Below are 60,948 nucleotides of genomic sequence, written 5' to 3'. Positions count from 1 at the left end.
TTTGTCGTTGGGAGATCTGACAACCAGGTGGGAGGTGACCGTTCAAAGGTTTTTGCATTTATGGCTTGAAAAAGATGATTCCACAGAGCCATGCTTGCTTTAGAGGTCTTCTTGTAAGATGTTTTACAACATAAACCGAACCACAAAATGTCCTGTGGAGACGGAATTCAAAAGTCGAGCCAAAGAAGAAGAAGAAAAAAAAAAAGGGCTCCGAAATGAAACGACAGAAAGAATGAGAAACATCAAAAACAGTTGCATCTTTAAATCTTTGAAAAGCAGATCTTTTCTGTTTAGTGAATCTTGCGCACACACAAGAGCAGTTGAAATGTTTTTCAGTCAATCTGAGAGAACACAAGGTAAACCAACAGGGGGGAAGTCAAAGCATTGATCTGTATCTGAATGAAATATATTTCAGAGAAAAGAATAAACCCGACTCGTTGTCTGTTCTTCGCCAGCATGAATTTGGACATTAACCGATACGGCTACGAGGTTTCAGCCCACACCGAGCTTCAAAACTGTGGTCAAACTAAGCTTCCCAGATCATGCTGGGAATTTAATGAGCTTCTATCTATTCAGGACTTTGTTGGAAAGTTCGACAGACCACACATGATAGAAAAGCATCCTTTCCTTTAAATGTATTTTGAATCAAAGGACAGTGTAGGCAGGAGTCTCCTTGTCATTTTGCATTTTTGCAGAAGTCTAAATCTAAGTTTGAGCACTATGAATGTCAGAATCCCAAAAGTCATAGAAGATTTAAAGAACAGGAGGAAAAGGATGTTTAAACTTTGTAAAGATAAGTACCACAATTTGGTGGCGTGCAGGCAGTGGTGGGTACAGGAACGAAATGCAGTTACTTTAACACTTTCGATCCACCACATTTCAGAGGGAACTGTTGTCCTTTTTATTCTACCACATTTATCTGACAGCCGTAGTTATAAGGGACAGAGTCAGGTTCAACATAAAGTATGTGATGTGATGTCATCAGTAGCTAATGAGATAACTGTCGATTTTTCTTCAGTCTATGAATGGATCTTTTTTCGTCTATCAAATTCTCTGACAGGGTCCATTCTTCTAAGCTTTTAGTAAAATGTTCCTCTTCGTGAAGCAGCTGATAAAATTGTATGGGTTCCAAGGAGGAGGTGACTCTTGTGTTTTCTGTCTACGCACCCGGTTGGATTCAGGTTTCCATGACATTCAAATGTCCCATATTGTACAAGATAAAACTTTACATTTATTCTTTGATTACAAAGCAGGTCAATTCTGTCAAAAACTCAAGTCAACAGAGAAATGCACACAGCCCGGATTCAGCAACTGTGTTATTTGGACTAGGTTTGTGATGTCACAAACTCACGCTTATGTCATCATGTCCTCGATCACTGTCCAACATTTTTAATGCGGATGAAAAGACAGAACGGTCAATACGTCATGCAGCTAGAAAGCTACAAGACTGAAGAAAAGCTGTGGTTGACCTCGGTGTGTGTCAGAAAAGAGCCAATCAGAAGAGAGGATCACTGATGTCAATTCAACGAAATAGACACAAAACAGCCTGTTCATGGTTGAACTCCAGTGTGAAGATTAAGAGATGCAAAAATGTATTGAGACGGTTTTTGAAAAAACTAAATCGGATTAATACAAAGACTGCAAATACAACACCGGGGGGAAAAAAAAGTGTAAAATATGGGAGCTTTAACAAATTCACAATGATATTTTTGGACAGTGCAGAGCTGAACTAAATATTTAAATCTCTTGTGTGTGAAACAGAGCTGAACTGTAATTCCTTATGTGTCTGAGCTGGAATTTACTTCTCCGTGTGCTTGAGCTTGAAGTGTTTCTTATCAGCTCTTAAAGCCATCCAGGGCTTCAGGAGGAGAGTGAGCGATGACAGCAACAACCAAAATGACAAGCGACTCTGCCCACCTGTTTCATCACCTTCTGTTTTCACCTCTCTCGCCATTATTCTCCAGGTCCCCCTGGAAACCGGGCCGCTCCTCTCCTAAATAAAAACAAAAAAACATGACATTATTAATTAGCACTGACTCGGGGAGGGAACCCCATCATGGTGCAATACGCCATCAAACCCACACTGGAGAACTGACTAAAAACAGGTGATAAAAACAGTTGTGATTCATTTACACATATGCTGACGCCATGGTTACAAATTGGGAACTAATTTACACCCTTAATACAAGTTAATGGTTGGAAATTATGAATCAAATGACAATTCCCTTGACAGATTATTTGACCTAATTCATCTGTGGTCCAGGTAAAACATATCAAATTTATTTGCAATTCGTTTTTGTTTTTTTTCTTCTTCTTTAAGAAAATCTGCTTAAAATTAATCTTAAATTGGTTTTACTTGTTGCCATACCAGCTACAAAAATAAACATTTTTGAACACAGATGAGATATTATGTGCCAGATATCAATGCAGTGCATACATTTTGCAATTTTCCATCAAGTTTTGGGGTTTTGTCTGAAATTTGATTGTATCAGGAACTCCTCCTGCAGCTAGTCTGTCTGGTAAAGTAAGCCATCTTTCATGACCGCTGCAGTCTCTCTGAATATGCGCATGAATATGAAACAATGAGCAAACTGCTGAAATGTAAAATATGAATGTTTCTAGTAGGCTGTAATTATGCAAAACACAGTTCTTATCTTTTCAGCTGCAACAATACGTAATCTTTAATAACTGAATAATGGGCTGTCAAAGATATCTTATTATATTCATCCTTGAGTGAGAAACGTGATGTTTTGAGGCAGTTTTTGGGAAAGAGAGAAAAAGCATGACGTGATGAAGGCTCGTATTTGTATGGATTATATTTTCTTTTGTGTTTTCTGAGAAAGAATTTGACCTTGCACCTGCATGTTTCATTCAGTGAGCTTCAAAGCCTGAGGTTTGGCATTAATGAACAGACTACACCTGCTTATTGTCAACATATTTGAAACACCACTGTCAGCGCTCAAGTCTGTATTCCAGGCGAAGAAAAAGGTTTCTCTCTAGTGTAGTTAGTATTTCTCAGCCATCAGTTCAACTTTGACCTAAAGATTGTATGTTTAATTCAGTAAATCATAAATGATATAAAGCATCTCACCTTCTAAAAAGACACAGGAGCTCTCTGTGGAACAGAAAAACCTCAAACAAAATATTGTATGTATAATATATTCTATATACTTCTCCAAAAGCCCAAAGCTATACTATAAAAGGGCTCTGTGGGCTTAATCATACAACCATATCAAATCTCTACCAATCTAAACCTGTCAGGTTGGAAATATCTCGCTATTAATTCTTGGTCAGCCTGCAGCTTTGTCATTGCAACATTGAAAAGGTAAGTTATTTCCCTGCTACAGCCGTCCAGCTGTGTACATACACATACAGGTTCATATGTGGCCATCAATGTCTACTTTTCTTGAGTTTGTGTTTAGATTTGCAAACAATTCAAAAAAAATAGTTAGCGAGTCTCGCATCACCAGCAAGTTTTCAAACACGTGTCGAAGATGCCACACCAGCAGGATGTATTTTGCTTGGGACTTTCATGTTGATATAAAAAGGAAACAGTTTACACCACAATGAAGACCAAAAATCTGCAGTTCTCTGCATCTCGAGGATCACGGCTGCAAACTTTCATTTTAAAGAGCTTTGATAGAAGACAGAATCATCTGAGCGTTCTGTATATTATTTGATGTGGTCCTCACGCAGCACAGCAAGAAGGAAACATGTCGGCGATTTGCTGCAGCATGCAAAAAGAGTGCTTCTGAAAACCTGATCAGAACTGGAGCTAATCAAAGGGCACCTTCGGATGATCAGAGGAGAATCTGGCCGAACCAGTAAGGTCCTTTTCCGGATCAAAGTGGCGTTTAGAGGGCCAATGAGCTGCCCTACGTGCACCGCACACTGCCAGTCAAAACCTGGGCTCCGGTACGACTGCAGCCTTTTCAGATAGCCTGGGAGTATAAAACCTATTTTGTCAGTCATGTCAGAAGGTTATAGGTGTGCTTGAACCAACCTTGTTCTTTTACAGATATGTTGTCTGACCGAATCAATCGCTGCAAAGGATTTCCGCTGTTGCACTCATTTGTGAATACAACATGTGACGGGTGCAGCTGCGTGATCTCGCATAATCTCTCCTCACTGCACACCTGAAAAAAAATCAAAGTGGGCCCGCATGTCAGATTGTTTCAGAAAGTCACACATATTGTCATTAGCAGCTCCACCAATTCCCACTTCAGAAAAATGTGAGATTTGAGGGAATAAAATTGCTTTAACTCGACCGCCCTCCATTGCCTTATCTACGTGACTAAATCTCATATTGTCACTATCGGAAAATAGTGAGCCCATGTGTCTGTATTTCCCAGACCAGTGTTGCTATTTATATTGCAAGTTGTGCACTGGTTGTCAACAGCTTTGCAGTCTCATTACATGCACTTCAGGTATATTGCTGTGGGCTCAACAGCGGCAGCGCTAGTCGAAGATTAAGATCTGGTTGTATATAAATATGGGACCCACCGTGTACCGAAACACAACGCACACACCTGAATTAATCATCTAATACACACAGTGCACAACGGTTGCGAGCAGTCTCCCCTGACGGACTTGGCCCCGCCGACTTCACAGTATTGTAAAGAATTTTAAAAAGACTGGTTTAAATGCAGAGGCTGAAGAGACACCGCGAGATGCTACAAGATACAAACATTTCAAGTTGATTTCTCACAAATGTTTTGACTTGAAACAGGATATTATTTCTTTCCCAAGGATGCGATGTCAAACAATGAAAAGCTCACCTCTCTGAACTCTCAACAGTCTGCAGCGACAAACTCTCAGGTTGTGCTCAGCATTAATGTGACGTATTTAGCTTTCCTGTCTGAGTCTCTATTGTCTGCGTGCTTCAGACTGTAAAGTTTTCAAACTAAAAAAAATAGTTTTGGGATTCAGGTATCATGAGGCAAAGTTAAGCCCAGAAAAAAAACAACATTACAAAAGTATGATACGGTTGATAAGATATTTTATCATTTATCAGGTTTTTTTTTTCACTAACTTCAGCAGCTTATTAGTGTTCTGTCCTAAATAATATATATATTTTTCATATGGTAATTTTGTGCTGGTGGTGATTCTGTAATCTGTGTACGGATGAGAAATTTAATAAGAAAAGTACAATATTAACAGATTATTAATAATAAAATATGAACACACCCTTCCTGTTCAAACAAATTAGACTGCGGTTAGGAAAATAGTTGCTGTTAGACTCATGTTATTCCACAGAAGCCATTTTTCGTCAAACATTTTCCTAACCGAAAGCCAAATCTCTTAAATTGCTCGTCCAAGTTGTCACATTTACGAAAATACTTTGCTCCTTGTCCTCTGCTGTTGCCCTGATGCACGACATTGTTATTAAAAAAAAAAAGTGCCACGCAGGTGCCAGCAGCCACACGCAGCCTCATTATACGCACTTATTCAAAAGGTGAACACATCGTATTGAAGTGGAAACCTTTCTTGTCGACCGATCTCCCACATTTCCACCGACTTCAGCAACTCATTAAGATTCTGTCTTGAGGAAATCAGCGTTTCACCTGTGGTTGCCGCGGGTGATGGCGGTGACGCTCCAGTACACAAGTGAAGAATGCAAAAAAAAAAAAAAAAGTAATGTTGGTGATATTTTTTTTTTGTTTCCTCTGAGGGTTTTTGCCTGAAACATAAAAAAACGTGGGGCTTTCTGTCCATATTTAAAGCCAAAGTGATATCCTATTACGATTTAAACTACTCTTTATAATTAACACAATAACTTTGTGGGGGGGGGGAGGGCTATATGGATTGAAAGATTGAACATAAAGCATTATGTGTATACTTGGATTCACTTTAAATATGGATGGGAAATCACATTATGACAGTATATTGACAGGTTAATCAGAGAGACAGATGGAGAAATTGTCTGCAGGGACTGAGAACCTAAAACTACAGTAAAAAGGAGAAACTGGAAAACGAATCTAAACCGACCTCCTTAGTCATCGGGGAGAGTCCCTGTTCCTTCAGGTAATGAGAACAATATGCTCGTAAGGAGTTGTAAATTAGATTTGAGAAGTCTGACTCAGGCTGAAGGAAATAAACTATTCTCGTGTTTTTAAAATGAACCGGGCATTTTTTAACACAAACTGCTGTGATGCTGGAGCATTACATTAATCACAGCATGCTGCTGCAAGCTGCTGGGGATTACTTTTGGTGAACAGCGTGGCCATGAATGGCCTTAAATGGGGAGTATCTGCCATCTACAGGACAAACAGGAAGTCACCACCGGCCCAGGAGGGGATATTTCACATCACAAAGCACGTAAACGCATTAAAACAAAACATATTTTGAGTACTAGACTGAAACAAATGAGCAAATTCTGAGGTTACTTAATAATATAAAATAAAATAAAATACTGTATTCATTTTTTTGCTTTTGTGTGGTTGCCATGTTGCCAATTAACCCCCCCCCCCTCAAAAAAAAAAAAAAAAAAAAAAAAAACAGCTGATATTTCACTCAAAATACTCACAAGTTTTAATTCTGTTCTGTGCAATTATTTATATCCCACAAGTGAATGATTGGAAAACTCCCCTGTTACCTGTCTGAAATACTAAATACAGAATCTCCTTAAAATCAATTCACTTTCTCCATTCACACATTTCCAAAGCTTGATTTTAAACCTTAATAGATAACTTAATAAAAAAAAAAAATAAAAAAAAAAGCTGAAAGGTTAACAGTAAAACACGTAACTGGAATTTCCTCTGCTTTTCAGTAAGTCCTATGTGCTACACACTACTTAAGATTTTAAGATTATAACAGTTGACTTTAACCTGTGATGAAGCGTCCCAGCTGGCCATCCCACCTTTGACCATTTCCACCTCTGCAGATGTTTCCAGGTCTCTTCTTTTACTCAGTAAATAAAAACCGTAAATCAAAAAAAAAAAAAGTGTCTGATTTCTTGTTCTGCGTTCAAAATCCCGCGTAAAAATGGCAAAATGCCGCTATTTTTTTTTCTTTTTGTATTTGTTTCCGACACCTTAAAAGGGGCCGTGGTTGTTTTGGACAACAGGGCAGGAAGTGACGTATGTGATTTGTTCAGGACGTTTCAGACCAGAATAAAACAAACAGGTGTAAAATTGTGCATGTGTTTTTTTTTTTCTCTCTCTCTAAGTGTCATTCACGTCCCCGTGTGTGTGGTTTTATACTGTTTTTGTTTAAAGGAAAAAAAAAAAAAAAAATTACGTGAACTGTACGTTGTTTGAAGTCTTTTGATCTGTATCGCTTTCCGTAGTTGCAGGAAGTCGTTCTTTTTGCGAGGTTATTTAACTGCGCATGTTTCGAAACAAGAACTAAAACAACGTCTTAAAAACAAAAACCGACATGTCGGGGGGGACCCGTTTGGAGAACGCCAACCCGGTGATTTTCCAGCGGTCCGGGGAGAGGCTGCAGATCGCGTCCGAGGAGGACGAAGACGTCCACGACCCCATCGACGACAGAGAAATATTCGATATCCTGTTTTCACCTCCTCTCTGGCTCAGACTGGTTTCACTCCGCGGAGATGTTGACATTACCTCACAAAAACATGAACGTGTGTATTTGATTCGGGAAAGAGCAGACACTGTGAGGATCAACGCGCATATGGAGGCAGATATACGTTAAAACACGTGTGCCTTTCGTTGTTGTTGTTGTTGTTGTTGTTGGTCTTTTTTTTGTAAATTCTTTAACTAAAGGTACATCTAATCAGATCCATCAATGACCCCGAGCATCCTCTGTCTCTGGAAGAACTCAATGTTGTGGAGAAAGTCCGAGTCCAGGTAAACTGGGTCTTTATTTATTTATTTATTGTTATTTATTTTTGATAAAGCTCGTAGTTAGTGATGCTGCCATAGGCCCGAGGCTGCTGGGGGACGTCATGTGACCCACCGAGCTTCTTCCCTCTCACTCTTTCACTCATATCTCACCCTCACACCCTGTTGGAGGTTTTTCTCCCTTAAAGATGAGAGTTTTTTTTTGTTGTTTTTTTCCCCCCTCCTAAGCTTTACGTGGGGATTGTTGAATTGTTCTGTAAAAGTTCTGCTGTAAGGACTTTAATGTGTTAAGTGCCATGAAATAACCTTTGCTGTGATTTGGCGCTATATAAATAAAATTCAATTGAATAGGTTTCTGAAAACGTATATCTTTCTGCAAAAAAAAAAACATCTATCCCCTCCACCCCACCCCTCCCTCCCTGTTGAATGGCAGAAATGAATCGTATTAACCGTGTTGTTTTTCCTGTGTTTGTGTCTCAGGTGAACGACGCAGAGAGCACAGTGGGAATCGAGTTCACGCCCACCATCCCTCACTGCAGCATGGCCACGCTCATCGGCCTGTCAATCAAAGTCAAGCTCCTGCGCTCTCTGCCCGACAGGTTCAAAGTACGTTTGGGTGCTTTTTTTTTCCACCAGAAATGTACCTTTTTAAAATCACCTCATTTTGGTTGATTGTTAATTAGTATGAACAACAACTGGTTTTTCAGTTCGGATCTAATTGCGTTGCGTATTTTTTTTCCCGTTTCCCGCTCAGATCGATGTTCACATCACTCCCGGGACTCACGCCTCAGAGGAAGCAGGTAAAAAGACATCATCAGTTTCCCACCGGACCGCATTAATAACCGCTGGTTATTAAACGTTATTTTCAACATGTGACGCCTGTGTGTTTGTGTCGTTGTGTGTGCAGTGAACAAGCAGCTGGCAGACAAGGAGAGAGTGGCGGCGGCCCTGGAGAACTCGTCCCTCCTGGAGGTGGTGAACCAGTGTTTGACCACCAGAAGCACCTGAGCGGCCGGTCTCGCTTCGTCGCTTTCAGCTTTTAACCGCCGATTTGTGCAGCAAGACCTCTTGAGATGTGTCCGCTGAGCTTTTCGGTCCACGCGTGGATGAGTCGGTGAAACTAGCGTCAGGAATCTTACAGAGTTCAAACATTTCCGGTGTTTCCTAAAGAAAGAGTGCAGGGAAGCGCAGCTCTTGAAAGTGTCCATCTAAAGGCAAGAACACAAATACAATCTAAGGTCATGATGCGGAAAAAGTTCGGATAAATCAAAGAAGTTATTCTGATTAATTTCATGAAGTCTGCATTGTAACATGTAGGTTTTTTTTTGGTTTTTAAGAAAAATATTTGGAGAATCCGCAGCGACAACTGTCATTTGTGTATATTAATGCTCTGGACATTTTATTAAAGATATACAGATGAAATGAACATTGTGTTTGTTTTTTGTTTTTTAAGATTTAGTACATCAAAAATACAAAAAAAGTTTAAAATTGGTGTTCTTGACTTTTCCTCGTTAAAACAATGTATACAAGACATGTCACTTGTCTGCTGAAGGCACATATACGTTAAAAATATGAATCAAAATTTGAAAAATGGAGTCTTTCTCTGAATTCGTGGACGTATGTATATACTCATGCAGTCGGATGCAGTGAATCCTGGCATTGTGAAATGTATATTATTCAGGTTTACTGAACGATTATTGATTCCACTGTGGATTTCCAGGGTGTAATTAGAGGTAGAAGTATTTTTCCAGTATTTTGTCCTCCTTATGTACTTTTATTATTCTAAAGCTGTCCACTGCTTTTGTCTATGTTGCAGATATAGTTCAGTGGTTCAACTTGCAGATAAATATTGCAAATGCAAGATTAGCTGTCATGAACTATTTATGCGATGAAAGCTCTTATGCTGTGTTCTCATCATTCCACTAGGAGGCGCCCTTATCCTTTTCCATGTGAATTCAGCTGTTGAGGCTGACTATGAGAAACTACTGTCCTTCAGATGTGAGGCAATCTGGCAGAACAACCTGCAGCTGTGATGTGTCCAACATGCTTGTCCACCCACTCATAAACAGTCTTTTGTCAGATAGACAAGTGCAGTAATAAAGTAAATACAATTAGTAATGTGGCAGCCGGTAGTTTAAAAGAGATAAACCCATATTAGGAGGGTGTAAATAAACTATTTAAAAACAATCTTGTTCTACATGTTTACATCAAACACATGTTGGTAAAAAAATAAATAAGGGTTGTATGAATTGATTTAAAACAATTTTAAAGTACATATAGTATTATGATACAGTTGTTGGAAGCCTTTACACAAGTTGGCAAATACTGTTAATGTGTGTTGAAGTGCACTAATACAAAAAACTAAATGTATTTATATCTCAGGGGAAATAATTGTTGTTCCTCAGAATTGACTATTACAGATTTTCTCTCTCTCTCTCTCTCTCTCTTGTTCCACATCTGGAAACATTGCGTCACTGCTAAAACCCCGGATAAGAGACCCAGCCGACACAGCTGCAGCAGCCGAAGCCAGAGCCGTGGGTACGCAGAGTTGAGTCAACCGTCAACAAGGCTCATAAAGCAACCTTTAAAAAATATAACATAGCAACCAACCAATACTGATTTCATGTTTTCTACAATAATAATACAACAATATGGATACTTATTAGGTTTTCAGCCACACTGTGAGTTTATATTAGATGTGGCCTTAGCTTATACAAAAATGATGTGAAATGTTCTGTTGTTTGTTTTGACGAAGTTTTAGTTAAATTCAAATATAAGCTAAGTTTCAAATAACAATAAACCCATACTAATTTATTAAATATGGCTATTTTTTTTCCCTACAATCTTTTAGGCTAACGTTAGCATTTACTGTTAACAAAAATTCATAATAATAATAATATGTATAATATATGATTGTCAATAATAACGTTGCACTGTATGTCATAGCACCTGACACTTTTTCTCATCCCAAGTTGTATGTTTATTTTTTGGTGTATATAGTTTGTTTGTGTATTTATTCATCGGTCTTACTTTTTCTAAAAAAAAATATATATATATATTTGTATCTATCGTATTTTATTGTGTAAGTATTTATAATTGTTTCTCATGGTGTTCACCTTTTTTTTTTTTTTTTTTTCCTAACTGTGTTTCTATACTGCTGTGACGACTACATTTCCCCTCTGTGGGATGAATAAAGTCTAACGCTCACTAATAAACTCCATGCTTTTTAACCACCACTTTTTCAACCGATATTGTTTTTAATGATCTAACGGTCTCGTTTAGCTGAATTTAATCTTCTGTAGAGTTTGTAGTGTGAGCAGGAACCTTTTCCTTCCCCCTTTGAAGCTGCCGTTAGACCTACTTCCTCCCAGACGGGGAGGCTTCGCTCAACCCAGTGTATGTACGGCTCTGGCTGAGGCCAGTTTAGCTGCCTGCTTGTCTGCCTGCCAGACTCCTCTGCAGACTTCAGGATTGGCTGCACAGCGGTCCTCAACACCAACCAGAGAGGATTGACGGTCGATGTGAAGCTTATTAGCCGTGCACAGCATTTCATACCTCCGGAGGTAGGTCGAGCAAAAACATTTCTACTTCAGTTTGTTGTAAGTTTTTGTCGTTGTTGTGGGTGGGTGGAGGGGGTGGGGGAAACCAGCTCCAATGAAGCGGAAACCGTGAGACCCGAGTTAGGGTAACAAGCAAAAAAAAAAGAAAAAAAGAAAAAAAGAAGTTGTCATCTTCCAGAAAGCAGCTGGGAATGATTGAAGCAGCGAGGGCGAATGAATTAAGACGAAATGTTTGTTTCAAAGTCCGAAATACGATTTTAGTTGGTTACAAACGTCTTGAAAACTCTTACGGGGCTCTGGCAGGGGCTTTGGCAACAGGCCGAGGTTTGTCCTCTCTCCCACCAATAAATAATGGTCAATGTGAAAGCTTTTTATTTATTTTTTTATGTCAAAAGTGCCTCTTGTTTTCATGGACTAGTCTGCAGCTCCTCAGAAATAGTCAGGCTGAACGTCAGGCATGTGTTTTGAGTTGTGTAAGAGGAATGGACTGTGGCGTTTCCACATATCTTTTGAGTTGAGTCTTTTGAGTTTTATTTTCAAAGAGCACATGGAGACCAAATAAAAAAATAAAAAATCCTCTTGACTTCAGCTGCACAGAAAAGTTTAGGAAGCGTAATGTGTGTACTGTGTGTGTGTGTGTGTGTGTGTGTGTACTGTGTGTACTGTGTGTGTGTGTGTGTGTGTGTGTTTGCTCACAACCAGTTTGACAGAGCGCCATTTGGCTTGTAAGCAGTCACACACACTCACTCACTCACTCAAGACTGAGCAGGTTCTGTAAACATTAAGTTCATAGAGTTGCTCTGTTTGAATGGAGGAATCCAGTAAACAGATGTCAGTGGGACGTAATCATGATGGGGAGCAGATTCATCAAAACTGCCTCCGTCCTCCTCTCATCTCCAGTGATACCATAATTGGCGTTCGTGTGACTGTCGTGGTTTATTTCGGTGAAATGAAGTATCCGCCTGTCTTCATATGTTGTGTAAGTTCTCGTCTTCTTCTTCTCCTTTTGACGTCTGGCTTCCTCTTGGATTTTGTAACTGGATGCTACATGTCTAAGTGCACATATGCATCTCCCAGCGTGTAGTTGTGGTCTTCTCTGTCTTCGTATGTCCTCATATACAGTATGAAGTCCCTTCCATCCCCACGTCAGCTTAACCTCCTTATATTTCATCCGCTACAAACCCGCATGATCTCTCTCTGACCTCTTCAAAATTAGTTGAGTCATGCACTCGCAGCTTTGAAATGTACAGTTTCCACCGGTGCTGTTTTGTGGCCTGGATGCAAAACCAAGCCACGACTGTAACAACAGAAGTAAAGTCCGATAAAAGTGAGATTATCCTGAACAAGACTGATTTTGAATAACTGAAGTAGCTGTTATCACGATGACTCCTTTAAATGTTTAAAAAGGGCTTTACAAAAGTTGTATAGTCACGTACACACAGGTGCGATTGCATTGAGGTGAGAACATATTGATGCTCTTGTGTTTTGCAATGTTTTGCGATACTGTATGGATTCTTGTAAAACATTTAAAAAAAATTGGAAGTATATGCATTTTAATTTTTTGTTCATGAAATTTGTGCACCTAAAGAATCCACTTTTTATTTGACTGTTTTTAGCTGATTTAAACCTTCTCTCAGATTGCACAAAAAAATAGTGCCAGATGTTGGATATTATATTATATTACATGCAGATGCCACTGTTCTGCATTAAAAAAAACATTTTTTAGTAAAAAACCCAAACATAAACCGACGGGTTTTGTAAGATTTTCTGCAGCTGGTGGTGTGTTTTATTATACTGTGACAGTTTTCTTAAAATTAGATGTAAAAAAATAAATAAATATAAATCACAAAATGTTGTAACATATATTGAATTGTAACTCTTGCATCAAGATTGTTTTGTATCCTCCAGATTTTTGCCAATTCACAGCCCGAAGCTGTTTCTCAGGGTCACATATGCAAATGAGGTTGATTTCATCAAAAAATTGTGTAATTAAAACCAAGAAGGATGTTTCTCAAAAACGGAAACCACCACCAGGATTCCCTGAGCTTTGTTCAAGCCACCGTGATGGAGCCTCTTAAAAACTCCAACTGTATTGAAGTCAAGTATCCTTAACTGGGAAATGGACTGCGTTGATAAACATAATGCCGTCCCACATTCACCCACACATACTCGGGAACAGCTCAGGGTTTGGCGTCATGCTCGACGTCCCGGGCATTTTAATCGAGGGCAGAAAATGTATTTCACTTCATCACGGTGACGATACAGAAACTTCTTGTCAGAGGAACTCAAAGAAGGAAACGGTTCAGTCAGTCGTTCCTTTCCCAGGACGTACTTCTTGGTCCTGTCGGTTTATGTTTGGGTTTTCATCAGAGGTGGTTTTTTTTTTTCATCGTTGCAGATCCGAGACGAGGCTCTCGAATGCGCTCGTGTCGCCTCCGGCCGTGTCCTCGTCTCGCGGTGCTTTTGACACAGAACTCATTTTCGCTCGTCGTGGCTCTGAGTTCTCGGCATTCCTGCAGGAGCACAGTGGGACAAACCCAGCGCTGGCTAACAGGAAGTGAGGGTCTCTCGCTCGCTCTCTGTCTCTCTCTCTCTCTCTCTCTCTCTCTCTCTCTCTGCTCTTCCATTTATTCAAATCCATCTCATGTCATCTCTTGAGAATGAAGTCAGAGATGGTTTTTTTCCCCCCAAAAGAGCCTCGCATCGTTTCCTACCATGACTGCATTGTGACTTGTGTGTTTGCGGTCGGAGAACAGCTTGCGTTTGTTTAGTGTGTGTGTGTGTGTGTGTGTGTGTGTGTGTGTGTGTGTGTGTGTGTGTGTGTGTGTGCGCGAGCGAGCAGTAGTAGAAACATAATGCAGCCGCTGCGCTGTCGTCTTGTGCTCGGCTCCGTTTCCTGTTGTAAAGCATGTGATCCCGGCATCACTCCGTCCGTCCAAGCGCTGCGACTCCTCACCACGTGCTCCGTGCGTGGTCAACAGACACAGTCATAAATTAAACAATGGATTATTTGGTCAGGAAATGACGGAATGATGTTAAAGAAAAAAGAAAAAAAAAAAGAACAGCACACTGCATCGATGCTATGGTATTTGATGAAAATACAAGCACGTGAATCATTGATTCAGGAAAAGAGCAGGCATGTTATCCTGTCATTTATACTCTTATATCTCTGTGTCTTTACCTCCCACTAATACTTAGCTGAGTATTTGTTTTCCCACCGTTGAAGCGTTTGAATGACAGTTTGTGTCGGGTCTGTAACGGTGAGTCGTGTGGTTTTGATGTGTGATCGCAAAGCGCCTGAAGTTGGTGAACGGCCTGCAGGCGAGCTGCGCTGAGGTTCGTGTGACTCTGACATACACAGTGAAACATGAAGCATCACGTCTCTTCTTCTTCTCTTCTCTTCTTTTGGTGCTTCTGTTGCTTCTGTTAAATGTACAGAGGCCGTTTGGGATTGTTGACACTGATTCAGCATTTGGAATATAATGACATGATTTTTTTTTTTTATATACCTCCCTCCCTCCTGCAGCAGTAGCTACAAAATGTGCAGTGATTCCTCAACCTGACTGCACCACAGGCCTGTCAATCAAACAGACACACCCACAAACGTACTGCTTTTTGTGGCCTAATATCTAATTAGCGATGGAATTATTTTCAAAATGGACCTCCAGAAAACGAATAAGAAGGAGCGACTTTAGCTAACAACACCACAATGACTTGTGTAAAAAAAATTCTTGACTTTGTATTTCATGAGAAGTTAAATGGGAGTCTATGGAGCCGGAGCCTTTTTGGAGCCGGCCCCTAGGGGCCATCGGTGGTATTGCAGCTTAAGGCACTTCCACACGAGCTTCATTTTTCAGATCCGGAAGCTACAAACACTTTAATATTCTGTCTTGTTAAAACAGCATTCAGGGAAACTCAGTTGCTGGTTGAGAGTTTTATGAGGAGAAGAATAACAGCTTTCTTATCTTTCAGTTAAATAAGACAAAAAAAAAAAAAAAAAAAATTCGCCCATCAGCAACTCACCGACTAAACCGATGCATTGAAATCGGGTCTGATCGAGCTCTCTGCCAGAAAGTACAGTAAATGTGACACTGTTCCTTTAAAGCTGACTTAATTAATCGCTGCTCATCCAAATGTGATGCACAAGTGTTCCTTTAAATTATTATTAGAGTTTACTAGTTGCTGCCTGACAACGCTGATGCCGCAGTCCCTCAAAACACTGCAACATGATGTAATGGGAAAACATCTCCGACATCAGAGCAGGAACAGAAGACTGCAGTTCATCAGAAAATCAAAAATAGGCACAGGCACCGAGAGACACCCAATATGGCGATTGATGGACATTTCTGCATCCGCAGAGTTCAGGCTACAAAAACTGATGTGTTGTAATGGAAAGGTGTTCCTATTATTTTGTCCAACCAACAAATTTAAGCAGGGTTAGAAAAAGATCAGGATATTTTTTTTTTATTTTTTTTTTTGACATTTGATTTGGATTGTTTTTAGGGGAACAGTCCAGATTTGTGAGAAACCAATGTCTGGGCTTTCAACTTCTCAGGAGGATGTGGAGGCAGGTTTTGTTTTTTTGGATGTTTTGTCTCAATCTCACTCATTTTCCTCAGAATCAGTTCCCACAATGACTGAAAAGTTCTTGTTGCTGATTCACCAGTGTGAGCCCCCTTTTTTTTTTTTTTTTTTTTTTTTTTTTTTTTTGTCCTTGATACATCAGCTAAATGCTTCGTCCTCTGTTGTTGGGAACACCGGCCTTTTTTATACGGTTAACTGAAGCACCACCTCAGACCTGTTTTTTTTTTTTTTTTTTTTTTTTTTCCCCCCTCCCTCGCTGCAGACCGGCGGTAAAGAAAAACAGCTGAGTACACCGGAGAGAAAGCCAAGGTGTGTTCTCTCTTTTTAAAACGTTGCTCTGCCGCCGCAGCGGGCTGGAAAGAGGAGACGGGAGAGAGGATTGAAGTGCAGCCGATGGCGAGGGTTGGCAGGCTGCCGCTGACTGCGTTGCGAAGCAGGAAGTGTGACATAGGGAGCGCAGGAAGCGGCTGCCGTGGAGCTACGCTAACCCCTTTTGTCCCGGCAGCACTGCGGGCCGGGATCAATTCACTTTCAGTTCAATAGGAGCCGTGCTTCGTTACGGATCAGCCAAACACAGGAAAGGGCTTTCTTTTTTCATTAGACGTGATGTACACTATTTTGGAAAGCTTTTTTTAACATCTGATTTTCATCAAAGCAGACACAATTCAGTACTGTTGAACATGCAGCAGCAAAAGACATTAAACTGTTGCCTAATATGAAGCCTGAGCTTTTTTTTTATTAAAGAAATTACCTTTACAAGCAAGTGTTTTTACCTCTTTTTTTCTTTTATGTTTGGCCACGTTTAATATGAACTTCCAAAATTGTAACATTTTATTCATGATATAAAATACGGAGAAGCTTTATCCTCTTTTAATAGTTTAAATGCAAAGATTATTCTTTTGCTGAGATTGCAACCTCGTTGCATACAAATTCTGCATTTACATTTAATCTTCTGACATAACAAGTAAGCTTGTTTTAAGATTTTTGATTTGATCTGTTGATCTGTTCTTTCCAGTATGAGTAGTTGTTTTCCTAAAATTTGATTTAAAAAAAAAAAAATAGCAATCTATGGCAGGATTTTGGGATTGTAATCGCTGTATCATGATGCCCGTCATATCGCCGGATTCATGCCATCAGTCCTTGTCGAAAACATCCAGTATCAAACATAATGTCAAATGTTTTAGCGGATGTTAACATAATTACTTGAAAAGACTGTCGTCAAAGTGAACTGCAAAACTTTATACGAATGCATTTAAAGAAAACACGTTTGCAACCACAAGTTTGATTTCATGCACTAATCCCCAATTAGACCTGTTTTTGTCAACAAAGTAAAACAGGTGTAAAAGTTCAGAGGATTTTGTGGATGAATGCCTTCTAGTTACACTCTGAACAAGATGGGGGTCTTTCCAACCGAGAACAATGTGGTCTTTTTTTTTTTAAAGACAAAAACAGGAGTTCCACATGGCTCCATTCTTGGTCCACTTCTCTTTAGTTGGTATATAAATGACTCACTACAGTCGTGTCTCAGAGCAGGTTTTTCAGATGTAGGCAGATGACAGTTATACAGTATATGTATCTGATAAAACACCTCCGTCAGTTTCCACTCAGCTGTCATATCATTTACTGTCCTTAGCAGCGCGGTTCGAAAACTCATGTCGTTCACTCATTATTAAAACTGCGTCAGTGTGCTTTTTCTTCCAAATCTTGGTCCTCAAGAGAAGCTAAAGACTTAAATTTTAAAATTAATCGACTACACATTGAAGAGGTGTCTGATGGCCTCATATTAGATTCCAACTTAAAAGTTTGCGAAACACATTAAAATGCTGGGTAAGATTGCAAAAGCAAACTACATTTAGACTTATCAGAGACTGTCTACCATTTAATTTTTTAATTTTCTCTGTGTAACCTCTTCGTCACGAGCAGCATCTACAGTAACCAAACCTCCTTGAGATGACATACAGTCGAGCTATCGAAATCTTGGTCAGGAAACCAATTAAGATCACATCATTTCCATATTCTTAAGAAATGTAATTTGTTAAGTTTTGATCATTTTTATCCAATTTTCTAACCTTAAATTCCTCTATAAACGTATAAATAATCAGGTTCTCTGTGACCTTTCGGTTCCACTCAGAGCTTCGGGATCTGTAACGCGTGGAGCATTCGGAGGGATTTTGCAAGGTGCCTTTACGTAAATCTTCGTTTGGACGAACATTGTTCTCCTTCCGGGGTGATCAGTATGAATCTCTGCCAACCAAACTCAAACTGGATCCTGATTCGGACTGTTTTCAACTCGAACTGAAACCTGGGGGGGTGAAAAAGAGGAAGTGGTGTGCGCTGTGTATATAATGTTTGTGTCTGTGTGTGTGTTGAAGTGACGCGAGTTTTTAGAGGAAGAAGAATCAAGAAGTTATTTTCTGCGGCGAATGTTTTTGCAGAGAATCGTACATAAAGCTGATCTGCTTTTTTCCCCCATTTTTGTTTTCAGCTGCACGTTCTTGCTGTTTGCCTTTTGTATTTTCATGAGGAATGAACTGAAGTGCTTCTTCTACGGTCTTCTGAACTTACTGCTGGTTCTTCTATGGACACAGATTGAGTGAGGACACCCACTTGTGTTTATGTTTCCACCGTCTTCTGAGTTTTTGCTTTTCAATATTTACAGTCCTGATCGTCAGGATTGGGACAGTTTTTGATCTGCAGCCTATGTCCTTCAGCACATTTGATTTATAATGGAAAAAAAAGAAACTACTGTACATTCAAGTCTCTATTTCAATTCGAGCTGGTTTACCTGAAGATAGAAAGAAGTGTGTGGGAGCCCTTTTAACACATACAGTCCAAAACATGGGGCCTCGGATACAAATGAAGTCAAGTTAAAACCTTATTTCCTGATATTTTGTGTCATCTTTTATTCTCAGCCGACACTTGGTATCCTCTCTCAGGCCTTTTAACGCTGCCGCCTTCAGCTCTTGTCTGTCGTGGGCTCTCTGACATTTAATCTGGTCTTCATCAAGTGGAATGCAGGTAAACTGGATTGAGACCAGTTGATCGACTGATTCCACCTCTGCATCCTGAAAAGCTCTTTTCAGATCGCTGTCCTGCCGAATATCTAAATCTCATACGATGGATTTCTATGAACTGAATTCATCCCATCAGCAGTGACAGAAACAACATGCCAGGTTGCCACTTCCTTCGGCAGCCACACATGCACAAGTCAAAACAGAAACCATGAGCTGTTCATGAACTGCTCCCATTTTTCCCTCCACACTCATCTTTCCATACTTTTTTGGGGAGTTTTTTTTGTTTCATCAGTCCACATAACTTTGTTCCAGGATCTTTTATATGTTTTTTTTTTAGCAAACTGCAACTTGCCCGCTCTGTTTTTGAGACTCACCAGGGGGTTTGCATCTTGCTGTGAATCCTCTGAGGCGCTGAACATAGAGTATTCTGTCTCTCCCCTGATCATCGATAAGGAAACGTGTATGCCTACATTCTTGACTTGCTGTGCAGGCACGAAGGGATTTTTCTTTACCGTGACAGTTAGGGCGTGCTCCTCTGCCTAGTTTTCCTGCACTTAACTGTTTTTAATGTGTAGATTTATTTTGCTTTTTGAACCTCATTATCTTCCTCACTTTACTCCTCATACTGACAAAACAAAAAAACCCTCCTCAATCTAGAGAGGAACATGAACTCAACTTTAGTGTCCAATTACTTTTGGAAACCCTCGCAGTCTGGGGCGCTCTGACCTACTCAAACTAAAGCTGTGACTTGGCACTTTAATGTACCATCCGTTATTTTGACTGGAAACTGAATGTGCTGAGTCAGACTTTCAGCTGCGGGATCATCAGAAAAAAAAAAAATCACCTTTTCACTCGAGGACAGTTAAGGCAACGACATTGGTCTTTATAAGTGATGTTATTTAGGGAGAAAAAAAAATGTTATGGTCGTTATATTGGATGTTGCATAGTTGTTTGTTACGTCAATGTACATAAGTCACGTATACCAACGCAGACGCACAGTCGATGCTAAATAGAAATCCCTCATAGACACATACACTCGTGCCTCTTTAGAAAAGTGGTGCCGAAACGTCTTCAGCATTTAATTATTTATTTGAAGAACGTCGAAGAGGTCAAATTAAGCTGCTGAGTTGAGGAGTAAAACAAGAGTAGTGGAACCACATCTGTGTGTGTGTGTGTGTGTGTGTGTGTGTGTGTGTGTGTGTGTGTGAGTGCAAGTGAACACACCACAGGATGTCAAATATTGTGTGTGTGTGTGTGTGTGTGTGTGTGTGTGATTGCAAGTGAACACACCACAGGATGTCAAATATTGTGTGTGTGTGTGTGTGTGTGTGTGTGTGTGTGTGTGTGTGTGTGTGTGTGTGTGTGTGTGCGCGCGCGCGGGCGGGCAAGTGCTCCACAGCATGTTAGCTTAGCTACTCAGCACTTTTTCAGACACATTAGTTTCTGACCTAAGCTGCATTCACAAAGTCTAAAACGACCTTTTCCCCTGAGCTCATGTTTGATGTTTTTTTGATTAGCAGCGCTGTTTTTAAAAAAAAAAATTTTTTATGCATTTTAAATATTCTTTATTTATAGTGTTAAAAGTGTTGACAAGGCGTGTTTGATTTATCTTTACATTTACTGCTGAGGCTTCTCGGAGCTGGGCGGAGTTGAGTGAGAGGTTTCCCTTTGATGACATACCAGCTGCCGCCCACCGTGTCCCTCTTAAAATCCTGGCATGTGTCTGTATTCAACAACAGTTCTATTTTTGGTGAAGGTAAAAAAAAATTGTTCAAAGATAATTTGATCTAATGATGCTCAGCTCCTACATTTTTTTGTATCTCTTCTGTTTTACCTGTGATTTTTCTTTTGTTTTTAATTTTCTTCAAAGTGAGACAATCTTTCATACATCTCCTACCTTGCACGGGAATGTAAAGACTTTTATTTTTAATCTGGTAGAGTGGCAGTATTGCAGGGTTTTCCCTTCTTTCTGGAGGTCTTAGTTCCTATGCTAGCAGTGGGGTGTGGTGGGCATTTTAATGTTATTTTTGGACTAGTATCATTACAATCTTTATTTTAAAAAAAAATGCATTTTCTGACAAAAATAATAATTGTGAAACATTGGTGAAACCAAGCTTATAGTGAAGTTGTAGTGGTTAAAAACAAGACTTTGATGCTGCACCCAAGTGTTGTAATGGCAAAGGCAAAACCCAAGTATTGCGGCTTAATGGACTTTTTCGGCCATCTCTCAGCCCGCGCAGACGGTTTCATCACCTAACGAGCAGCCAGACTGTGATATTTTCCTTTTTAAAACAGCCCTCAAGAGTCTGTGAGGTTCATCAGCTCGGCCGTGTGTTTAAACCATCAGGTGTCAGAATATGTTGAATTTATCCATGTTAAGGAAAAGACAGGTTCATGACATCAGGGTGAAAATAAATCTGTGTTGTGACTGTGGATTAAAAGCGTGTGTATATATGTGTGTGTGTGTGTGTGTGTGCATGTGTGTGTATGTGTATGTGTTTGCAGTTGCTCTGATGAGGTGGAGGAGCACAGGAGGTTCAGTGGCAGGATGAAGAGGCCTTTTTACGGCCATTTGTAAACTAAAACATGTGTGAGCTGGTGTGTGTGTGTGTGTGTGTGTGTGTGTGTGTGTGTGTCGACGGTGTCTCTTCAAAAGGATGTCCACTCTTTAATCCCTCGTATCTGCTTCTCTCTGTCCGTCAAAGGGGCCATTGTGAATGCTTTCCTAATATTAGCCTCTCTGTGTGTGTGTGTGTGTGTGTGTGTGTGTGTGTGTGTGTGTGTGTGTGTGTGCGAGCGAGAGAGAGAGCGCGAGTAAGAAAGAGAAGTCGTGTGTTGCATTTTAAATTTCGACACGTCAGAGTGTTTCTTCTGACGGAAGTTGAAGTATTTCTGCGTTCGCTCAGAGCTGCTTCGGCATCATCTGCAAATCCTGCAGCTGAGATGTAAATACATTCTATTTATTTGTTATAGTTTGTGAAAATACCGAACTGTCAGCCGTGTAAAACCATGGAGGGGTTTAGCCCCCCCAACCCCCTTGCCGCACGTTGCCGTGGTGTCACTGCCTCCCGTCTGCTGGTCTTTTACATCTGCAGTCGTGTCAGTGGTCCTTTTCAACACGGCTGCAGGAAATGAATCGATGTGTTCGTCTTCATACCCTGAGCAAAAGCTGTGAAAGCAGCTCTGTCATATTTGAGAACAAAATTTCACCACAGAGTTAAAGTGAGACTCGACAGTCTTCAGCCTCACCGCCAATGTTTTATGAATTCAGTGGCCAAACAGGCTTCCGTAAATTTTTACAACAGTGAGAATACGTTAAGTACGCGTGCATGCGGCTGCTAATATTTGAAATTGCTTTTGCTGAGATTTTCTAAACTGTGGTGTCTTCCTCTTTAGCGAAAGTTTTTTCTTATTCATCCCCAAAAAGATCCTTCCTCTAACTGAGGTTGTTTCATTTGCTTAACTGCCTAAATATGACTCATAATGATTGGAATTAAATTGTCATTTATTCCATTATGTAAGTAAATGATCAACAGAGCTATTAAATCATTTTAAGATTTATAAAGTTGAGCATTTGCCTTAATTTTGACATTTAATAGAGGAAAATTATGTGATTGTAATGAAGTGGAAATATAATATTCTGCTGCACCACTGCGCTGATCCTTTTACAATTGGTTGTAAAGTGCATACAATGTGCCATAATATTGCAGAACAACACCGCAAGGTTTGACTTACTCAGTGTTACTTCCTGCCTTCATCAATCAAACGTCATCACAGGATGCTATACTAACGCACCTTTTAATACGACTAACCACATTGCCCATAAAAAAGTGAGCACTTCCCTTTCTGTTTCATTGCGTTCATGCCTTCGACACCTCAGGAAGGCCGACTCACAATCCTACAACGCCCCTCATCACCCAGCACACATCCTGCTTTGTTTTTTTTTAATTCTGCATCCTCTTGCTCTTATTTAAACTCGTAAGACCAGTTTTGATTGAACAGTTGATCTACACTATATGACAGTCACACATCATTAATTTGTGCGAGACATCTCGATGTGTGTGACACTGCCCGGAAAGTTGGGACTGATCTTTCTTGTAATTTAGTGTGTGTGGTTAGTTTGAGCTGCAGAACACTTTATACGATGTTTTGAGAAACTTGAGCTTCTGTGAAGGAATTTTCCTTCATCGTTAGGTTTCTTTCTACCTCTGCGAGGTCATGAAGATTTCTTTCTTTCACAGAGCAAGAGAACCCTAATGATGAAGGAAAATTAGGGCTGGATCACTCAGACAAAATGAAATACCACGATGTTTTTTGACCGAATACCTCCAACAATATTGCAGCGATGCCTATTGGGGCTTTTATAAAATATTAATACAATAAGGTTTGTGATAAATAATGAACAGAAATGTGGCTATAACGACTACATGGGGAAAAAGCGAACACTGAGAACAGGCCGGTAAAATAAGGAAGTTACATCACTTTAATGTAATACGGCCTGTAAAACGGGAAAAAGGCAAAACGAATGCCATATTACCAAGACAATATCTAGCCTAATTTCATGATATCAACATGATTGCCATATGTTGCCTAGCTCGACCTCCAATTCTTAACAATATGTAGAATATTATGAAAATTACAGCAGCTAAGTATCTGGAAACTTTTATTTTAAAATCCGAGTGCCAATGTATTCACTGAATATCTTGTTTGTCATTTTGTCTTCAACTCTTCTGTTAAAGTTCAGAGTCATCACTGCTCACTCACAGGCTGAGTTTCCATGAACTCCTGCTTCCCCTTCGCATCGTTACGCTTCTTCAGTATTCGACTTTACTGTCGGATCCAGGCAGACGTTCATGCCCTGCACATTCAGGTCCGTGCTCTGACGCTGAGGCGTGCGACCTGTACATGTCCTTGTGTTAAAGCTCATTTAAAAGGATTTTTTTGTTGTTGTTGCGAAATTAGTGACAGTCACAGGAAAAAGATGAACGTAAACAGCTTATCTTACATCAGACCATGAATGGTTCTGTTGAGCGTTGTGTGTTGGGGGTTAGGTCTGTATGTTGATTTTTGGAATAAACATGTCTGTAGGCTGTGGTTTATGAACAGCTGATATAATGGAGATTAAGTTGTATCGCAGATTTGCAGCTTGTAAAACCCTTGATGTGAAATCAGAGTTTTGCTAGTTCGGAGCGGTTCGGAGCAGGAAGTGACCATATTTGGACGAGCTGGGGGATGAGCAATCACTGGATCTGACTCGATCTGATTGGAAACCTTACGATACTACCGTCCCACCCACCGATAGCCGTAACCTGACTGCACCACAGGCCTGTCAATCAAACAGACACGCCCCCAAAAAATACAGCTTTTTGAGGCTTATTTTCGAAATAATGACGGATTGTTTTCGGATGGACCGCCAAGAAACTAATAAGAAGGAGCAACTTTAGCTAACAACACCGAAATAACTTTAATTGACTGAGAATTTTATGAGAGAAGATGAATGAGACTCTATGGAGCCGGAGGCTTTTAGGAACCAGTCTGTCGTGGCACTCGGTGGTATTGCAGATTAAGACGCTTCTGCATCAGCCTCATTTTTCAGACCCGGAAGCTGCATCCACTTTAATACAGTCTATGGAATCAACATTCAGGGAAATATTCAAAGGACTATGTAGATAGAAATATTCTCCCGTGAGTGACTACAACTGCCCAAGTTTCTTCTGTTCCTTATTTTTTTCTTTAGTTTTGATAAAGCTGTAAATTCAGACAATGCCAGAGGAAGTGAAGACAGCTTGTCACCAGCGGTGGAAATTTTCGTGACCTTTTTGAGTCAGGAAACAGACAAAATCTCAACTTCAGTTATGAGACTTTTAGGGTGACAAACCGGCAGGAGGGAGTGAGATCAAGACGATCGGGAAAGGTCGCAGGGTGAAACCGAGACGAGATGGTCCATGCAGATGAAGGGGGCAAGATAAACTGATAAACAAAGTGTGTGTGTGTGTGTGTGTGTGTGTGTGTGTGTTTGTGTGTGTGTGTGTGTGTGTGAGAGTGAGCTGATGCGCAGATGATAGATGATAGGGGAGAAAAATGACAAACAGGAGGAGGAGAATATCACTGTGATGGGTAGCGCCGATGGGGAGGTATCATCCTCATCCAGGCAGCCGGATGGCTGCGGTCTTGGAGTCACGTGGTGACTTCCTGTTTGTCAGCAGCATACAGGAAGTAAAAGGGGCCCCTAGAGGACAGCCTGGCTGCGCGTGTCGCTGAAAATGAAATGAGAGGGTCGAGCTGTGTGAGTATTTTTCTGAGGTGGATTTCTGTGGGACTTTGAACATGCGAGAATCTGTAATACGCAGTTATATCAAACTTTTTTCCCTCGTTCAACCGTCTGTTTCTAATTTATCATTTAGTGGCAATTAGTTCCTTGTCAGCACTGATAAAACAGATGAGAGTAATACTACGGAACTCGTGTTATGGGGCCTGTATTTGTTGCTCATGCCTTTTCCAAGGTGACCCTGTCATTTGTCCTCATAAATAGCAATGTATTTGGCTTTAACAACAAGCATGACATCACTAATGTGTGCATTTTTTTCCAGTTCTTATTATCATAAATCCACAATGTCCATGTGTTTTTATTTTATTCCTATAAAGCTTTTGATCCAAACCCTTTTATTAAACAGGTACTAAAGGAGTCCTATATGTACTCAGTGTAGTGTGTTGGTGTGTGTGTGTGGACCAGAACATACATTTTGGATGGGGAAGTGTATCTGGGCCATCAATGCATGTTGTTGTTGTTGTTGTTTTTTTTTAGCATTTTATAGTTATTTTTGATATAAAGTAGCTTCTCCAGTTTATTTGTTGCTGAACCTGTGATGCAATTTTTAAAACTGTGTAAAATCCTAAGTTGTGACAAACAGTAATTGCCACGCATAAAATTAAAAGATCGATAAAGTGATGTTTTAAAGTGGAATCGGGGGAAATCAGTGATGTGGATCAGCCATCATCATCCATTTCTGGCTCGACTGCTTCGTTAAAAAGTGCCGTTAAAGGCAATACTTGGAGAAAGAAATGAGGACGAGGATGGTAGTAGCTATTGCGAATACGATTAATTCACGGTGTTACAGTCACAGGCTGGTGCATTGTTCTGTGTTGTTGTCCTCCCTTGTCAGTCCGGAGCATTTCATCAGAAACATTTTGAATAGTCCAGCTTTAATAATTTCAAGAAGCATCAATTGCCAGTATTTTTTTTACGCTGAATGGAAACCTAACATCTGTCCTTCCCAACATATTACATGCATGCACTGTGATGGTAAAACAAAACAGTGTTATCTCTGATTGTAAAAATAAACAACAGATATGCAACATGTTTTAGGGAACTTAACGCTGAAGTTCCTGCTACATTAATCATTCAGTGTGATTCTGTTACTGTGTCTTTGTGAAGTTATGAACTGCTGTTCCTCACACACTAAGTATTTAAGGCTTTTCTATACAAGCGTTGTCGACTGTTTCTTTTACTTTCACTTCCTCCTTAAATTCACCACCTGGTAAACAAATCGTGCGAGAATCAAACACTTTGGTTGCGTTTTAAAAAATCGTTGAAAGTTTTCTGCAAAAATTTGGAAAAATGCTTAACAAATTGAATCTGTTGTATCAGTAACCGCTGGCTGCACTCTTTGCAGTGAACCTGGGTGGAGATGAGGCGTGATAAGCAAGCAGCCAACTGCCATAGACAAGTGTGAAATGTTGAGATCTCTGCCAGTTCAACAAAACAATTATCGATCTGAATTCTGCGAACAGATTCTGCAAACTTGTCACCAAAATACATTTTAAGGAAATGAAAGTAACTATTGAAATGATCTGCTTCCTATGTTCAAAATGCGTAGATGTTATCCAGAGGAAGGTTTTCAGGGTTTTTCCCAATTACTTCAACACAGTCTGAAACTAAAGCTCCTAGTTTCCACTAGATGAAGTACAGATTAAAACAGTGAAGTATTAGCTTGAGCATTCGCTGTGGAGGTTCAGCTTGATTCAAACAGTTAATGGTACTCGTATTTAGTGCCATTAACTAAATATACAATAAATGTCGTACTGAACAGTGTCCGACTCAGTGCAAGTGACAAGGACAAAGGATTTGTTTGAGAAATATACATCTGAGAACATTTATATTGTCTGTCTGTGCTGCAGGTTGGAAGTTATTGAATAAATTTCTGGTTTATGAGGACATCCTGCAACTTATTTAAAGACCCCTACAGCTGCCAAATCTTTTTCAGTGTCAACTTAAAAAAATGTTTTTCCTGTTGTTGTTATTTATGAAGTATATGCGCAATCTGTCCTTCAGGGTGGGACGTCCAGTGCAGATAGAGCAAAAGCGGAGAGCGGAAGATGCCGGCCCCGCCTCCCCCGCCGCCGCCCCCGGGGCCTCCCCCTCCTCCCACCTTCAGCGTTGTAAGTTCTTCTCTCTGTTTCTGCTGCCTGTCCTCATGACCCGGCTCAGCAGAGACATCTAGTGGATAAATCGTGGCATAACGTCCTCCTTGTCTCTCCTGTTTGGTCCTGATTTTTTTCAGTCACAGTTTTATCCCCCCCTTTTTAATGGTTTAAATTTAAGTAGTTGACCGTGTTCCTGTTTGTGTCTCAGGCAAACACAGAGAAGCCAAATCTAAACCGTTCGGAGCAGCATGGGAGGAGCGCTCTCCTGTCCGACATTTCTAAAGGCGCCAGACTGAAGAAGGCGGTTACAAATGACCGCAGTGGACCCGTATTTGAGAGTAAGTCGATTCCTCTTCAATGGCCATGCCAATTATGTGTTGCCTTCAGAGGAGAAATCGGATATGTAGTGAGGTAGTCACGTGTCTACATGAAATAAGCAAGATATGTTTGAGATGTTTGAAGGTCTAATGGGACTAAATAATAAATGTCACCCACATGCTTTATTACTTACGAGAAGATCTGAGTTTTTTCTTCTTTTTTTTTCTTCTCAGAACCCAAAGGAGGAGGAGGAGGAGGAGGAGGAGGAGGAGGTGGTGGTGGGGGAGGAGGAGGAGGAGGAGGAGGTGGAGGAGGAGGAGGAGGAGGAGGAGGAGGTTTAGGAGGCCTGTTTGCAGGAGGGATGCCAAAACTGAGGTCTGCAGCAAACCGAGACTCCAATGGTAAAAAAAAAACTAAAAACATGATGATGATGATAATAATAATAAACAACAACACAGGAAGCGCTTCATCTTGTAAGACCTCAAAGTGAATTTATCCGTTTTTCTCCCCAAGACTCAGGGCCTAGCCGAGGACCCGTTCTCCCTCCAGGAGGCCGTTCCGGTGGCCCCACCCCTTTCGGTGGCGGCGGCTCAACCGGCCCACCGAAACTCCCAGGAGCCCCCGCCGGTGTCCGTAGCAACGCCCCCGATCTCCCCAGGGGCCGCATGAGTTTTTCATCCAGACAAGAGACTCCAGGAGGAGCCCCGCCTCCCGTCCCCAACACACCCCGACCATCCCAGGCCTTCCAGTCTCGCAGGGGCCCGTCTCCACCATCACTCCCCGGAGGACCCAGACCCAGCCCGGCCTCTGGACCTCCACCACCCGCCGTTCCATCTGGGAGGCACGGACCTCTCCCTCCCCCGCCGGGAGGCTCCTCAGCCGGGCCTCGTCCGGGCTTCTCCGCGCCTCCTCTGCCCTCGAACAGCAACAGACCTCCCTTACCGCCCGCTCCGGGAGGGAGACCCCCGCTTCCCGACGACAGGCCGCCGCCACCGCCCTCACCCGCAGGAGGTCACCGGCCGTCCATGCCACGCGACATGCCCCCTCCTCCTCCGATGGTCAACTCCAAACCGTCTTCCTCCGTCTCGTCATCCTCGCGGCCCTCAGCGGGTGGTGGTGGTGGAGTGCCACCTCTCCCGCCGGGACGACCGGGCCCTCCTCCCATCCCGCCGAGCCCGGCCGTAGGCGACGACCACAACATGCCTCGTCTTCCCCAAAGGAACAGCTCGCTCAACAGGTACGGAACAAGTTTCGTCCGTTATGCCCGCCTGAAATCCGAGTGAAGCCCGGAGAATTTCCAAGAGCAAAGGTTGCTGATAGTGATTTCTTCTTTGGTGTCAAAGTTTGCATAGATTCAAATCTAATAGCTGTTCTATGATGCTGTATTTCACACATAATGCAAACTTCTTCATGAAGCTTCCTGATAAGGTTGTTAGAAAAAACAGAAGCCTTTTTTTTTTTTTTTTTCCCCCCCCTCAATCTGACTTTTGATTGGCCGGTTGTCCACTGCAGCCTCATCTAATACTGAACACACTCGCGCAGTATTTGGGAGTTTATGTGTGTTGCTCAAGAAGTGACACATGATCCAACCATGAAAATCCAAGTTGTAAAGGGATTTTTCTAAATCGCAATTTCACATAATTTCTTCTCCTTTTTAAGATTTTTTTTTTATATACAAATATAGTCAAACTGATGATTGATTGATTGATTGATTCAATTTCTATTTCTCTTTGCCAGCCACAGTCCAGCACCCCCACAAGCACGGGGAGGACCTCTCCCTCCTCCACCAAACGAGAGGCCGCCATCTCTTGGAAGGAACCAATCACCTCGCTCAGGTGAACAGCTTTGATTGATTAAGTGAATTATGGATGACTGCAGCAGCCAAACCAGATATGAGAAATGTTTTACGGTTCAGTCTGAGTCTTCATTTCACTTTTCATCAGCCTGACATTATTATTTCTACCTCCCACAGGCCCTCTCCCTCCCCCGCCTCCTTCAGGTCGTAGTAGTGTGAGGTCATCGCAGTCTCCTTCTCCTATTGGTCGGCCAGGTCCAGAGCCCCCTCGCGGCGGACCTGGCGGCAGACCTCCCCTGCCTCCGGACAGGCCGGGGATGGGAGGGACCCCTCCTCCACCACCCATGGGCAACGGTTTACAAAACTCTCACCACAACCAGATACAAGGTGAGGAAATCCCTATGAGTGGTGGTTTAACCGAGTGGCGACCGACAGTGACGTCACCCGTTGGTTTGTTATGAAGCCTTGAGTTTGGATTTTGTCCATTTTGCTAGTCCGGAGCGGTTTAGAGCCACAAGTGACCATATTTGGACGAGCCCGACGATACTACCGTAACCTGACTGCAACATAGGCCTGTCAATCAAACAGACACGCCCCCAATTTTGTAGGCTTATTTTCTAATTAATGATGGGATTATTTAGAGATGGACCGACAGAAAACTAATAAGAAGGAGCGACTTCAGCTAACAACCCCCAATTTAACTTGTGGAGAAATTTAATTGACTTATAATTTCATGAGAGAATTTGAATGGGAGTCTATGGAGCTGGAGGCTTTTTGGAGCCAACCTCTAGTGGCACTCAGGTGGTATTGCATCTTAAGACACTTCCGCATCGGCATAATTTGTTTCGACCTGGAAGCTACGTCCACTGTTTTTTCTACAGTATATGGGTTTATCCGAGTACTGGTAAAACTGTATTGATTAAACTTAGATGGAAAAACTGGTGCTGCAGTATATAAGTCTATATAAAGAAAATAAAATAAAGAAAATAAAATAATAGTTATTTAGCAAACAGGAATTTAATATGTATGCCCGACAGTTTTAACTTTACAGGCAGATGATACTGACTCCATGCCTTTCAGACGGCCCTCTTTCAGTCTCTACTAGAGAACCCGATGCCCTCAGTGTTGTTTTTACCACATGATCTCCACTGTGTTCAGCTATGACAGGGAAACCCACCGACCTCCCATTTGTTTTGTTTTTATCCTTTCAACCAAAGGAAGTAAGTTTGGTTTGGAAGAGGCAGTCGAGACAAGAAGTGACAGCGGGCCCCCCGAAAAGTCCCGCCCCAAATACAGCAGCCAGTTTTTTAATCGCTTCTGCCTCATATGATCAGAGGTTATCGGTCTGATGGAAACAGAACCGATGAAACTTAAATTTCTTTCCGTTAACAGATGAGTGGGAGAGTCGGTTCACTTTTCACCCCGCGTCGGACCTTCCTCCGCCCGAGCCCTTCGTGTCCTTCCAGAAGATCTACCCCAGCAAGATCGGCAAGACCGACGGCAAAAGTGAGTCACACGTGTGCACACAGACAAAACATACATGGTGTTTCTTTAAAATATTTTTTTGGGAACTATGTATTTATTTATGATTTATTCAGATCGACGTTAAACCAACCTCAAACCAATTTTATTGAAAAAAGCACCTTAGACACAACACAGTGGATCCAAAGTGCAGAACAACAGGACAAAATAGAGGAGTCAAAACATAATATTGAAGATAATGATGATGGTAATTATAAATAATAACATGGCAACAGTATTAGTAATCATTGCCGTAAAAGCCCATGGTCACACAGTACACATAAACACAACGTGGGCCTTCAGAAGAAAATCCTGAGCTGGATAATAGAAGCACAGTTAAAAGCTATTGAGTAAATGTGTGTTTTAAGTTGACCTTAAAAATCTCAATCTTGACAGTCAAGTACAAATATTACCTAAAACGCCTGAACATTTTTAATGGGCTTTTTCCATTTTTAGAATTTATTTATTTAAATGAATGCAAATGCATTGCAATATTTAATTATATCGGTATTTATATCTCTCCTTCACCATACTCATCCAAAATATGACACAATTTTACTTTATTTTGTCTCAAAAAAATCAATCAACTCTTTTAAAGGCCACACGTTTTGTTTTTTTGTCTTCAATCTCCAACATTGTGATAGAAAATCTGATATCTTAGTCGTCTTTTTTAAAATCTCAATTAAACACTCCCATTTCCTAAATTCCTGCACAACCACCAGATTTGCAGAAGCCTTTACGAAGGCTCCGATCGGTACCGTTATCACCATCAACGCCATCTCTTCTGAGTTGCTCTCGGGCTCATTGAGCCGGAGCGGTGTGTCATGAAAATCCCTCATTTTAATTCAAATGAATTAAAACAAATTATAACTCAAGGATGTGAGCAAACATTTGGGATATTCAGGTTTACAGGGAAACAGTCCTCTCATTGTAACACAGTGCCACCTGGTGGAAGAAAACACGCTCTTTTAAAAACTAATAAAAAAAACAAAAAAACACCAACTTCTCTGTGCTTTTTCTTTTTTTTTCTTTTCCTTTTTCAGGTTCCGGTAAAAAGGAGAGAGGAGCTCCTCCTCTTCCTCCGATACCTAGGTGAAGAAGAAGAAGAAGAAGAGGTAGCAGCCATCACAACACTTGGACCTTCCCCCGCCCCTCCCCGTCTGTCTCTTTATCTGTCTCTGTCTGCGCTCATCGTGCGTTCACCTGCAGCATGCGGTTTCATGGAAGGACTGCGATGTGTAAAATGGACCTGACGTACAGCTGACCCAAGTAAAAAGGACGACGTGGAGTTCACATCATGTAGCAGCAGAATGTCAGCGTTAAAAAGACCAAAGCCTGTTTATACTCTGGTACACTGTGTTCACTTAAAACAATGTTGTTTTTTTTCAGGTTTACAACCTTGCTGTTGCTGGAGGATGTTTTTTTTTCTGTGGCCTTTTTGTTGATCTCTGAATCCTCTCATGAACAAACGATGTCTTCATGAGCCGTGATGCACATTGACTTTATTCCCCTTCATTTATTTTTCAGTCTTTGCTTCCAGCAGTTGGATAGATTTACCTGCTAGTTTCACATTTTATCAACCTGCAGAAAAGAATAGAAATCCTTACTTTTCCTCGACTGTTTACGCAGTACAGACGACATCTTCTATTATAGTCCCGGTGTTTTCCTGGAAAAAAAAAACAGTGCAGCGCTCATCATGCAACCAGTCGCCTTCTTCACACGTTGGGAAGCTGAGACGTTTTTTTTTTTTCATTGTGTCTTTTCTCTTCAGTATTGCACATGAGGCTACTTAAAAGTTAAGGGAATTTTCCAGGGATGCCATTTGTGCCTTAAATTATATGTGTTTGCTTCCCTCTGTTTGTTCAGACGGATTGGATCATTTTCTGATGATATAAATGTCGGAGCAGAAGCCTTGAATACGTAGACAGACAGACAGACAGACAGACCTGAAGCCAAACTACAAATGGTCCCAACTTCAGAGAGGAAAACGTTGGTGTTGAATTTGCCAAAGCCACATGTGCCTTCACAGATGTTGGAGGATCGGATTTCCAGTTGTTTGTTTTTTGTTGGAACCATTGAACGGTACTTTTTTTTATTTGACTGTTACGTGCGATGTAAGCGTGCGTTAAATGTATATGTTAAAGATGTTTTAAAGGACAGTGCGTTTGGAGTTTATGACAGCAATGGTGTACAATTGAAGTGATTCTTATTTTGCTGTTTTGCTCACTATGAAGGGCCCGTCTATGTATCTGTATGATTCAATCGAACGGTATCGAAGGACTATTGTTTTTTAAATTATGTCTCAGAACTGTGCAGTATTATGTAGTTTTGCTTCACAGCACTGCTTTGAATGGACTTTTGTATACGTCGTGTATTATCATCATGTGTTAAGAGTCAAAGAATCTTTTTCTTAAAGACAATCTTGCGGAAGTGGACATAATTACGTTAAAAAAAAATTACAAAAAAATGCTTTAAGATGCTTCTATGTGCTGCACTTGGGGTGAAAACGGGTTGTTTCTGTTGGACTGTACGTTGTGAGTAATCTGATACTCCAGCACAAAGAACGATCATTTGATCGCAGGCGAGGATGGTAATTTATAGCGTCAACATTCAGATGAAGTGGTTTGTTTTGTATTACCAGATAAACTATATCCATTATTTACATATTTGTTCAATAAAATCAGGCAATAAATTAACAAAAAAGTGTCATCATATACAAGGCATTGTCAGGTTGTTGTTTTTTTATTTTATGATTTGGCTTAAAATGTCATTTGTTCAACTTGCGCTAGTCAACAATATTTATTTTATGAAACTTATTCTGAGAAAAATGTGCTGATATATGATCCAGAAATGTAGCACAGTCATACATTTTCTTTTTGTCTTTCTTAGCTGTGTGTGGTGACACAGTCCCACAAACTTATTTATAACGTATCAGGATCTTTGTGCAGCTGTTTCGGTGACAGCATAACAACCTGACTAATTTTACAATCTGCAAATCATCTTATTAATAAGTAGAGGTCATTACCTAACTGTCTGATGTGGCCCGTTCTCCCACGGTCAACCTGCCTCGTCTCATTATAATTTGTGACGTTGACGATGACAATTTTGTTATCAGAAATTTTGTTAAATCATGAAAACTTGATGGGCCGTTAAAGATAGGAAAGCTGGTGGATTTCTACAACAACAACAAAAAAAGACTCCTGAAGATTCACTTTGCTTGACCTGGAGAATTTAAAAAGTGCCTCTTAAGTCTGATAAAGCCGATGATTGATGTCGCCCCATCTAGAATACACGGAGACCTTTCCTGCTTTTCCTACTGGGTAATTCTAAAAGCAGTAAAAATCAAACTCCTCCTGGGAGCTGTGAGTACTGATCATATCTGATATTCAGATTTAAAGGTATGTGCATGTTGGGTCGATTATTCTGGGTATCATGTAGCAGAGAGCTGTGATGGCCGAGCGGTTAAGGCGTTAGATTCGAAATCTGATGGGGTTTCCCTGCGCAGGTTCAAATCCTGCTCACAGCGATTGCTTTGCTTCTGGATATCTATATAATCTAGAAAAAAATATCATGCATTGTTCTGAAGCATTTAATCCCCTGGGAGCTGAAAGAGATGTTGACATCTAAAGTAAAAAACAAAAAACATCCTTCTTCCCTTGATCAAGCCAATGTTACTTCTCAAAAGAAGGAATATTAAAAACATATTCAGCCAAAAATGACCAAAATACTTTACAGGATTTCCTTTTTAATCTGTAATGAGCTCCAAACATTTAATCACCCCCCCCTCCTCCTCCTCACATGATGCTGCATCACACCCAGATCACGCAGCTGTTTTTTTAGTTGTTTTTTTTTAATCCAATCAGAGTTAGCGTCAGGAGCGTATCTCACCGCTGATTGGCTGAAACGTCGGTCAATCGCGTCCTAAGGGCGTCGCCAGTCTCGGCAGCTGTCAGATTCACGGAGCCTCTCATCCAAACGGCACAAAACACGGGCTTGCACACCGAGCCGGACTAATGACCTGCTTTACCCGGTGAAAATGGTCGTCTGAGACTCCGAGGTAAAGAATGTCACTTTTAAATAAATCATTTATAGCTGAATGACAACACTCGCGCTAGTTGCGTTGTCTTACCCTCTGATTTGTTTTTAGCATGCTAACGCTAACGGCCAGCAACAACGGTGCTGTCATTGAAGGCTGTCAGCTCCGTTTCACGTGACATTACATCGTTGTTGTTGTTGTTGTTGTTGTTGTTTTTAGCTTGCTGAAATACCGTCGGGACTGTAGAAACCTTCCGCCACTGAATGAAACAGGCTGACTTGCCTGTGTTATCATAGCTTATGATAATGCAGGTGCGTATCTAAGAGTTTCAGGGTGCCCTGAGACGCTCACTCAGCCTCCTCCTCCTCCTCCTCCTTTATATTTCTAACAGTCTTCATTTTCCTGCAGGAAGTAGACATCAAAATTTGCACGTCACACTTTAAACCTTTATTTGTTTCCTCACTGTTTTGCTTTCTTTCATTACACTGTATTTTGATATCTTGCCTGTTTTAATTATTTATCGTGCTTGCCCCCCCCCCCCTTCCCCAGAGTCCTGCTATTGATTGATTCCCCCCCCCCCCCTCCCTCACCCCGTCCCTGACCTCCATCCCGTCATCGCCATGGAGACGGCGAAGAGCTTCGTGCCGATCCACGGGAAGAACATCTCCTACAACACGGAGGCAGGCTCTGTCACGGTGCCCCACATGTCCATCGACAAGCTGTTCCCGGCTCTCCTCGAGTGCTTCGGCATCATACTGTGCGGATATATAGCCGGCAGGTAGGCGTGGAAAAAGCATTTGACGTGTTTGTGACTGATGTCGAGACCATTTACATGTTGTTGTTTTTTTTATACTTAACTCCAACCCCCAAATTGGATATCACCCAAAAAGCATTCCAAGATCGAGCATCCATTGTTTTATTTCCTTCATTTTGCAGACATCATGGATAACTCGTACGTTTTGAAGATGCTCAGTGAAAATTTAAAAGTGACCAGTGAAGAAAGTGTGTGTTTTTTTTTAATTATTCTATTCCTCCCCGTAGGGCTGATATCATCACAGCGAGCCAGGCGAAGGGTTTGGGGAACTTTGTGTCGAAGTTTGCTCTTCCGGCTCTGCTCTTTAAAAACATGGTGCTGCTGGACTTTGGAAACGTCATCTGGGCGTTTCTCTGGAGCGTCCTGATCGCTAAGGTTCGAGTCCGAGCTGTCGCACTCGTACCAAATGTATTTTAAGTTTTTGCGAGGAGGCGCCGTTAAAACTAAAGTGTGATTTTCCTGTGGAAGTGGTGCGAGTCATGCTCCTGTCTCGTGCGCAGGTGACGGTGTTTGTGCTGGTACTTGTGCTGACGCTGATGGTGGCCAGTCCAGACAACAGATACAGCAAGGCCGGTCTGTACGCCATCTTTGCTACTCAGAGTAACGACTTTGCCTTGGGCTACCCGATAGGTAAGAGAGACTCAAAACGCTAACTCTCCTCATACAAGAAAAATACTGTATTTATTACAAATGATATCTTTTCTTTCTACGTGTCTCTGTCTCCACTTTCTCCAGTTGATGCTTTGTATCGCAGCACATATCCAGAATACCTCCAGTACATTTACCTCGTTGCCCCGGTCTCTCTCATGCTCCTCAACCCCATCGGCTTCGCTCTTTGTGAGGTGCAGAGGTGGAAGCAGACCAGCCAACCGCAGCGCAGCACGCTCGGCATCGTGGGAGTTGTAGTCCTACAGGTACGGTATACTTTTATAGCCAAATTTTCCATGGTTTCCCAAACTTTTAAGTTCGAATAAAAGGCCCAGTTTTTTGTTTTTTTTTACATTTATCGCTGTTCTTTTTGATTTGACTATAAGGGGTTGGAGTTTAATGCAGCTGTTTTTTTTTTTTAAAGACATTCTCAATGCGTCCTCTTTCAGGTGTCGAAGAACCCGATAGTGTTCATGGTGATCGTGGGAATCATCTCCCACTTTGCCCTGGGCCAGCGGATACCCGCCGTGCTGTCGGAGTTCATCGACGGTCTCGCCAACTCATTTGGAGGCGCAGCTTTGTTTTACCTCGGCCTCACCATGGTGAGTTTTGCTGTATCGTTTGTTTTTGTTTTCATGCACCAAGTACATCTTCATATATCCGTCTGTTTCTGTGGCAGGTCGGCCAGCTTCGAAAACTGACCAGAGACACGGGAGTCGCTTTGATTCTGCTCATCACAGCCAAACTGTAAGTGAGACTCTGCTGCATTTGTGTGTGTGTGTGTGTGTGTGTGTGTGTGTGTGTGTGTGTGTGTGTGTGTTAGAAGATGTGGGTGATGGCCAGTGTTTGTGGCTGTTTTGCAGGACTGCATTATATTCGAACATGTTTCTGATATTGTGTGCATTTAGATATAGTATGTAGAGAAGCAGTGTAAGTTTAATATAAGTCTGTAAAATAATCTCAACAAAAACTGAAAACTTTTAAGCTTCACAAAAGTCTTGGTTTTCATTGGATTGCACAGGTAAATAATAAATAATACTTTGAATAAATGTATAAGCAATTTGTGTTTTTAGGATAGAAATGCTTTGATTTTATGTTAATTACACTCCTCGATCTGTGATCTTTTTTTTCTGTCTCTCTTTAATGTCGTCCTCCCAGCCTGGTGATGCCGCTGGTCTGTAAAGACATGGTGGACATTCTGGACATCGGAGTGAACAGCACCAGTGCCAACCACACCAGCTTGTCCAACTTTGCTTTCCTATATGGAGTCTTCCCAACTGCGCCGAGCGTGGCCATCTACGCCGGGCACTACAACACGGAGTTAGAGGTGGTAAGTAGTGTTGCAGTATTAATCCTACTTTAAACGCCAGTTTGCAAAAACACAATATTTAAAACATTGTGAAATATGAAATGCATTATTCAGGACAAAAAAAAAAATGAAAAGAAGACCTCCTCCACTTTAGGGTTTTATTAAGCTTTCATCTTTCGTGACAAAAATAAACCATAAAAGAATCAAACACACACGCATGCATAGCAAAGATCATTTTCTGTTTTTGTTTGTTATTATGTGCCATACAGTTGTATCTACATGCTTTGACATTTCTCAGTTACATTCTTCTACCTAAGTTAGTAAATTAGTTGTCTTGTACACAGATTGTGTGTCATTTTGTTAAGAAAAAGAAGCTCTATCAACATGGGTGTCTGTTTTTGATGAACCTGCTGAGGAAAGACTGAGAAAGTGAATTGTGTCGCAGCAAGTAGAAACACAACCTGCCTGTAAATCCGACTGTAACAGTTATGTTTTAATCATTTTTAGAATTTCATCCACAAAAAAGCTGAATTGAAGTAAATATAAAAATTTATATGACTTTGTTTATAAATTTCTTTCTTTAGGTAACATCAGGGATGGTCATCAGCACATTTCTTTCTGCCCCGATCATGTACGTGTCGGCCTGGTTGTTAACAATCCCTCTAATGGATCCGACCCCACTGGTGACGGAGCTGGAAAACGTCAGCTTCAACATCAGCATCGTCAGCCTCGTAGCACTGGTGAGTGTCTTTACAGACTGAGGTCAATACTTGTAAAGTCCCCCGGTGGTTCAGTCAATGTGAAACATAGGAAATGCTACTTTAAAAAAAAAAGAAGAAGAGATGTGAAAAAAGGAGATTACGTGTAAGAATAATCTTTTTATAGTTACAGTGGATAATACCAGGAGGAAGAGCTCAAGGACAGGAAGTTGGTGAAATGTGTATGAGGCAGATGAAAGTAGCTGTGCCTGTGTCTCCTCTCAGGTGTGGACCATAGCGGTGATGTTGCTCAGCAGGAAATTCAACAGACTTCCTCACCTCTTTGCGTTGAATCTTTTCCTGGCGCAGGTCAGTCCTTCTCTTGAGAAGTGGATATTTGATGTCATTTATGTTTTTCTCTTCTCTGTTCATTAATCCATGAAATATTAATGAAGCAGCTCACATTGCCTCTGCTGCTCTTACTTTAACTTTCTTCTCTTCCCTCTGCAGTTCCTGGTGTGCGTCAGTATGATCTTGTGGAACTTCCTGGTGAAACAAAACGAAAATCTGGTCGGCAAAATTCTCACCTTCACTATGCTCTACGGCTCTCTGTACAGCACATACATTTGGACGGGTAAGTGTTTACATTCGTGAGGGGTTAGAGGTCAAATTACATATTTAAATGAATTGTGTAAACACTGGTGTTTGCACGTGTGTGTGTGTGTGTTATATATTGTTTCAGGTTTAATCCCTCTCTGTCTGGCTCTGACGAACAGAGACGATCTGCTGAGACTCCGACCGGGAGTCTTCATGATTTTGGGCTGGGGGTAGGTTGGCAGCGCACCGAACACCTGAGAGAGTTCGAATGAGATTAGAATAATGGAATTAAACCTCGAAAATGTGTGTGTAGGGTTCCCTTCCTGATAGTCGGAGGTCTTCTGATATCAGGAGAGAGGACCGACACCATAGACTCCGCCTTCTTCTACGGCAGAGCTCAGGTTGGAACGACACAATAGTTTCTGTCTCCGTCTCTTTAATTGTGTAATTTCTCCTGTTTTCTCTCAAGTCTATTTATCGAAGCGCAGGTTTAACGTCATTTGTTCAGAATTTAAAATTCAATTCTTGTGCCAATTTATTTTCTGTGCTCCTCCAGATAATCAGCACTGCAGTAGTTCTCGCCGTCAGCCTGGTCCTCGGTGCAATATCTCTGATGGGTCTCAGCCAGGGAGACAGGGAGCAGAGCGGCTACCATGCCCTGAACATAGCTGGCATAACGGGCATCAACGATGACCTGAGGGGCCCTGGTGGCCTGGAGGATCCACCACAACAACAACAACAACCACAGACACTGATCGCAACTTCACCTGCATGCAGCATCAACTCGGGTAACTCTGTTCTGCATATCTGTATTTAAATATATATATATCGAACGGGTCTGACTGTCTTTAATTATGAGTCTATAACTGTAATCAGATGATTTGCAATGACCATGTTTTTTGTTTGTATTGTGTTGTGCAGACATCCACAGCTTCTCTCCTCTCCAGACCCTACCTGACATGATCGCCAGCACACAGAGGGAGCACACAAACAGAACAGGTACCACAAACAGAACAGGAATCACAAACAGAACAGGAACCACAAACAACAGGAACCACAAACAGAAAAGGAACCACAAACAGAACAGGAACCACAAACATGAATTTAATTTTATTATTCACCCATTCTATGTGAATTGTGACTTTATATATATATATATATATATACAAATGTCATGTTAATTTTTGTGTTTGGTTACCTTGGTTACAGGTGATATTCTCAACTGTTGCGGGGTCAGTGGCAAACGTCTGTCTGTCTTTTTTAGTTTTTATTTGTCCTCATCGAATATTTGTTATCATAAATGTCACTGACAAAATAAACACTGATGAACTGGTAGTTAAGGTGTATTTCAAAGTTCATTGGATAAGTGGATAGAAAGGAGAGTTCATTTCTGTGTATCCTTTTTATAATAATTCTTCCATTTAGGAAAATGAAGCAGAACTGGATTTCTGTTTCCAAATACAAAAAAAAAAAATTCAGATTTTTTTTTTTTTTTTTTTTTTGTACACATTCGAGACACGAAGAATGTGTGATATCTCACTGGAAATTTAACAGGTTATGTTTAATTTCCTCTGCAGGCCACAGTGAGGCGCTGTGTGACGGGCAGCAGCACAGTTCTTCCTCCTCGGAGCAGCCGCTGAATCTGCCGCCGCCCGGCCTTCAAACCACCGACGACAAACAGACTGTGAGACATGTGCTGCTCTGTCTGCTGCTCATCGTCAGCCTGCTCGCGGTGAGCATTAAACACTCAGTGTGTGAGAAAAGGTGTGAGTCTACTGAGGTTACAAAAGGTTTCTCTTTTTTTTTAATCTCTGTTTATAAAAAAAAAAAAAAAAAGTAAAGATTAAACAACAGTTCCACATCCCTTCTGATCCAAAAAGGGTTTTACAGAAACCAAAATATATATTTTTTTGTGAACACGAAACATTGAGTCTTATATGTTGTTGTTTGTACTCAGTAGGAATCTAATTGACAAGCCACATAAAATGACACGTGAATATTTACAAAATATAAGTGTTGCATTTATCAGCTAGACATGTGAAGCCTTAAAAAAAAAAATCACCTCAAACAGGGTGTGTAGAGTTATCTCCAGCTACAGTAAATGTTGCATCACATGACACTTTTTAGATTTATATAATACCAATAATGTTAATCCGTGAAGCTGTAAAGCTGCTCTCTGATTGGTCAATCTGTGTGTGTGTGTGAAGAACCTGTCCAGCTGTCTGTGGTGGCTGTTCAACAAAGATCCAGGAAGACTTTACCTTGAGCTGCAGTTCTTCTGCGCGGTGGCGAACTATGGACAGGTATCACTGGGTGTGCTCTGTGTGTGTGTGTGTGTGTGTGCGTGTGTGCGCGTGTGTGCGTGTGTGTGTGTGTGCGTCCGTGTGTGTACAACGTCCACTTTAAATGCAGCATTTTCTTCTTCTTCTTCCTCTCCCAGGGTTTCCTGTCCTTCGGGATTTTCGGTCTGGACCGACACCTCATCATCTTGCCTTTCAAGAAGAGGCGAGCTTGAGACTTTCATTCGTTACAGTTTCTCGACGTTCATTTAAGCTCAAATAATAAAATGGTGTGTTTTTGTGTTGTTTCCAGGTTGCTCAGCTTGTGGCAGGGCAGAGACCCGGAGGACCCGAGTCCGTCGGGCGTTCCGGAGGAGGTCCGGCTCACCTGCACGCAGTTCGTCCGCTACCACAAAGACCAGTGTGTCCAAGACATCGTGCACACACGCAGGTACGAGCACCAGATCTGGTGTGTCACACATTTACATGTCTAATACCTTTGGAAAATCCATAACATCTCATTAATTCATCCTGTTAAAGGATAGATACATTTGATTTAAGCACACGGTGATTGTTTTTGATCTGAAGTTTCCTGTAGATGAACTCTGATCCTCTTCATTTTCCACATTATTACCGTCATGATTCTCTCTGAAGCCTCTTTGCATGTTATCTGGCTGTTGATTGCTTGCTGCAGTTTCACCAAACTTTTTTTTTTTTTTTTTTTTTTTACTACCTGTTATAGATGTTATGAATATGAAATGTAACCACCTTCCTAAAAAAAAAAAAATCTCCTGTGCTGGATTTTTTTTTTTTTTTTTATCAATCTTTGGTGCGTCTCTGCTTTTTCTTCTAACACATAAAATTCTTTTCTCTGCTTCCCGCCTTTTTCTTTGCTTCCCCTTCTCTTGTTCCCTTCATCTTTGCCTGCCCTCCTCCCCCCCCCTCCCCCCCGCCTCCCATAGTGGCTCAGGGGAGAGTGTGAACGCTTCGACAGGTGAATCCTTCCTCTGATAATAACAGGTTTGGAGGGGGATTTGAGGAGGAGGAGGAGGAGGAGGAAGAGGAGGAGGAGGAGGGAGTTGTGAGACGTTCTCCCTCCCATCAGCACCTACACACACATCAGGATCTTCAGGAGCAACAGAATCTGCACCGGATTCACCAAAACCACCATCCGGCCGAGTCCGGCAGCAGCCAGACTCCGTTTCAGTCCCGACCCCTCGCAGGAAACCGGGAAGAATATGATCCCGGGTCCGATGCACCCGAGCGGCCGATTCCCCAGCCGCAGTCGAACCGTGCCGCGAGCCCGCCGCGGCTCCGTCGACGCCTCGAGGGCGCGTTTCGAGGCGGCGACTTGGTAGACTGGCTGGTGGAACGAGGGCTGTGCGCCGGACGGGCCGAGGCCCGACTGTACGGCGCCCGTCTTCAGCGAGGAGGAGTGTTGGATCCGCCGACGGGCCGGCAGAGCTTCAGAGACGAACCCAGCCAGCTGTACCGCTTCACACGGGGGTGGGGAGAGGAAGGTGAGGAAGAGGAGACGGGAAAGCAGGCGAGGAGAGAAAGCTTTGGAGGTACCGACCGGCAGCCGACCAACAGCCTCTAAATATTCTGGACTCTGAATTATATCAAGCCCACAAATTCTCTGCAGAAATATAATCGAGATTTTTTTTGTTTTTTTTTTGGAGGCCAGTGCGACTCCTCAGCACCATAAAGACGTGAAGTGGCGCATTTGATGGCAGCTTTACCTTGATTGACATTTCTCTGAGGCTATTTATGGTGGTCGCTAGTCGTTCATCCTTTCAGACTTCACTATCGAGAGGCTGCATTTAGAAATATACACAGGTGACGTGGCGGTGAAGGAATCAAGCGCTCCTTGCTGGTATTTGACCTTTCCTCTTGACTTTTCTTCTGTTTCTGTCTTTGTCACAGCTCTGACTTCAGACTGCTGTGATAGTAGCATGAGACTGAAAAGTGACCTTTTTTTTTGTTGTTTTTGTTTTTGTTTGTCTGGATTGCAGTTTAGCCTCCGGATTCTCCGTGTGTCCGTGTCTATATATTTTTGTAAAGACAAGCTGCCATTCATCAGCCTTGTTGTCCTCAGATATTATTTATGAGACATTTACGTGCCAGTGGAGAGAAGACGATAATAAAGAGCAGACTCGTGAGCTGTACCGGTCAGCTCACTGAAAGCCAATGATGTTCTTACCGTCGGAGTTTGTTTTCTGGTTGTTGTTGTTGTTTTTTTTAGTTTGTTTGAGATGACATCGTCCTGATTCTGCCTGTTCATTTAGTGTTTTATTATTTTGCACGTTCTGTCTTTTTTGAACCACTCCGGTCCGCGCCGACTGCTTGCATGACTCTGGAGCAGAACAGAGACGTCCGCTCGGCGCTGAACCGTTTGCACTGACTGAATTCAAGGTTGTTTTGTGTTTTTTTTTGTTGTTTTTTTTTAATTATGCAACTCACCGGATATTTTCTCCCCCGTGATGATGCTGCGGGAGGACGCGTCTTGTCTTTGCATCTTTCGCTGCTGTCGGCGTGAAATATTCCCCGTTGCTATGAATGGATTCGTTCAGGCAGGGCGTAGAAAAAAAAACGAGCACAGGTGTCTCTCCGGTCCACATCTGGATGTTGAATTTACACAGGTCAGAACACCGAAGCACGTCGTTACTATGACTACACGTCTGTTCATTTGAGTCTGTTGACACATCTTGACAACACTGATGCAGCCATTTTTTTTCTTATTTTTTTTTTTGTCGTAGCAATCGAGCTCGCTGTATATCGACCACAAGACCACGACTTCACTGTTTACAACTCTCATTTGCCCGTTTGTTTGCTGCTGATTTTCAATATTGTTACAATGAAGTTTACAGTGTGTTGGCGAGGACGGAGAAGATGCATAGATGGTGATATATGCACACGATAAAACGCACTCGTGTCACGCTAATTCTGGTTGCGAACGGACAAACAAGTTGTGCTTGATGAGGTTGTTCCAGAGTTGAATTATCTGCGGGCGAACCTTTGCAGATATCCGTTGTTCTGAGCAAAATTCCATATCATTTATTGACCCCTGACCTTTTTGCATATATTTCCATCATCGTCTCCTCTGCCAGCTGACACCACACCAGGCCATGCAATTCACATCAGGTCCTTGTGTTCATTAAAAAAAGAGATTTTATTTTTTTTGAGTGCCTGCCTCAACCTGTGTGTGTGTGTGTGTGTGTGTGTGTGTGTGTGTGTGTGTGTGTGTGTGTGTGTGTGTGTTTTAACGTGGGGCGTGACAAGATCAGTGTCACTGGATGTTTTTTGTTTGAAGTGTTTTGCTGTAAGTCAATCAGGGTCAACGACTGCTCGACCGTATCAAAAGGCACTAATAAACTAATAAAATACAGTTTGCATCCAAAATCCTGCGTTTTACTTCGTCAATAAACGAGCAATTATTGATTTTGACTGTGAATTCAAAACTAAGAAGGTGCCCGAAAAAGTAAACGGACGTCATTGAGTTTACTAGAATTTTCCATAAAACACTTGATGGATTAAAAAAAAAATCTTTAATTTAGTTTTTTTGGGGGGGGGGGGGTCAAAGAAGAGGAGAACAGAAATTTCTCATTTTCCTCCAGAGCCCTTTAAAACTGAAAACAGTCAACATAAAAAATTTTTTTTTTAAAAAGGTTTTACTTGCCACTGTGCTGATTTAAAATAAATAGAATTTATTTGAACTGTCGGTGATTGAGCAACAACAGATTTAAACAAAATTTTGGCACTTTGGGTCTTTTTTTTTTTTTACATTCACAAAACAATCGACAACAAATGGGAACAATCTGACTTCACTCTGTAACTTCCTGAACTGTCAGGATACAATATAAGATCTGATATCAAAAAACACACGTACAAAATATAATCTTTAGATTAGACTAATCATGAAAAGCCTCCAAAATATACAGCAGACACTCCAGATTTCTAAAAAGCATTTTCTCATTTTCTTCTAATGATGCACCTAAACTGATGGGTAAACACTTCAGCTGCTCCACATGCTTTTGTTTTCTTGAATAAAAGGCCACAGTTTAAGACTATTTTCTCTATGAACTCTCTTCTATGACAAAAATACAGACAAATCAAACTTAAACAGACGACATCACACAGAGTTAGAAAGCTCGCATTCACAGGAGCACCCGATGTGATCTTCTCACGACTGACTGCAGTTTATACGCTAATAAATAGTAAATTAATAACCGCCTGGCAAACTGTAAACCCTGATCTGTCTGATTTTAGAGAAGTAAATGTCTCCTGCAGGTGATTTCAGGGCCGTTTTCTCTTATTAAAAACAAAACACACATTTTTGTTTTAGTAAATTTCACTGAACTCCAAACCAAATTAAAAAAAAAAAAAAAAAAAGAAAAATCAGCGCATTAATGCACGTCGGCGTTTCAAAGGATGCACGTCATGAGAAGATCTCCCCTCTGTGAACACGGCCGCATTAAGACACGCGTGTAAGTGCTTCAGGAAAATACAGAATATCTTGAGACATTTTTAAAGCCACAAAAATATGCTGAAACAACATTTTTTTCTATTAACTTCGTGGAACTGCAGCGACTTGAGTTAATGGAATAAACATGCTGAATGTAAGGAGAAAGAAATGAACACGAGAGTCGAGCTGGTCTCCACACACGGGACATAAAGTACTCGATGTCTGTAAGGATATCGGGTCTATTGAACAGATTTCTCCGCAAAGTGTGACGTCCGGTGTGTTTTCACCATTAATAAAATAGTAAAAAAAAAAAAAAAAGGTGAGAATGCTGCAGATTCTTAAAATGTGATGATTTGCTGATTCTCTTTGTCCTGTTAGATAATAAACTGAACAATTTCAGGTTTTTGGATCGCTGGTAAAAAGAAAACGAGTCATTTTGTTGTTGTTATGAGCAAGTTCAAAACATAACCTCCAAAGTTTTTTGGTAAATAGTAAAAAGCATGTTTCACTTTTCATATATTTTTTAAACAAAATAATGAATCGATTAATCGAGCAATAAAATCTACAGATGTATCAATAATTAAAATAATCACTGCAGCCTTATTTTTATTTTTTTAAACAATGATCTCATCATATCGAGGTCATTTAAATAGTTTCCAGGCTGCTGCTGTATTGCTGTTTATACATTCCTCATCACAGCTTTTCCCTCCGGATGTGAAACTATTCTGCACTTTCTAAAAAAAAAAAAAACTTTCAAACTCGGTGATTTTTAAAGCCATTTTACTTCAAACTCCCCCCAAAAAATGTCCAAGGCCCAGAAAACTCCCCTAAAACATGAGCTGTCGGTATTAAAAGCTTCTGTAACACGAGTTCAGAGCCGATCATACCACGAGAACGAGGAGTCCCTGGCGTGACCTTACAGAAATCACAAGCCTGGAAGGCAGAAAAAGGTCACATGCCTCCCCCGGTGGACGACTGTCTTTCCACCCCCCTCCCCCCCCCGAACGTCGAGTTGCTTTTGAGCTCCTCGCCGACCCCGTCGATCATCGCCTCTTCCGGTCCCGCTGGACTTCGGCCCGGCCGGTTCCGTTGCTGTCCATGCCGTCCACCTTCAGGTGAGTGTGGCCGTAGCGTTTGATCAGCGCGCCGGGCACGAGAGCCGCCAGGGCGATGGCCAGCAGCTGAGCCAGCGTGCCCCAGGAGAAGATGTCGTCCAGGGAGGAGATCTCGGAGAGGATGGAGCCCGTCCGCACGCAGATGAAGTTGTAGGGAATCAAACCTGGAGGGCAGAGCGGCGGGCTGAGTGATCGGTGTTTGTGCTTGTGTGTGTTTTGTGTGTGTGTGTGTGTGTGTGTGTGTGTGTGTGTGCGTGTGTCTCACCTATGAACACAGAGGAGAAGAAAATGGGCATAGGGATGTTGAGGACAGGACAGGTGATGTTAAGGAACCAGTTAGGAGTCATAGGGAAGAAGCGGAGGAAAAGGAGGAAGAAGAACAAACTGCTGCGGTTCTCCTCCACCTGACGGAGGGAGGAAGAGGAGGAGGCGGGCAGGAGGAGGAAGGTGAGGGAAGACGGAGAGATGACGGTGGAAAATGAAAAACGGGAAGCAAGAAAAATGGAAAGATCCGGAGGTAAGCGGGAAATTTGAAATTTTTTCTTTTGCGGAGCAAGTTGTTTGCTGCACAGCAGAAAGTCAGAGAATAAGAGGTGAAGGAACACGAGGGTGAAATGTTGGATTCATCAAAAGCGCTGCAATTTGTGATTTTTTTTTTTTTCATCGTCAATTCATCTGTTGACTATTTCCCCAATTAATTGCCAAGTTGTTTGCTTTTTATAATGCCACAGGTGCATCTTAAAATGTCTCGTTCTGTCCGGACCAACATTCAACAACCAAAAGATATTCATCTATTATCATTAAAGACAAAAAGAACCAAACAATATTGATATTTAAGAGGCTGGAACTGGAAAAGTTATCAAAATTAATTCACGTTTTCGCCTCAACTAATAGATTAATAGATTGATTGGTGCGGCTCTAATCATCAATGATGCATGTTTCATGATGTTAATATGTGACGTATTTTAAATTACTCTGACTTCACATCATTTGTCACCATGGTAACACGTTACACATCCATTTTTCAGCCCGACTCCGCTCACGGTCGAAATTTTTGCTGAGGCAGGTGAAGCCGCCGACCTTCCTCTGCAGCAGCGCCACCTTCTGGGGGAAGAGCCGAACCACGTGCTGCTTTCCAAACGCGGAGGACAGCAGGAAGCAGAAGGTGGAGCCGGAAGTGGTGAGCAGGCAGGCCAACATAAGCCCCTCCCACGGCCCGAAGATCGCACCGGCCAGCATGTTCTGAAGGAGGCGGTGAAACGGAGATCAACATCGACAACAGTTTTTTGTATTATTTGCGCGTGTGTGTGTGTGTGTGTCTCACCAGGAAGGAGGAGCCAGGGATGGCGAACGACTGCTTGTACAGGTAGGCGCTGCAGAACAGCAGCAGGACGTAGCCGTGGTGTTCTCGTTTGTATAACTTGAGCGTCTCGGCGAGCTCCCGCAGCTCGTCCAGGTCGGACGGGAACTTCAGCCTGGACGGAAAACAAACACACACACACACAAAAGAAAACAAAAAACAACAACACACAACTGGTTTTTAACAAATCAACATTTTCAGAACGCAACACAATCTTTCCCGTCGACTACTTCATCTATTTCTCCTTCGGATACTGATTTGCACAATTTTTTTTCCCAGCATGCTTTTCACCTAACTGTTTGTTCCCAGACTTCACTGTGGACAGGTTTTTTTTAAAAGGGGATTTATTTATTTATTTATTTTATGTTTTGGAGCACCACGAACAAAATTCCCCTCATTCCCCATCAGCTGAAGTGTCAACAGGTTAACCGTCTGAAAAACCTCGGCAGTTAAAGCCGAAAGTAGTTGAAAGGGTTAAAAAAAAAAAAAAAAAAAAAAAAAAAAAAAAAAACACTTAAATATCAGTGAAATGATTCTTTAAAACAGAACAGAAACTTCACACAACTAAATATGATAGAAATGTTTTTATAACAAAGAAAACCCGTGTGTGATCCTGTGTAAAGACGAGCGGCAGGGTTACGGGATACATTTGATTGAGGGACAGAAATAGCGCCGCTGCCTGCAGACTTGAACTGAGGGCAGAAATACACGCACAAAAACTCACATGCACACGCACCAAAATCCCCCCCCCCCGACCTCCCCCCCACCCCGAAACCCAAGAGGCCGGCTTCCTCCACCACCTGCTTCCAGCATTCCTTCTTCCTACTGGTCAGCGGACAAACATTCTGTCCCGTGATTGGTCAGCGGCCCGATGATGCGGGAGCGCTCGGATACTTGAAACTACACGGGTGCATGTACAGTATTTGAGGAGGGAAATGTGTCATCGTGGGCACTTTTAAATTTTGCCTACACTGAGCCCCCCCCCCCCCCCCCCCCCCCCACACACACACACACATGAGAAACCTTCCGTCTTTGCACATGCACAGACACACACGTAACAAACAAACAAACAAACACACACACACACACACACACACACACACACACACACACACACACACACACACACGTACTTATACACAGACTGAGTGATGTTGACTCCCACAGTCTGAAGTCACTTCAACAAAATGAAGAAATTATAGTCGTAATTTCTCATTTTTCTTTTAATTCAGTGATTATTTATGACAATAAAAAGTCAGAAAAATAGTTTAAAATAGCCCTTGTGCTCTTCAGCAGACATTATTTCAACTAACAGTGATCAAATTATTCAGGCATTTAGCAATAAAGTTTTTGTCAAAATGTAAAGTGACTTGAACAACCTGCACTCTGCTCTTAATTTATATGCTTGAATTATTTTGCGAGAAATAAATCACAGGATTTAAATATGTTATTTTTTATCATACTATTAAAAGAGATAATAATATTTAGATATTTGTGCTTCTGGTTTCGCTTTGACTGTCAATACAATATTATCACAGTACTGGTTATGTCATATTCACTCAGTAGTGTTTCACTTAAGGACCCACCCCACTGTGGGCATGTTGTGTAGTAACTTTATTAAAATTGATTTCTAATCCATTTTTTTTTTTTACTGTATTAAGTTTTCTTTTCATCAACCTCCTCGGGTTTTAAAGATTTAAAAAAAATAAACGATGACTTTAATCAGCTAATAGTTTTCTGTCACTAATGGCCACTGTCTTCACACACACACACACACACACACACACACACACACACACACACACACACACAGACAAACAAACAAACACACACACACACACACACATGACTGGGCAAACTGGATGCCTACAAATTCATTTCACCGAGTGCACTCACAAAGTAACAGTATATGTGTTATATCAATTTACTTGGTGCAAACAAACACACACACACACACACACACACACACACACACACACACACACACACACACACACACACACACACACATATAAATGGGTCCTGCGCTTGGCTTCAGAGTGTCTTGGTCGGCGTTATTCTATCATCCCCAGACGACAACCTCCCTCTTGACTATCTGGTACATTTCAACATACCACTTAGAAGACTCACACACACACTAATGGATAAAAAACATACTTAGAGACACACACACACACACACACACACAGTAATGTGATCAGTCCAAACTTAAGCAGAGAGAAAGACAAGAAGAGAAGTAAATATCAAACACAATCTAATAATAATAATAAAATATGAGCATCACAAAAAACTATTTGTGTTCTCTTAACTATTATTAATTGCAGACCCCAAATAGGTTTGTGTATAAAAATATCAATTGGACTCAAGATATTAATATGACAACGTTTTTTTTTTCCCTTCATGGCCTTTTCACATCCCAGCATGCACTGGGAAGGAGGAAGGTAAACACTGTTTATGGGTCACTGGTCCACAGGTTTATGATGGGGGGGGGGGTTGGAGGGGATTCCCAGGGGGGATTTTCAAGATGGATATGAGGGAGTCACAAAATGATCTGTTACATGAAATTATGTTTTGCTTGGGGGGCCGGGTTCACTATTGTTATTAATAGATTAGTACGTGTTTGATCTTAAAAATGTCAGAAGAGGATGAAAAATGTCAACAAGTGTGGCCACAAAAAAAAAAATTAAAAAAAATGTGTTTATTACCATGGAGGACTGAAGGAGCCAGAAAATATTCACATTTAGGAAGCTGAAATCAGAGCATTTTAGTATTTTTTTTTCATTCAAATATGACTTAAGATGATTAATTGATTATCAAAATAGTTAGCAATTACTGTTTCTGTGGATCAACTAATCGACTAACCGAATTGTTGCAGCTCTACACAGAAGTTATCTGCTGGGACATGACAGCTGATATGAATGCAGCATTATCAATAATAGCCCATCATAATTAAAATAAAGATAAATTTAATCTAATTCTAGCAGCCTGTTGAATGCTGCCGTATGAATATAATTGATTTTTATGTATTTTTATATCATATTTTATACAATATAGACTAAATCACATCCGGTTTTTTTGCTGTAACTATTTAAAAAAAAAAAAAAATGAATACGTTTCGGTATAGTTGTGCCTGATTTGATTGTCTCAGAGGAATAACTTTGGTTCTAATTTCTATTTTTCTATCCTTAAGAGGACAATAATAAAGTTTGGATTGTGTATTTAAAGTCCAGTCTCCTCACCTGTACTCCTGGACCACCTCGTCCTCCCCCTCGGAGGCCGGCTGGAGCTGCTTCGGTCCCGGGGGAAGATGCGTCGACAGCAGGTAGAGGTAGGCACTTGCCGCCGCCACGATGGCAGCAAATCCCGCTAAGGAGCGCATGTTGTTCCCCCCCCCTGAAACTCCCTTAGTCTACCGGCGAAACTCCAATGACACCCCGGGCTGAATTTAAGCGGAGGTGGGTGGGGGTGGGGGGGGGAGACCGCGGCTGAGATAAAGTCGACGTGTTGTGGTTCAGTTGGACGGCACCGAGGGAAGGAGGGTGTCGCTTACCGAGAAGCAGGCTGCAAATGACGGTTGACATTCCGGCTGGGGCTCGGCGCTCGGATCACATGGCAGCCGGCGACCAAACAACTTTCCTCAGACGGAGGGAAAAAGACACTGTTGTGTAACTCTATTACACAGAAACCACAATCCTTCGTTTCCTGCTCTTATTTTTATTTATTTTTTCCCCCCCTAAAAATGTAACTTGAACAGAAAACATCTTCAATAATTCATCTTAAAAGAGGAGACACTGATGAAAGTAAAGTGAGCTATTGATCTTTTTGTATTTACTTTGAATGTGCACTGACACTATCGGGCCACTAGAGGGGGACGTGTTAAAGTCCATTGGAAGTTCAGAGGAATGAGCAGTGGTGGTATTTATAGATCAGGGGCCTTATCGTCATGGTGAATTATTCACTGGGCAACTTGAAAATATAAAAAAAATATAAAATAATACAGACATCAAGCTGATGGTGCCTGTTGCTTCTAGAGAGTTTAGTTTTAAACTATTTAAACTGTTTTGGGGCTTTAACTTTATGATGCCTTTTTCATGAAAAGGCTCATTTCGGATGATTTTTTTTTTTTCATATAGGTTTAAACTTTTTGGTTTTAAAATAGTTTATTTTGGCCTTTAACTTTTTTTTTTATTCAAATGTGCCTCATTTCTGATGATTTCTTCAAGTTGGATCACTATAAAAAAAAGAAAAAAAAAGTGTTATACTGGCTAAAATTGCTAATTAAATTATGTTTTTACTTTATTAGAATAATCTGTAGATATTTAAACTAATATTAAAGTGGGTTCTGCCTCCCGTTTGAAACCGAATGACACTTTATCTTTTTTTTAACATTTAAATATAAAACATAATAAGCACAGATGCATTTGTTTGATTGCTGCCGTTATTTATTCAACTTCCTTTGAATTGAAAGAGTTTTAGCCTCGTGTAAAGGAAGTTTGTCCTCACTCTCGCAGATGGCCACGTTTTCCTGCAATAAAGAAAAGAACATTTAGATACAAACCATATTAATACAAACCACAAATGGTTTCTTTTGAAATTAATTTCCAGCCCTGCGAAAATGCATTGAGGTTGTGTGTTTTAAACTTCAAACTCCTTCTGCTGTCAGACCAGTTTGTGCACATGTCAGATTAGGGCGTATTTGGAAAGTATAGTGAAAGTGAAAATTATGATGTTTTCTCAGTTAGAAACGAGTGATGTAACTGCAATATAGATTTTACACATGCATGCACAAAGAAGCACAAAGTCTGACCTGTCTGACTCTCCACATTTCCTTCCGCTGGTACAACTGGCCTCGGGTGAACCGGTTCACCCCTCAGCAGTTCTGATAGGGCTTCATCCTCCGGGATAACTGTTGAGATTGGAGCACAGATGCCATCAGAAAGGAAATAATACACAATTTTGGTCAACCCGACACACGTTTTGATAGACATTCAGACATGTACACACACACACGAGACCTACCTTCAGAGTCCCAAGGGGGAACGGTGGGCATCGCTTTAAGTCCGACCACGAGAGCCAGGAGCAGGAACAAAAGCCGAGCTTTCATTTTCCACAAGTGAACACTGAGGCTCAGCGTAATCCTCTGCCTTTTATTCCACGATAAAGAGCGCTATCGGTGAAAGCGTGAAGAAAAGATTTTAAATTATATCTCACCTCGGCTATCAAACTCACCAGCAGGTCTTTAACAGGAAATGTCTGCTGTTTATGGTGTCTCCGAGTTGTTGTGACCGATTTAAATCCTACCAAGATTAAAAGGACTCAAACTGGGCGTGTGAATATCGAAAGCCTCTTAACAATCTACCCAGGTCAGTTTTTGGAAAATATTTGCTATGAAAATAAATCAGTCACTCCCTGCATTCAAGAGAACAGAGCTATGGACATGAGCTACTCATACTCATATGGGTGTTCAGTGAATTGTGTTAGTGATACAGGAAGCATCGGTACGGTGAGACCTCTTTATTGTTAGATACATGTTATTATTGTATAGCACACTGAATTTCAACTGAAACAATGAAATAATAGTGTTTAATTTAAGGGCTTTTAGAGCCACATCAGGTAAAGAATGAAGGAATTATAGCCATTTATTTACATTATGACTTCATGTAATGGTCGTTTTTTTTTTTTTTTACTTTTCAGATTCTTTCTTAGTTTCTTTCCTTTTCAGCTTGCTTAGGTAATTGGTTACCATGGCAGCATACCTATTATTACTTTCTTAAACTCGTCCAGTTGCCTCAAAATATCACTTGGAAATCCTCAACGTGACAGTCAAACCATGGATCTACGTCACACTAATTTGCACATGCGCGCCACGTGTGCGCCACAGAGGGATGGCACCGAGGCAAGGCCTGAAGGATACAGACGGAAGAAGGCTGTACAAAACATAGAAAAGCGGGACGGCAACGAGGCGGGAAGTCTGAAGGATGCTGTGGAGGAGGAGTTTTCACCTGTTGGTGCGGTGGCAGGTGAGTCAGTACGTCGGAGCCGCCGCGTTACCGAAAAGCTCAGGTTGTTCAAGAAGGAGGAGGAGGAGCTGGCGCGCGCGGCTCAGGAGTTCTCAAATGTTTTTTTTTTGTTGTTGTTGTTGTCACCAGACACATTTATGTAAACAAGTATTTCGAAGGAACACCTTAAAATATGATTTAAAGTACATTTTAATGCGGCTTCATTTCACATTTAAAACAGCAACCTTGTGCACTAATTGGGAAACTTGTATTCCCTCTCCCCCCCCCCCCCCCCCTCCCCGATATGTTTAAACAATGGGGTCAAAGACTTTCCAACCAAATATATATATTTTTTATTTCCCCACACTGTAATCAAGCCATGATTTGTTTCCACAGACGTATATGTAATAAAACATTTGCATCTCTCCGAATGATTTTGGAAAATTAAACCTGTAATCCACTCAGATGTGTAACTGCCAGGTCATCATATGCTTCCATCCATTGCAGTCAGCTGTTGTTATTATGATATTGATAGTATTTACAAAGTCAATAACGACCTCATCCTACAGGAAATGTCCTGTTTACTCTGTAGGTGTCACTTTTTTTTTTTTTTTTTTTTTTTTTTTTTTTTTTTTTTTTATATTTAGAAGAGAAATCAACCCATTTTTTTTGTGTGTCTGACACATGGGATCATATGGACTGATAAACATTGATGGTTATTTTGTCTCTGTGGGATGAAACAGTTCATAAATGGTTTGCTCTTGTTTCATCTGAAATGTGTTTTGGTGTGTGTTTAAATAATTGGTTGTCTGTGAGTGAAATGATAGACAAATGACATGTTTGTGGTTTAAATCATCACATCAAAACAAAAGAGATTTGGTTCAATTTGTTTGTCATAATGCTGATTGTATCCCTTTTTTTTTTTTTTTTATGACCAGAAGAGAGGAGGAGAGAGAGCTGAGGAGATGATGAGTACGACGGGACAGATGAGACACCGAGGAGTCACGGGAGAGGTGAAAAAAAAAGGTGAGCACCGGACAGACAGGTAGGTCACGGCGTGAACACAGTTTGTCACAGTTCACTGTCACACAGTAGAAGCAGAAACGATGAGATCGGGGTTTGTTTACTTTCAAAACAGAACAATTCCCCCTGAAGCTTACGAACTATCATACTGTAGGTCTGCTCGTATTTATTCTCCTCATACTGCAGAAAACTAAAATATACCAGTGTCTCATATCCTATATTGATTTTACTCTTAAATAACTCAAGTGAAAATCTAAATATATTCTGGATGAATCCCTCAATGTTTCTGGATCCTAACAACGCCTCTCAAATGGAGTGATGCTTATAATTATGCTCTCATGGATTTCTCTGCTGCACATTGATGGCGTGATATTTGCTGCTGTTTATTTGTCCTTTAGATATGTCATGGTGTATATTTGTATAAAACTAGGCTGTGCAGAAACATAGACAAAATGTAGTTGGCTTTGTGAGCCCCTTAAGTATGATCAACTCCTTTACATTTTTACTTTGATACTGTACTTAAATTGTCATTTTATCCCCCCCCCCCCCACCCCACCTGTGTGTGTTTACTATACGCTGGTGTACAAATGTTCTTCCAGTTTTGTTTTGCTCAAAACCAGCCACTCAGATTCATATAAGAGTTCAGATTTATTCACTCTTCTCTACAGAAGAAAATATTTGACAAAATCTCTAATACAGAACGTAATGAAACATCATTTAAGTTTTTGTTATTTTGAGAGATGAAGAAAGAAAGGGAGAGGAAGAGAAACGGGGAGTGATACACATGTAATACATTTACATACCATTAACTTACAGAGAATGCACCTACAAATTAGTGCTATCCTAGCTGGAAAGAAAGTCATGATATGCAAACAAGTACTAGACTGACACAGTGGGAAAATACTTTTTTTTTCTAGTCTGACAAGGGAAGGAGTCACTCTCGCTCTCGGAAAGTGTTTTAAATGAACAAATACTATAATACTGACAACTCTGATCATCTTTACAGTTTTACTTTTACTCTAAACCTAATAATGCATCGACATATTCCTCATCTTATACAAACACAGCAACGTAGAGCCAGGGGGAGTGTTACATCTAATTCAGTGTCGAGGATCAAACTAAAAAATCTTTATATAGATTATTCTTGAAGCTTAGTGAGGAAGCTGAAAGTCATGTTGTAGTTCTGCAGCGCCCTCTGGTGGACGATGGTAAAACTGGTTCGCGTTCAGATGAGAAAATGTCTGGATACATAAAACACATGAATTCTTATAATTTCATAATGATTATGGGCTAAAAAGAGAAACATTGGATGGGATGGAGATTTTGGAAGTAGGGTGTTTATTGAGGTTGGGATTTAATGATTACATTTGGATGGTTATTTTTGATTATTCATGTGACTCTGCCTTTTATAGTCTGTCTCGTTTACATCATGCCATAAAAATCCTTTCTTTCTTTTAATAGTTTTACCTTTTTTACCTTTAACTCTTTTTCCCTCACAAACAAAAATATCTCTTGAATCTAGAATTAAGCAGAAAAGCCCTGAAATGCATTCGTGTCGATGCTAAAGATGAAGCATCTTGTCTACATTTGTAGAGTTTATTCCAAGTTTATCATTTGATGTGTCTATAAAAAGGTCTATCTGTGTTTGTGGTTGTTGCTGTTGTTTTTAAAACCACTAGTTCACTGAGTACTAAGACGACTTATTTTAAATAAAAGAGTAGAGTTACTCCAAAATAAGACGGCAGTGTTGTTGCAGTTTCGAGGTTTCACTTTTAAAAGAAACCTGATGCTCGATCCTGCAGCATCTCTTCTACTCTTATTATTTCCTAAAACTCTGTCATAACAATATTTTTTAAATTTTAAAATAGCTATATCTGGTCTTTGTAGTCAATATCTTAATATGGATTTTTTTTTTTTTTACCAGACCGATTACCTTAATGCTATAATGCTTTATGCATGTAATGTGTAGATGCACTCTGTATACATTTGGCTTGTTGTTATACAGGCTGGCTCCACTACATGTGCTTTTCATGTCTGTCACGTCTTGTGTAATTAGATAGCGGTTGAAGACATCACATTCCTCAGCGGCCACTTGAATACAAAATGAGAAATCTACTTTTCACGATCGATGAACAGACAGAATTATCACGGGGCCGAAGGGCTCACCTAGATTTACTTTCAAAGCCAATCAACGCTGAAGTATTTCTCTTTGTGTGTGAAGAAGTTACAGTCACGGAGGCCAAAAATTAATTGGGAAAAGTAGTAGCAGATGGATTGCAATGTGTGGATATTCAAATATTGTAAGTTAAAGATTCTCCGAATCCTGCAGGTAGAAAAGTGGGAGAGGAGGAGAGAAAGAAAAAAAGAGCAAGACAGATGGAAAAAGAAGTAAACATGGAAGGTGGAGGAACATTTAAATTGACAGGAGGCAGATGGCTTAGCATTATAATATATGGTCATTTATAAGAGTTGGGAACTTGACTTTGAATGGGTCAAAATGCAAAAAGCAATGCAGAGATACTAAACTGCTGAACTGCTTAACTCGACAACATGACAATAGAAGATGATCATTGAACAACAGCTTGAAACAGTCGAGATGTTTCACCATTTCTCCCTCAATAAAAATCTGTCATCACAATTTATTTAACGGGGATTCAGCTCTAACATCAGAACCAATACTTCACTTGACCAGCGCAGTTGCATTGAGATCATTATATTATGGCTACAATGTTCAAGCTAACAGTCTGGGGGGAGGGGGGGGGGGAGCGATTAGGCACATCTTTAAACACAAAAACAATGTCACGCAATGACAAGTTGCAAACACACAATCGGGGTTAAATTATTCTTAAAAATACAAACAACATTTGCATCATTATTAAAGCTCAGAACGACTTCCTGCTTCAATAACTGGTGATAAATGGTGTCGTCTACAGGTTTTAGTGTCTCCAGGATAACCCAGGTTACTCCTCCTCCTCCTCCTCCTCCTCCTCCTCACCACCACACTTTCCTCCAAAACCACCTCTTTGCCTCTTGTCCATGTCAGAATATGGTAAATTATGTATTATGCAGACAGCTTTGAGGCGATGCATCAGGCTGTCTGCTGGAAATAACGCGGCTCTATTCAGCTCTTCAATAGCTGATTGCAGTTGAGTGTACACCTGTTGTCTGGATTATGTTTTTATTTAATCTGTTGGACATTTATGCACAAAACTGAACAACGGTTAAGCAATAGATAAAGTTCGGCAACTGGAACCTTGCAGTTAAGGTCAGGATAAGTTTGTGGTAAAAGGGAAGTTCGGGTCATTTTCAATCTCTGTCTTATTTCTGAAACGGAGGCCTTTTTGACTTTGGGAATGGTGACCCAGCATTTACCATGTCTGTTGTAGAAATTTTACTTCGTATACTTTGGGTCAGCCTTGAAGACAAACATTAAAATGATATCAAATTCAGACTTGTTTGGGAACTGTTTGCCCTGATATTTGTGGTTTTGCCAAAGATTTGTTTCTCAAATTGCACCCATTACTCATAATTGATGTCATAGTTATAAAATTCTGAAAAGCACTCGAATTTTTCTTCATAACTTGCCTACCGCTTCACTACTTATTATATTTACACCAAATATAATTGTCGAATGCATTCACTGTTTTGCAAATTTGTTTCTTTCCCTCTAAAATTAAGTTTCTTATGCACAATTGTTGCATTTTGGAAATAAGCTTTGTATAATGAAGACATAACAAACTAACTTGCTGCTGTGTTTTTGATTAGGAAACGATCTATTAACAGAGATGCATCCAATACATTTTTGTTGGGATGTCAGTTGGCGAACAACAGAGCGGATTTGATGCTGTTGATGCTTTCATATGAAAGTAAACTAAAGTCTTCGGAGTTCACCTCAGACAAAAAACAGAAATGTCCCCTCAAGGCTTTGATAGGTTGTGATGGGAATTTTTTTAACGCGATTGATCAACTGTCACTCGAATTAAGATAATCAAGAAAAGGATCAGAGGATTAATCGATATTGAAAATAGCAGTATGTAGATCATTATTCCTGTAATGCATTTAACGTCCCTGCTTCGTCTATTAACATAATTTATCTGTGTTTCCACCAGTAATTTAGTAATTACCAATCAGATTGACTCAAGAAAACATCTGTGATGGTTCAGGCCAAGTAAATTTCATCATGATAGCAAAGCAGAGAGAAAAAAAAAAAGGCAGAAGCAATCCCTCTCTGAGTGATAAAGTCTACAGTTATATGTGTAACGTCTCTGTTGCATCAGCCCAACCTCGTCGGGAAGGAGGGCTACGAGCTACATTTTGCTACTGGGTTCCAGTTACAGCATTGATCATTAAAACCAGAGCCCTTGATAGGAAGAGTTACGGCAATTTATACAACACAATTTGGACAAGTTTGAACCCTTCTCTGGCGATGACAGATGCATGCTTGCAAAATATTTAACGAATGTCCTCCATAACACCATCGTAGAAAGGATGGCGTGTTGGTGTTTTCCTCTCTTCCTGTCCGGGTAGTTTCCAAATTCGGTTTGGTCGTAGCGGTCACGACTATTTCGTCACAAAGTCATTCTTCTGACCACAAGAATACCACCGACACGCTGGAGGCTGCTGCTCTCACTGTTTACACACCGCAGAGGCCTGTAAATCAGCAGCAGCGTGTTGGCTGTGGACGATATTCAATATAAAAACCACAGCGAAATATAGTTTCTTCCCAAACATCACCGAGTAGGCTGAAAGGTGAGGATCGTACCAAAAGATGTTGTGACGGTTGTCCTCTTGTGTGCTTGTGTACACCTTAAACTACACCACTAAAAGTCTTTCTTCCGCAGACGCACTCGTCTCGCCGTCGGCTGTAAGCGTGATGAATAAATGTAAGCATTTTGTAATTCGTGACACGCAACTCTGGGATCGGTCCTAATTCAAGAAAAAAAAAGACAATAACATGCCTGTATAACATGGCAGGAAACCGAACTAGACAACAGAACAGGTGGAGGAGAGTTTTTGTCCAAGGGAGCATCACGGGGACGACAAACCTTTTTTATAAGAGTTGTCACCCTGAAACTTAGCAGTACAATGTTGGTTTTTTTTGTTTGTTTGGTCCAGAAAGAAATTGTAGTTGAATGGTTGAAAACTGGAGTCCTGGCTGCGTCGCAGTCCACAGTGAAGCTTCAGCCTCATCAGGTGCTTTGCAACTGTGTGGAAGATGTGAACATCTCATTAGCGTCCATTGTTTGGTGTCACAGCTGCTTCTAACAGCCATTTTTTCCCCCCACAATCGCAAAGTGTTTGGTTTAATTCAACCGGGGACGAGCGGCGGCGCAGGGGAGTGAAACAAATTAGCCATCCTGCAAGATCTAGTTCGCGGGGAGCTGCTGGGAGTTGCCATCATCCCCCCTCTCCGATTGGTGTTTAGACAGGTCACATGGCACGAGGGGGAGGGACTGTCCCCGCTCGGCCAGCACTGCCTCGTAAGGTGGCGCCGCCTCCAGCGGGAAGGAGATGGATGCGATGTGTTGATGCTCCTGTAGTCCCGGCGGGTAGTGGGAGGGGGAGAACCAGGTGGCGCCGGCCG

The 60,948-nt window shown here is 41.2% G+C and overlaps 5 protein-coding genes, 1 long non-coding RNA gene and 1 other non-coding gene across 9 annotated transcripts in view; 4 read left to right on the top strand and 3 right to left on the bottom strand.

Moving 5' to 3' along the window:
• The first annotated feature begins 7,281 nt into the window (after nt 1-7,281).
• On the top strand, nt 7,282-9,231 carry ciao2b (cytosolic iron-sulfur assembly component 2B). The gene is made up of 5 exons (XM_069144207.1): nt 7,282-7,506; nt 7,734-7,811; nt 8,286-8,411; nt 8,560-8,605; nt 8,713-9,231. The coding sequence occupies exons 1-5, from the start codon at nt 7,378-7,380 to the stop codon at nt 8,811-8,813; spliced, it is 480 nt and encodes a 159-aa protein (XP_069000308.1). The 5' UTR covers nt 7,282-7,377; the 3' UTR covers nt 8,814-9,231.
• Nucleotides 9,232-11,189: 1,958 nt separating this feature from the next.
• wipf1b (WAS/WASL interacting protein family, member 1b) lies at nt 11,190-33,723 on the top strand. Of its 3 annotated transcripts, none has more exons than XM_069144202.1 (9): nt 11,190-11,368; nt 27,296-27,402; nt 27,596-27,725; nt 27,939-28,106; nt 28,219-28,942; nt 29,443-29,540; nt 29,678-29,887; nt 30,893-31,006; nt 32,065-33,723. In XM_069144202.1, the coding sequence occupies exons 2-9, from the start codon at nt 27,340-27,342 to the stop codon at nt 32,115-32,117; spliced, it is 1,560 nt and encodes a 519-aa protein (XP_069000303.1). In that variant the 5' UTR covers nt 11,190-11,368; nt 27,296-27,339; the 3' UTR covers nt 32,118-33,723. The 3 variants fall into 3 exon arrangements, with proteins under 3 accessions (XP_069000303.1, XP_069000304.1, XP_069000305.1); XM_069144203.1 differs by lacking the exon at nt 11,190-11,368 and adding an exon at nt 11,433-12,344; XM_069144204.1 differs by lacking the exon at nt 11,190-11,368 and adding an exon at nt 25,211-25,249.
• Nucleotides 33,724-34,465: 742 nt separating this feature from the next.
• trnas-cga (transfer RNA serine (anticodon CGA)) lies at nt 34,466-34,547 on the top strand. Its single transcript has one exon. It is a non-coding gene; the product is annotated as a tRNA-Ser (tRNA).
• Nucleotides 34,548-34,970: 423 nt separating this feature from the next.
• On the top strand, nt 34,971-42,504 carry gpr155b (G protein-coupled receptor 155b). Its single transcript, XM_069144201.1, has 20 exons — nt 34,971-35,078; nt 35,607-35,835; nt 36,099-36,246; nt 36,372-36,501; nt 36,607-36,785; nt 36,969-37,121; nt 37,199-37,266; nt 37,678-37,849; nt 38,413-38,568; nt 38,812-38,895; nt 39,037-39,160; nt 39,269-39,353; nt 39,437-39,524; nt 39,680-39,911; nt 40,045-40,122; nt 40,701-40,855; nt 41,331-41,426; nt 41,564-41,628; nt 41,716-41,853; nt 42,365-42,504. Exons 2-20 carry the CDS (start codon nt 35,678-35,680, stop codon nt 42,411-42,413), a joined length of 2,358 nt encoding a protein of 785 aa, XP_069000302.1. The 5' UTR covers nt 34,971-35,078; nt 35,607-35,677; the 3' UTR covers nt 42,414-42,504.
• A 2,585-nt stretch (nt 42,505-45,089) lies between these two features.
• LOC138195120 (transmembrane protein 41A-B-like) lies at nt 45,090-51,983 on the bottom strand. Its single transcript, XM_069144206.1, has 5 exons — nt 51,582-51,983; nt 48,307-48,457; nt 48,063-48,224; nt 47,248-47,386; nt 45,090-47,146 (listed from the first exon to the last, which is right to left on the bottom strand). Exons 1-5 carry the CDS (start codon nt 51,719-51,721, stop codon nt 46,911-46,913), a joined length of 828 nt encoding a protein of 275 aa, XP_069000307.1. The 5' UTR covers nt 51,722-51,983; the 3' UTR covers nt 45,090-46,910.
• A 785-nt stretch (nt 51,984-52,768) lies between these two features.
• On the bottom strand, nt 52,769-53,649 carry LOC138194966 (uncharacterized). The gene is made up of 3 exons (XR_011177975.1): nt 53,362-53,649; nt 53,150-53,248; nt 52,769-52,867 (listed from the first exon to the last, which is right to left on the bottom strand). It is a non-coding gene; the product is annotated as an uncharacterized lncRNA (long non-coding RNA).
• A 3,032-nt stretch (nt 53,650-56,681) lies between these two features.
• Nucleotides 56,682-60,948, bottom strand: part of bean1 (brain expressed, associated with NEDD4, 1) — a 40,388-nt gene continuing 36,121 nt past the window's right edge. Inside the window, exon 5 of the mRNA XM_069144200.1 lies at nt 56,682-60,948. This exon is cut by the window's right edge and continues 167 nt beyond it. Coding sequence (XP_069000301.1) covers nt 60,731-60,948 — 218 coding nt within the window. The 3' untranslated portion in view covers nt 56,682-60,730.

This window comes from Embiotoca jacksoni, unplaced genomic scaffold, assembly GCF_022577435.1.
Source record: "Embiotoca jacksoni isolate LCO1_2020_lvr unplaced genomic scaffold, fEmbJac1.0.p SCAF_12, whole genome shotgun sequence".
NCBI lineage: Eukaryota > Metazoa > Chordata > Actinopteri > Embiotocidae > Embiotoca > Embiotoca jacksoni.
The sequence above is the reverse complement of the archived record's forward strand: the minus strand, read 5'-3'. Positions and strand labels throughout refer to the sequence as shown.

What these genes read in the sequence shown, in the direction of transcription:
- ciao2b (XM_069144207.1), top strand. Translation starts at nt 7,378, where the DNA reads ATGTCGGGGGGGACCCGTTTGGAGAACGCCAACCCGGTGATTTTCCAG. An exon ending in ACGACAGAGAAATATTCGAT is followed by an intron (nt 7,507 to 7,733) that starts ATCCTGTTTTCA and finishes CTAAAGGTACAT; the next exon opens with CTAATCAGATCCATCAATGA. An exon ending in TGGAGAAAGTCCGAGTCCAG is followed by an intron (nt 7,812 to 8,285) that starts GTAAACTGGGTC and finishes TTTGTGTCTCAG; the next exon opens with GTGAACGACGCAGAGAGCAC.
- LOC138195120 (XM_069144206.1), bottom strand. Translation starts at nt 51,721, where the DNA reads ATGCGCTCCTTAGCGGGATTTGCTGCCATCGTGGCGGCGGCAAGTGCC. An exon ending in TCCCTGGCTCCTCCTTCCTG is followed by an intron (nt 48,225 to 48,306) that starts GTGAGACACACA and finishes CGCCTCCTTCAG; the next exon opens with AACATGCTGGCCGGTGCGAT. An exon ending in TGGCGCTGCTGCAGAGGAAG is followed by an intron (nt 47,387 to 48,062) that starts GTCGGCGGCTTC and finishes TCCCTCCGTCAG; the next exon opens with GTGGAGGAGAACCGCAGCAG.
- wipf1b (XM_069144202.1), top strand. Translation starts at nt 27,340, where the DNA reads ATGCCGGCCCCGCCTCCCCCGCCGCCGCCCCCGGGGCCTCCCCCTCCT. An exon ending in AGGAACAGCTCGCTCAACAG is followed by an intron (nt 28,943 to 29,442) that starts GTACGGAACAAG and finishes TCTCTTTGCCAG; the next exon opens with CCACAGTCCAGCACCCCCAC. An exon ending in GAACCAATCACCTCGCTCAG is followed by an intron (nt 29,541 to 29,677) that starts GTGAACAGCTTT and finishes TACCTCCCACAG; the next exon opens with GCCCTCTCCCTCCCCCGCCT.
- gpr155b (XM_069144201.1), top strand. Translation starts at nt 35,678, where the DNA reads ATGGAGACGGCGAAGAGCTTCGTGCCGATCCACGGGAAGAACATCTCC. An exon ending in TTCATGATTTTGGGCTGGGG is followed by an intron (nt 39,354 to 39,436) that starts GTAGGTTGGCAG and finishes ATGTGTGTGTAG; the next exon opens with GGTTCCCTTCCTGATAGTCG. An exon ending in GACATCGTGCACACACGCAG is followed by an intron (nt 41,854 to 42,364) that starts GTACGAGCACCA and finishes CGCCTCCCATAG; the next exon opens with TGGCTCAGGGGAGAGTGTGA.